A 72,089-nucleotide genomic window follows, 5' to 3' on the forward strand; every position below is an offset into this window, starting at 1 on the left:
ATTTCGTACGGTTTCTGTCTGTTGTCATTTGTTGTTTTGCAGATTCCACATGAATCCTCATACGCGTACAGTATAGCTGAACATACGTTTCTGGGCACTCCGAGGGCCTGATTAAGCCAATTAGCGTCGTAAACACTATTTATTATCGCGTAATCACCTGTTAATCCCGTTTTAAGGGCGTAAATTACCGGTTGTCACATTAACGGTCAGAATGAACTGAATTTTTCACAACTTGTGCGAAATTACATTTTAACAAAACCCTTGAAAGTTTCAGCTTAAAATACGGCTTAAAAATGGCAGAAATAGACTCTAGAAGTGATTGCGCTTGAACGAATATTGTTCTTGATTCCGCTCGAGAGTGTTATTTCGCTTGAGATTTCCAAGTGAAATCAGTGATTTCGCTCAAACTAGTGTTTCCGCTTGAAGGTTGCTTGTGATTCCGCTTCAAAAAGGGTTGCTAGTTATTCCGCTTGAAAACAAGTTTGGGCTCCAAACCGTATTCCGCTTGAAACTGAATTGTGGTAATTTCGCTTAAAGACATTTTGGAGATTCCGCTTGCAGTTGAAGTTGGTGATTTCGCTTGTATTGGTATTTCGCTTGGAACTGCAAACTAGTATTCCGCTTGAAACTTGATATTTTTGTGAAAAATTATTACGAATCATGGCTGAAGAATTTTACAATGCATTCGCGACACCAGTTGCTCCAGTTACTGCTGCTGAAACTGTGTACAATGAGAATGAGATAGGAACTTATCAGAAACCGCCAAAACTCATGTATATTGAAGATTTTCAAGGCTGGAAAAATCGATTCGAGAATTGGGTGCAAGCTTACAAATTTAATGCATGGTGTTCTTTGTTGAAAGATTACGAGAGACCAAAGAATGAACGTGGGATTGAAAAAGCTATTGTTGACTATTCAGAGAGTGACAAGTTAAAATTTACTAGTGAGAAAATGATGATCAGTATTCTTCAGCAAGCGATAGAAGAAGATATCTTTATCTTGCTTCAACATAATGGTACAACTAGATCAATTTAGGAGGCATTGATTCAGAAACAAGAAGGCATTATTGAAGAAATCGTTTGATATGTTTACAGCTTTTGATCATGAAACAACAAAGCAGACCATTGATAGATATTGTCATCTGGTATTGAAAATGGGAAGATTGGACATTAAGAAAGAGGATGATGAGTGGGTCGATAAACTAGCTGAGGCTTTACCTCAGAATAAATGGGGAACTTATTTGATGATTGTGAAACTCATGAGGAAATCCGAAAGTATGAATTTGGCACAGTTCATTCAGAAAATTGAAGAGCAGGAATTGGATATTCAGAAAACTGCTATCATGACAAATCCAAATGCCAAACAGGATGTCAGTTTGTACTACCGAGGGAACAAGTTTGAGGATACCCTAGCCAGAGTCCAAAGATTAGTACTGCTTTTAGTGCTGATGGTTCGTCTAGTCCAAATGGTAGCACTACAAGTCATTGTGGTGGATATTCTTCATCATTTTCAAGTTTTGATCCAAATAGTACAACATCAAGTCCTCAACAGCAAAATTCTACAAATCTTCAATGCAATGTGACCATTTTTCAATGCAATGTGAATTTTTTCAACAGCAAAATTCTACAAATCTTAACAAATGTAGAAAAAGCATTGATCCTGATAGTTTTAATTTTTTCTATGTAGATAATGTTGAGATACTGAATCAAAAGAAGATTGATAGATTGACGAGAGAGCTGGAAGCAGCAAAGTTACTCGCTGATGAAAAGGCAAAGACAGAAGCTGAAGAAACAAAAGTTGAAGCAGTGACTGAAAATGCAATAGAAAAAATTGTTGAAGTGGAAAAAGTGGTAGAGAAAATAGTTGAAATTGAAAACGTTGTCGAAATAGAGAAGATTGTAGAAATAGAAAAAATTGTTGAAGTCGAGAAAGTGATTGAAGTTGAAAAACCATGTTTGAAATGTTCAGAATCTTGTAAAGCTTGTGAGGAGAAAGAAAAGAAAATTGCTGACTTAGAGAAGATTAAAGAAAATTTACTGTCTGATGTGAAGTATGTGAAGGAATCGTACGATGTGCTGAACAAGACAGTTGATAGTCTGAAAAAGACGAATTCAGAAACTGAAAAAGCAATGGAAAAGATGAGCGCAACATTAATGACAAAGCAGAGTGTCATTAATGAGTATATTGAAGATTGTGCTAAGCTGAAGCAGGATTTAGAACTTGAGAAGATTGAGAGTGAAAGAATCAAACGCTTGTTGTTGAGTTATACAACTTGTGATTATTTGATTGATAGAGTTTATCCTGCTGTTGCAGGTCTGGAGGCTTTCAAGAAGGAAAAGACTAAAGATACTGATACTGGTAAGAAACCAAGTGTCAAGTGTAACCGATGTCCGCCCCCGATCTTTGAAAGTTATTCTCCCAGAAATCCAAATGAGGAACGTGTTAATAGGGCTCTCAACATCAAGTTAAAGTCTGAAATCATTGATGAATTACCAGACAATATTGATGTTACATTCACAGCGTCTGACACTGATCATGAGTCTGAGTTAGTAAAGAAAGTTGTCGATCAGGTGTTGGATAAGGATGAAGGGTCAAAGTCGGAGTCTAAGTCAGATAGTTCGAGTTCGTCTGAGAAGAGTCCGAGTTCACCGGTTAAAAGGGTTTACAATAAAGAATTCCTGTTATGAAAATCTAATTTGAATGACGAATCAATCAATGTAGCTTATACATTGAATGATTCAGACAAATTATATTCTGATGAGGAATTTCCAATAAGAAGTGTTAAAACTGAAAAGATCAAACAGGTTTTCAAATTAATAGAAATTAATATTTCTGAAATAAAGGATTTAAATTTTGATGGAAAACCTAACAAATACACTTCTTCAAGAACTCAACAAAGAGTTAACAGGAAAATGGGTTACGGTTGTGGTTATGGTTTTCAAAAGAAATCGAATCATAACAGTAATTTCAAAAAGAAAGGTCTTGGTTTTAGTACTTCAGAAAATGATAAAAGTGAGAAAAATTATAAACCAAAAACAAAATTTGTTGCAGGTGGAAGTTCGGAGGATGAACAAAAGAAGTCGTTCAGGAAGAAGTCAAATCAAGAGTTTCTTGCTGAAGTGAAGAAGAATGTGAGAAAGTTTGCTCAAAGAGTTGATAGAAGAACATGTTTCAAATGCCAACAAGTTGGACATATAGCTTGGAATTGTCCGAAGTCCAACTACAAAAAACAAGGAGTTTCTTCTAACTTTGATTCAAGAAGAAAATTTGTTGATAAAACAGAACTATCTTTGAAAAATGATAAAATGTTTGAAAATTCAAGTTCTGAAAAAGGTGAAAGTTCAAAACAATTTTACAAAAGAAAAGGTGATTTGAAGAAGCAAAAATGGGTGGTTAAATCTGAGAGTAATTCTGACAATGAATTTGATTCCATAAAATCAGAGGAGTCTTTGGTTAAGAAAAAGATGGTGGATTCCGTTCCTGTGATGAACGATGAAAATTTTCCTCCGTTATCAAAGGAAAATCTGAAGTCAAAAGTTGGGAAAGTTGAGATCTCAAATCAATTTTTCACTGGTAAAGGAGAATTTGATGTTGAGAAGGCTTTCAACGAGAAAGCCAAACATATTTTCGGTAAGATGGTGGATAGAAAGGTAAAAGGTGCCAAAGAGTTTTACAAATCAAAATGTTGGTGGGTTAGATGTGTGCCGAAATCACCCAAGGCTGGTCAGGCTTGGGTGGATATAATGTTTGACTAAACACCTGACTTGCCGGAGCTCCCAGGTTGGTAAGAGTGGAGCAGGAATTGGCATCTTTCTTCATAACAGTGTTAATGGTGTCTATTTACAAGTGGTTTAGAGGTTTGTGCTGAAAAAGTGATTAATCAAGGTCATTAATTTGAACTTGATGTGATCCCATTACAAGTGGTTGAAAACAATGTAATGAAATGACCCCATTTCTTACAAGTGGTAAAATCAACTAAACTAATTTTCTGGAAAAACCATTTTGATTAAAACAAACTTAAGTGTTTTGAAATCTAAATGGGAAAATAGTTTGTTGTAAGGGGGAGTTCTGATTGTTTATGCTAGGTGAATGGCGATCTGAAGTGATTCGATATCAGCTGTCATTTTTCTTGTATAGTTTGTTGTACAAAAATTTGTTTCTACAAAGTGAGTCAAGAACTCAGTTTGTTTTCAGAAAATCCAAAAAACATTTGAAAATTTGAAAAAGCACAAAAACATGATAAAATCTAAATCGAGTTTTGTTGTATAAAAGAGGAAATGATAATACATCAGTGGACTATCACAGCACGCTAAAGAATTGGAAAGTCAAAATGTGATAAACGGTCTCACTGATGATATGCCAGTAGGTTTTTGCACATTCAGTAGATTGTATTCGAGATATAAACCTAAATTCAAACTTGCTTATTGTGTGAGTAACATCTCTCGGATATATGGGTAACCCTCGAAATCTTGTTTGAAAGACCCCTCTTTCTGAGATACTAGGTCTTTATGCTTAGTGATATCTAGGGTATTATCCCGGGACTTCTGATTTTGCGGAAGCAATGGCCTAGTCCCCGGAGAATACTTTATGCTTGCTTGAAATATAGCCTACCCTCAGTACAAAAAATGATGAATCATTGCAAAATGCTAATCATGTACTGTTGAAGAAAAGATCCTCTAAAGGGGACCCACCTAAACTCGAGCCGTCATCTCTCTGCTGAACGGAAGTTCTGACCTAAGCTCTCACGGCCTCACATTCACCCCTTTACAGATATCATCTAGGTATACTCACCTGTAAGACTGAATATTGGGATCTGGATACGGGAGTATATTCTGAGGTGGGACATGCGAATAAGTTTAAGTCTCTAAAACATTAATCTCGTATCTCGAAACAGTTGAACTTTGTGTGAAAATTTATGAGGATCAGTCTACTGACAATCTAAGTGAATCGTTTAGAACTTAAAATGTTTAAAGCTTAACGGTGTTGGTGATTTGTCTCAAAAACTGATATGATCCTCTTACACAAACTCACAAAAATATTGTATTTAAATATATCTTTACTACATTTCATTTCATTTCTTTCAAAAATCCAAAAACATTTTAGGTGTGTTTTAGCATAAACTTTTGAAAAATTTCAAAAAGATTTTAGACAACTGATGTTGAAAAGCTGTTTTTCAAAATTCCGAGTGCTAAACATGACGAACAGGTTTGGGAAAGTTTGTTTTGAAGATTTTTAAAATGTAAAAGTTATTCATACAAGTGATTCATTGGAGTCTTACATGATAAATCTGTTTGTTCAGAGTGTGTATAAGTGGTTAGCAGGGTTTCTAAATTTGCTATATTTTATTTTTATGAAACCTTATGTTTTGGGTAGAGAATATGCAGGTGAGCCAGGTTGCAATATCTGAACCTGTGATTATATAAGCAGAGTTTGATTCAGACTGCGATCCCAGCACAAGTTGAGGGGGAGTCTGTTAGAGAAAGAGAGACTGAAGATGCAAGAGCTAAGAATTTGATCCTGAAGGTGCCAGAGATTGGTAGAGCATCATCCGAGGGGAGATTAGCTGAAGAAAGAATTTGAGTAAGAAAAGAACCAGATGGAGATTCTGGAAACCCAAAGACTGATAAAGTCTGAAGACGTTAAAGACTCGAAACTTAAGACTCGTCAACATTACGTCTGTCGATTTCATCTTGTATCGAGTCTAGTATTAGAATTGTTAGATCAGGGTGCGTTGTACAAGAAAATAGGAAGTTTTAGGGTTTTAGTGGGTTGATTCCGCTTGAAGAAGGTGATTTCGCTTGAAAGAGATTAGTGCACTTTCAAGCGAAATCACAACATAGTGATTTCGCTTGAAATGGACTCTATCACTTTCAAGCGAAATCATGAGGCTATAAATACCTCCCCATGCGAAATCATTTGTATCGTTCTGATTTTCCGGTACCGAAGTGCTGCCGATGTGCCGTTTGACTGTAAACTGTTATTCATCAATATACAAGGCAATATTAAGTGAAACAAGCTGTTTTTCTAGTCTGTTTCTTAGTTTCCACCTCTGAAACGGATAAGAGCTCTTCTGATTGACTCGTTCGGGTCACGACACGATCCTACAGTTGATGAAACAGAACTATGACCACTAGGAACAATGGAACAGAACCCATTCTTATGCCTTCGAACATATGAACAATCGGTATCTCAATGAACGAAACTGGCGTATGCATGATGATTGGCATTCGGGCCGACCAGTTGTAGCAGATCCCCCGATTATGGATTATTCAACGCTACCGCCATATGACGGTAGTGTGTCTTATCCCACCCCACGATTACACCATTCCATGTGGGTGGATCCATATCAAAGCGAGGGGAGGCAGTGCCATGTCAGCAAGCCGAAGTAGGAGGACACCCGGTCCTTATGATTTTTCGTAGAGAAATTAATAAACACTGGTACGACTGTTTTCTGCCTCATGGTACGGGTCGGGGGCTGTGACACAAAGTAACTGGTTAATTAATTGTACCGGATCAACAAATTTTCAATTTTTGAAAGTAAGTAACCACAATCAACAACAAATCTTGCCTTATACCAGATCTAAAAGTTTTACGGTATTAAGGTTTGGGTGCACAGACCTAAAAGTCTTAGTTGCACCCCTTCTCCCTTACACCTCATCTCCGTCGATCTGTGGTGAACACATGTTAAATCATCAAATTTTAAAAGGAAATAACTACAATCAACAACAAATCTTACCTTATACCAGATCTAAAATTTTGACCGTATTAGGGTTTGGGGGCCACAGATCTAAAAGTCTCAGTTGCACCCCTTCTTCGTTGTACTCTCCGTCGGTCTGTGGTGAACATGTGCTCAAAGGAAATAACCACAATCAAATTTTCAAAGGAAATAACCACAATGAGCAACAAATCTTACCTTAACTGTATTAGGGTTTGGGGGCCACAGATCTAAAAGTCTCAGTTGCATATCTTCAAAGGAAATAACCAGAATCAAAACTTCAAAGGAAATAACCACAATAAAAAAAAATCTTACCTTAGGGTTGTCAGTGGTCGGAATGCCAACTTAACCAGACAACCACCATCAATTGCAGCCGAAGATAGCAAAATCTCAACCAGATTTGGTGAAGATAACTTCATGTTTTTGTAGCGCAGCAAGAGAGAGAAAGAGAGAGAGAAACGAAGGCAGATATGTAAAACCCTAATTTATATCCGTGTTTTTTATTTCTTTGTTTCTTTGTTTTGTGCATTTGATGTTTGTACAAAAATGTGTAGAGACTTGTAATGTTTAAAATGTATAAAATGACCTAAGTTACCCTGGCAATATAATATTATATATAGTATATATATAATATTATATATAGTATATATAATAAGACTCAAATTCACTCACCTAAAACGAAATAATTAGGTTTAACTATATAAACTAATGTGTTTGACTAATAGGCTTCCTTAAGTAAACATGCATTCTTTTATATATATATATATATATATATATATATATATATAGGGAGCCGCTAGAATGAGAACCACCTCGAGTTGTAAGAACCGCGAGAACTACACCCCACGGAGCGCCGTTCGCCGCGATTTTTTTTTTACAAGTAGATGTGTGCATTATAAACACGGCCGTAAAAAAATCACGGCGAACAGCGCTCCGTGGGGTGTACTTTTTTACACCTCAAGTTTGGTGAAAAAAAAAAAAGAAAAAAGAAAAAAAATTAAAAAACACCAAACTTGAGGTGTAAAAAAGTACACCCCACGGAGCGCCGTTCGCCGTGATTTTTTACGGCCGTGTTTATAATGCACACATCTACTTGTAAAAAAAAATCGCGTCGAACGGCGCTCCGTGGGGTGTAGTTCTCGCGGTTCTTACAACTCGGGGTGGTTCTCATTCTAGCAGCCCCCTATATATATATTTTAAAATTGACTTGTTTTTAGAAAACTCTATCCTAAATCCTACAACCCTCGTTAAAACAGTCAAGATGCATATATTATACGCCCCATAAACCAAATTGATGCGACATGAACTTTGATATTGTTTGAAACTTTACATAAACCCCTGAAGTTACTCCATTTCCCATGGTCCAAATATGGAAATCTTTGGAATATTCTCAACCATTTATGAATATCACAACAAAAATGATTAAAACATTTATGACTCCTACGTAAATAAGGAGCTGCACGGCAGCTACAAAATGGGAGTTCGATAGAATATCGAATAACGATATACAAACAAAAACCAATCCCAATGAAAAGGCAGAATAAATAGGACTGGCAAGTAATACTACTCCCAGACCCCTTAATATAAGACTCAATCCCAGAAAGACTAAAAAATCTTACATAACCTTATTGACTCGGTGACAAAAAAAGAAGTAACTCTACCTTTTTTGTAATAGTTTTTAATTGCTCAATTTGAAAAATTCCATTTTGATAGATATGGATTGAATTATTGGTCTAATCTCTCGAAAGCGTAATTTGATTCTATATATTTTCAAATCCTCAATATGGGCTATAGAAACTAAATCTATTTTTCATATGAATATAAATTCAAACAAAATACTCGCTTCCTAATTAATATAAGTATGAATATGAATATAATTGTAGTTATTCACCAAACAAAAACATAAATTCTTTTAGATCAAAATGTTCTTAAGTTTTTATTTTAGAGAAATTTAAAATTGTTCCAATTGTGTAATCAGTAAATTATTGACATTGATAACCGACCCCAAGCAATTTTATTACAATTCAATTTCTGACAATCATAACTAGAAGCTTCACATTCTTCGGTCATTGATAAACAATCTCAACGCAATTACCACAAGATATACATATTTCGAAATCAATATTGCAATTAAGCAATCGTTTCTTTCTAATATTAGTTTCCAATTTACAAACAACGACGGGTTGATCTATAGGACATACACGAACACATACTTCACAAAAAAATGCATTTGTCAAATTGAAAGTGGATTCGACCACGGAAACGCTCGGATGTGATCAAAATTGGTAGGGGTATTGAATAGTTACAAGTAAACGATTCTCGTATGATAAGGTAATTATGAAACCTTGACCAATATACCTTGCAGCTCGTACCATTTAAAAAGTCACCAAGTCATAACGGAGAATTCTCGTAGGGCTAGGAAGATGTACTTTTGAGTTTCGATTATTTGTACGTTATCACGACACTTAGTTTTAAATAAAACTTATATTAAAATATAAATAAAAATGACCACATCGTTACGATATGTTCGAAGAAGTTTATAAAACAACGTATTTTAAAAGTTATATAAAAAGTGTTGTGAGTGTGACACATGCTATGTTACAGTTGGTTGGAAAAAATGGAGGTGAAAAAAACATATGACAGATAAGATTAACTATAAAGTTTAACCGGCTTGTAATTGCATCAGTACTTGTTAAAAACCATAGTGTTTCCTGGAGAAATAGTTTAAAAGTTAAGGGGTAGGGGCGCACATCACTCATCACTCAATTATCAGTCACAACATCAATCGATTTCCGTCATGTCATCGAGCATTATTCCACCACTAGTGATGGATTTTAGTGGAAATGTCCATCACTCACCACACAAACATCTATCATTAAAAACAACTCACCGCATAAACAAGTAAAACGCGTTAAAAACTTCACGGGTTTTAAAGTTCACACGTCAAACATATGGGTGACGGCGGTGTTCCCTTCTCTTCCACACGTGGTGAATGGGCTATCACGAGACGCCCCGCCCCCTAATAAATACCAAGCATTCATGCACAACGGGTGCTACACGTGTCAAACAACCACCACTTATCTTTATCTCTTTCTACTTACCATCCTTATTATTTATTTATTTATCTTTTTTAACACATAAAGCCAAACAGCAACCACTTGGTTATCCGCTTATTCTCTCCATCTACTTACCATCCTTATTAACTTAATCCAATAATCCACAGTCCCCCAGGCTGTATCAGACAACCCCACCACAAACAATCTTACTTATGTCCGCACATGCATACAAAAAACTATATATACTTCATCATTTAGATATTTCACACTTAAAACTAAACCAAAACAATTCACTCACAACTAGCAAACTGTAACTACCAACTGAAAACAAATTAGTAATCAGATTATGGACACCTCTTCAGCTTCTGAATGTAGCAGCAGCACCGGAGAACTAATGCTCGCTTCGCAAATCCCGAAGAAGAGAGCCGGAAGGAAGAAGTTCAAGGAGACTCGGCACCCGGTTTACCGAGGAGTGAGGAGAAGAAATCCCGGCCAGTGGGTGTGTGAAGTGAGAGAACCAAATAATCAATCAAGAGTGTGGCTGGGGACATATACGAAAGCAGAAATGGCAGCCCGAGCACATGATGTAGCGGTTTTGGCCATGAGGGGGCGGTCGGCTTGTTTAAATTTTGCTGACTCAGTTTGGCGGCTGCCTGTACCGGAGTCTAACAATGTAAAGGATATACAAAAGGTAGCGGCTGAGGCTGCAGAGGCGTTTAGGCAGACCGAAGACGCCATGGAGTTGTTTTGACAGACAGAGGATGCGGTGGTGGGAACAAATGAATTGCCGGAAGTAGTGGTCTACGTCGATGAGGAGGAGATGTTTGGAATGCGTGGCTGAGGGACTAATGGTACCGCCACCTCAGATGGTGGGGTATGCAGACTTTGTGGATTATGAAGATTTTTGTGTTGACATGTATTTATGGAGTTTTATGTAGTTTCTTTTAGTAAGATAGATGATGGCTGGCTTGGACCTTTTTGTATACAAGCCAATAAAGTATGTATATCATGTATTAAAGTAAATTCAAATACAAACAATATATTCTATTTAATATTTGAATTGTGAACGATTGGTGATCAATTCCTTTAATGCCTTTAATGGATTATGTTAAATCAGAGTTATTATTTCATATTCACCATGAATATGGGTTGGGATCCACTTATGTATGTATCACGATGTATGTAGTTGCAATAGAGGAGGCCAAAACACCAGGCTCAAAAGATGATCATGCATAGTATCTAAATGATCATCACAAGCATTAACTGTTTTGCCCAAAACACCAGGCCCAAAAGACGACACAGAACCAAAAAACGAACTAAAAATGTCATGCATCAAACTATAGTCTGGATTAAGTTCATTTATTAAATTATTAGAAGAACCAGATTTTGATGCTTGTTCATCCCTAATTACATCTTTACCAGTTACTTCATCCGCAAGGGAAGACCAAGCATTAGTATCATTCACACATTGAGAAACAAACGTGATTGGCTGATTTGTTAGTCTTTCAACAGGTTTACTGTTGATCAATGACTTATCAGTTTTTGGATCGTAAGTCATAGTATCAACGTTTACAAATTCCTTCACAGTGAAACGCAAATAGGTGTAGTTGTGATTGAATGGAGGAGGCACTTTATTGTAACCTAAACCACATCCTTTCTTTTCTTTGTACTCTAATTGGATGTCACATAAATCGTTGACCAATTTGCTGAAAGTTTCGTATTTCTTAATATCCACTTCATTAATTTGATATTTTTGTTTGATTTCTTCTATTTCCTTGGTCAAAGCAACTATAGTTTCTTTGGTATCCCTATGGTGTCAATTTTTGATACTTGGATCTTCTTTAAGCTTAGAAATATCTTTACGTTGAGCCTCAATCTTTTCTTTGTATAATCTTTCATTTTTGGTTAGATAGGAGTTATGCCTTTTTATGTCTTGATGATCTGAGGTCAATTCTAAGTTGTGTAAACGATAGGCTGCTACCCTACCTCTACATTCTGGAGTACATAAATAAGAATTTACCTCTTCTGTAGTGAGTCCATGAACAAGAGCTGAAAGAACCTGAGTCATGAATTCTATGTTGTGGAGAGGTGTCTGAATTGAAGGTATTTGATTCACAGGAGCTGGAAGATTAAGTTGTTGAATCTTCGTGCTCCAGTCAAAAGAATCATCCGGTTGCACCACCATAGCTGAGTTGTGAGCACTTCCACTCGAGGCAGTAGTTGTGGTGTTAGTTGTAGTAATGGTTCTTTCATTGTTCCTTGCAGCAGGAGTAGCTGGTTGGGTTCGACAACACTAGTCTCACTTCATGATAGAGTGTGCTAATTATAATTCCAGGATTTGATTAGTATTTGTTTGGGTGTTCATTTTAAAATATCAAAATATGATAAAATTAGTTATAGACAGTCACATGAAAAAGGTCTTGGGAGATGAGTTTAGGTGACAAATATCCTAAATGTACTGGCAATTATTCGGATCACTCGATAGTAGATCAGTGTTGATAAGTGAAATCTAGCCCGAAAGACCGTGATTTGATCCCTGAGCAATAGCTATACTTCCTATTTTTATTTTTGTAAATAATTGCTAGATATTATTTATTTTTGTTTTTATAGGTTTTAGTCTCGTAAAACGTGCTCGGGAGGGTGCAATATATTATCCTATCAACTTACACTTAAACTTTTATTCATATTGCAAAAACAATCCTAATACATGCACGCATACGTTATACTTGAGCTTTAATCTGGGTTTGTATGTTTTGTGTTGAACTTGTCATTAACTTCGTACGAGCCTACCCTTGACATATATAGCGCTATAGGAGTAACACACCGCCTATGAACGTTGTGTCATGTTAAGTCTCTTTGCGTTAAACTTTGGGTTGACTAGTTTGTTCACATGCGAGTTTATTGTTTATCTTGTTAACTAGCTTGCCATGAGGATTCATTTAAACTTACTTAACTATGTTATGTACTGAAAACTTGTATGCTTGTCAATGCCTTATGTGTTGATCTATACTTTATAACATGTTGCAAGATGATGCTGATGATTAACTGGGCATAGTGACGAGGCCTTAGATACACATTTAGAAATCGTAGATTTAAACATGTTGCATCAATTTTGTAATATGCTTTATTGTACTTTGTTTTGCTATATTTGAAACTTGTTGTATTTGAAATGCATGTATTGTAACCCGATTTTTTGAATTAATGAAATGAAAATAGGTTATGTTAATTCTATTGTCACTTTTAGTGTTGTATGCAATGAGCAATCTATCTTCGTCTCACTCTGATGTTTTTGTTATCGGTTAGGTGTGACGCCGGCCTTACGGGACTATATCTCTGCTGACTCAGACCAATATGGCTGAGGGTAGCGTCGCCTCCAGAACAGGGACATGTCACAATAATTAACTACGATAATCTCTTAAAAAACCCAAAGTGCGGAAATCATCAAAGGATACATAAAAGATGAATCAGAACTAAGTGATTCATTTCTTATTTGTTTGTTTCTTTTATTACTTTAGTTTCTTTCTTTATTTTAAGTTGTTTAAAAACCTTTTCTGAAAATTTGGGCCGATTAGACGTTGATGATAAATCGTTATTAAAAGCTTTTGTGTCCTTGGACGATCTCGGTATCTTACCATCACTATGCTACGTCAACGATGGGTGCACTTGCCCTAGCGTGTTGTATAGAGTGATAGTGCTATATCGTGTTTTATAAATTTAAAACTTGATAAAAGAGTAAAGAGTACTTAAATATATAACAAAAATCATACGCTCGCTCGCATCAAGTCACAAACCATAAGTACTTTGTATGAGTTTTTGGTTTAAAGGTTAAAAGGTAATAAATGAACAAACGATATTGGGTAATAAAGGGTTAAGTAATACTACAATTCAACTTTCTACATTCACTGCTCTTCAACTTTGGTAAATACTTCAACTTTTTTTTAATCATTTCATTGCATGGGGATCTTTGATCTCCCACACTTATTCATTTTATACCCTCGTTTTTTTTTCTTTTCACAACCTTTTTTCAACTTTTTTTTTCTTTTATATCATATTTTTTTTTCTTCTTACGGTCACTTCTTTTCATATTTATTGAATGATACTACAAAGGGTAACAAAAAAAATAGGATAGACAAATGTATACTCTTGGTAAACTTAACATGGGTTCTAATGGGATAATATAACATAGGAATACGAAACCAAAAAGTAAACAAGGGCTCATATTTTCCTAATTTTGTTTTAATCATATAAATATAGATATTATTGTATCAACTAGCTAATTGTATAATATGCAAAATTTCTTCAATGAATAGCTATATTAGCATCTCTCAACAAATGGTAGTGTGTGTGTTTATATATATATACACACACACACATAATAAGGTTCAACTTCACTCACCTAAAACAGAAGCATTAGGGTTAATGATATGAATTATTATGTTTGACTAATAGGCTTCCTTAACTAAACATACCTTCTTTTATATATTTTTCTTTTAAAAAATAAACTTGTTTTCGGAAAACACTATCCTAAAACTTAAAACCGTCGTCAAAACACTCAAAATTCATACATTATACGCCCCATAAACCAAATTAATGCGACCTGAACTTTAATATTGTTTGAAACTTTATATAAACCACGGAACTTACCATCTCCCACGGTCCAAAGATAGAAATCATTGGAATTTTCTAAACCACTTGTGAACATCACAACAAAAATAATTAAAATATTTATGACTCTTACGTAAATAAGGAGCTGCGCGGCAGCAACAAAATGGGAGTTCAATAATATAGAATAACCATATACAAACAAAAACCAATCCCGATGAGAAGGCAAAATAAATGGGATTGGCAAGTAATACTACTCAAACCCCCTAATTTACGACCCAATCTCAAAAGGACTAAAACAATATTATGTATTAGTCCAGGTAATTCCATTATATATAAAATAAGAGGTAAATAAATCAATATCTTGCATAACGTTATTGACCCGGTCAGGAAAAAAGAAGTAACTGTACCTTTTTATAATAGTTCTTGATTATTCAATTTGAAAAATTCCATTTTCATGGATATGGATTGAATTATTAGCCTAATCTCTCCAAAGTGTAATTTGAGTCTATATATTTTCAAATCATCAATATGGACTATAGAAAATAAATCTATTTCATATGAATATGAATATTACTATGAATATAAATATAAATATAAATATAAATATAAATATAAATATAAATATAAATATAAATATAAATATAAATATAAATATAAATATAAATATAAATATAAATATAAATATAAATATAAATATAAATATAAATATAAATATAAATATAAATATAAATATAAATATAAAAATAAATATAAATATAAATATAAATATAAATATAAATGTAAATTCAAATAAAATTCTCGCTCCCTAATCAATATACTTATTTATAATACTATATTAAGAGAACTGAGTTTTCTACCCTTTTCGTAATTTTGCCATAGGTACAAATTTTGAAGCATCGTGTACAAATGAAGGAAGCCATCTTAGAGGGGGGAAACTTGGACATTGTCCAAAGTTTTAAGACACTTTGAGGGCAATCTACACATTTCATCCATGGAATTCATGCCCACTTATGTCTTCCATTAATTGAATTAAATTAAGAAATTAAATTAAGGAATTAAATAAAAGTTTTATAATAATTAAAGGAATTAATTGATTAAATTAAAGGCTAGACATGCAACCTTTGGGATTTTTACACATTTTGAAGTAACATGTACAAAAGAGCCAAGCTATTTTAGAGGGGGTAAACTTGCGCATTGTCCAAAAATTTAAGACACTTTAGGGCCTTTTAGGGATTCTAGCACCTTTATAACTCTTCATCAATTAAAAATGGAATGGCATCTTTGTAATGCTTCATCAATTAAAAATTTTATGTCATTGTACACAACCCCTCAATAGAAATCTTGAAGCAATTACCAGTTACAAATTAATCAATTCATTGCGATTCAATTCAATTCTTTCATTCTTTTACTTTGTCTTTTAAGTTTCCCCTCAGTTTCCACTCACCCCTTTTAACATCTGCGCAATGGAAATCAAAAACCCATAAATCGGTCCACATATCAGGTTCGCTTTTTGTTCCCCCTGTAATTTGGTTTTCATTTTGTTTGTTGTTTAATGATGTGTGTTGATGTTAATTGTCCTTGTTTTTCTTTTCTACTCGCTATTGGTTTAGATGTGGGTGTAAAATGCATACCAAGTGCTTGATGGAATGCTTAAACCTTCAACTCATTCACCAAGTGCATTTCTCTTTTGTTTAGTTTTACTTCAAAATTCTTTTAATTTTAATTTTCTTATTACATTTTTGTGTAAACCCCTCAGTTGCATTTGTTTGAATGTTTGATTTATGGAAAAATATTTGTTTCACCATCTACTTATCTATGAAGTTTTGTTATTCAAGTAGAACGAAGACCAGAAGATTATGAAGACGTCAAAGACCACCAATCACCAATTGAAGCCAAGCTAATGCACGTAAAACATAAGGTAGGTCTTTACCAAGATCGATTTAGCATGTCTTGACTATTTATTATTTGGCATTGCTTTGTTATATCAATTGCTTAAGTGCTTATACGTTAATTCTACAAGTTTATGTTTTGTTTAGTAAGGGTACAATTTACATTCTATGTCAAGTCATTCCTATTGGTAAGTAGGGTTACAATTATATATGTTCCTCTCTAAACTAGATGGTCTAATATTATTTGTTTATGTTGTTACAGTTTGTACAAATGCAAGACTATATTGGAGATATATAATGATGCTCAGGCTGTTGGGTTAATCGGGTTTTGTTTGCAGGTCACGGGTAGGCACGTTATCGTGTCATGGTTCAAATGGTTATTCGTTTACAGTTCACAGGTATGGGTTAGTCGATCACGGGTCAAGTAGCTAAATTATCCAGGGGTAAATGGGTCTTTTGACCATGTAAATGGAGGTGACTTCGTGAGATTGTTGAAGCCTTCTGCAACAAGTTTTGACCAAGTTATGTGGACGTGATACAAATCTTGAAGAATCATGTACAAATGAAGCAAGCCATTTTAGAGGGGGGAAACTTGGACATTGTCCAAAGTTTTAAGACACTTTGAGGGCAATCTAGACATTTCATCCATAGAATTCATGCCCACTTATGTCTTCCATTAATTGAATTAAATTAAGGAATTAAATAAAAATTTTATAATAATTAAAGGCATTAATTGATTAAATTAAAGGTTAGACATGCAACCTTTGGGATTTTCAATATTTAATAGTATGTATAAATATAAATAATCTATACTACCTTATTAAGAGAATTAGGATTTTTACCCTTTTATTAATTTTACGTTGTGTACACATTTTGAAGCAACATTTACAAGAGAGCCAAACTATTTTCGAGGGTGTAAACTTGCGCATTTCACAAAAATTTAAGACACTTTAGGGGCATTTTAGTGACTTAGGCATCATTGTAACATATAATTAAAATAAATGTATAAAATTTTTCATAAGTACTACTCATCAATTATTTATGATTATCAGATAAATGTATAAAATTAATAATATTTCAAACATATATTTATATAACAAGTGATCCAAACCAAACTCTTCGTGGAGTTGAAAACTTTAAAAGATAAACCAGGTGAAACAAACCACGCAAACTGCAGGCCAACGATAGTTACACCTTAACTTTAGGTTTCGTTTATGATACTGATTTCTAGTTAATTTTATTCAGTCCTAGGTGATATGTTATATTTGTTCTTTCATCCAACCATTGTTATGCATTTCAAGTTAATTTATAATAACTCACATGTTTCGTTTTGTATGATAAGAGCGACATGTTGGGTTTTGTAACTAACAAACTACATACTCAAAAGTCAACATTTATAATACATATTATAAATGAATTTGATATCAGTCGGGATACCCGCCGCAACGCGCGAGCTTTCCCCCACTAGTGAATATAATTGTAGTTATTCATCAAACAAAAACCTTCATTCTTATAGATCAAAATGAATTCTTAAGTTTTTATTTAAGGCAAATTTAAAAGTGTTCCAGTTGTGTAATCTTCAATGATTGATATTGGTAACCAACCTAAAGCAATTTGATTATAATTCAATTCGTGACGATAATAAGTAGAAAGTTCATATTCTTCGGTCATTGATAAACAATCTCAACTCAATTACAACAAAATATACATGTTCAGAAATCAATAGTGTAACTAAGCAATCATTTCTTTCTAATATTAGTTTCCAATTTCCAATCAACAACGGGTAGATCTATAGGACATACACGAACACATACTTCACAAGCAATGCATTTGTCAAATTCAAAGAGGATTCGACCGCGGAAACGCTCGAATGTGATCAATTTTTTCGTAAGGGTATTGAACACTTACAGGTAAACGATTCACAAATGATAATGTAATCATGAAACCTTGACTAGTATAACTTGCAGCTCGTACTGTTTAAAAAGTCACCAAGTCATAAAGTCATAACCGAGAATTCGTTAATGAAAAAAAAAAAAACTTATCATAATAGAAAAGAAAAAAAATGGCTAGGAAGCTGTACTTTTGAGTTTTGATGATGATGCTTGATGCATCAGCACTAGTTAAAAACGATAGTATTGAGAAAGAGTTAAAACACATAAAGCCAAACAGCAACCACTTGGTTATCCAATTTATTATTCTCTCCTTCTACTTACCATCCTTAGTAACTTAATCCAATAAGGGAAAATCAACAAAATGGCCACTGCAACGCCGTCTTTGCGAATTTGGCCACCGGACACCCCTTGCCGAGCCGTTTCAATATCCTGAAACGGCACAAGAATTTTGGTTAACGGCCACCCACTCGCCGTTTGACACGTGTCCGACAATGCCTGTAACGGCTTGAGAAGCAACCAGGGAACGCCACGTGGCTGATAATGTTGAAAGATCTTAGCCAAGCCGTTACAATCGGCTCATGTACAAAGATCTTAGCCAAGTTCCTTCAACGAGCCAAGCCGTGTTCCTAGGATCTAGCCAAGCCGTTACCGTACACGCATGGACCCCACTTCTGTCATCCGAGCCGTTACAGTTGGGTCCGAGCCGTTTCCGTAAACTGCTTGTGCCGTTTCAACTGCGCCGAGCCGTTTTAGCTGGCTCCAAGCCGGTACAGATGGTCCGGGCCGTTTCAACATACGGTTCGAGCCGTTTCAGCTGGCTCAGGCCGTTTGAACTGAATTCAAGCCGGTACAGCTGTCTAAGGCCGGTTCAATGTGTTGTTCCAGCCAGGTCAACGTGTTGTTCAAGCGGTTTGACCGTATGTTCTCACTATATATTTACCTACTTGTCTTTTGGTGTGCTTGTTTAACGAATCCCTCTAACACACTTAAATCTCAAATAAAATGTTATCTTGCTTTCTTTATGTGATTATCATAGATGTTTTCGTGTATCAAATGCAAGAAATATTTATGAAATCACACGTATCTGCTAGTGACGTGTTCCTGGGCTTTAGTTATCAAATTCAGTTTTGATATTGCTTATCATATTGGAGTGTCTTTCTCTTCAGAAATGCCGTATCTACTTACCCAGTTAGTGCGGATGGAACTATCGAGCAAAAGACGCATCTTTATCATTCCTACAAGCGTTTTGACTCGAATTCCAGAAGAAGAGATTTGATTCACTCCTAACTTTGAATTTGTTCTCGGGGAGGTTCTAAGTTCTAAGCAGTGGTTTGGTGAAGTTATCTGAAGACTGCTTTCTTGGAGACCGAGCTTTTTTCTCTACTACCCGTTTCTGCGGTTATGAGAAAGGGTCCCGATGAGAAATTTTGTTTGTAATTTTTACATGTTGTGGATCAAATTGAATCACTTTACTAGCGGTTTGGCGAAGTTTTGTTTGTAATTTTTACATGTTATATCTTTTATGTAATTTGTATTAATTAATAATAAAAATTATGTGTTTTAAATTTGTTTGGGTTGTTTATGTGTTCCGTTCACTTTTAATTCTGTTTTGGGCTTTTTATATGGGTTGTTCACTAACAAGTTAACGAAAAAAAATACATAACTGTTTTGGGCTTTTTATATGGGCTGTTCACTAACAAGTTAACGAAAAAAAATACATAACTGCTTTGGGCTATTTATACGGGCTGTTCACTAACAAGTTAACGAAACTGCTTTGGGCTTTTTATATGGGCTATTCACTAACAAGTTAACGGAAAAAAAATAAAAAAACTGTTTTGGGCTTTTTAAACGGGCTTTTTACCCGTTGCCTTTCCATCTTCCCATGTAAACGGCCAACCATTGCCATTATTACCTCCCTTATTACCCACTATATAAACCCCCCCAGAGTTCTCATTTCTCCACGCCGTCCCCGTTAACACTCTTCATCTTTTTTGAATACAATCCGTTCATCCGTTCACATGGAAAATGCATGGACCGAAGTTGACGACATCGCCTTGTGCGAAGCCTGGGAGGAGGCAGTGACCAATCCTCCACCACGGGGACAGGGGGCCTTTGGGTTCGTGTTCAACAGATTTTTGGCCAGCTTCGTGGTCCGGACCATAACCGAAGCGTGGACGCCTTATCTTCCAGGTTTCGGGTGGTGCGGTTGGAATGCGAGAGGTTTGACCGCTATTTCAATAAGGTGGAGAGAGAAATGCCGGACCTTGATGAGGATGATCAGAAGGCGGTGGCGCTGATCAACTACCGTCATGACGAGGGACAGGATTTCAAGCATGTCTCGGAGTGGGAGGCAATTAGGATTTGGTTTTAGTTTTTTTTTTAGTATGTTTTCTTTAGTGTTTTTATGTTTATGTTTAATATTTATCTTATTTATATAAAAAATATTTTGGATGTTATAAAATTTTGCATGTTATAATTTTTTGTCAACTGCAACGAAAATGGTAGTGTATAACATTAATAAAGTTAACAACTTTTGTCAACTGCAACGAAAACGGTAGTGTATAACAATTTTTGTCAACTGAAGCCCAACCTGAAGCCCAACCTTGCCCAATTGTGGACTGCAACGAATTGTCAACTGGGCCGTTTTAAACTAGTGTATAAAAATAAAATAGTTAACAATTTTATCAGCTCCTAGTAGGAGGATAAACTGGTTAACATGTTTGGCTTTCATACGAAGGGCGCAGGTTCGATCCATGAAGGGGCCGTTTCTTTAAAGAAGAACCCCCTTTTTTATCCATTTTTTAAAATTTTCACTTTAGGCCCCTGAAGTTTTCATAAGTTTACTAACTGATCTAACTGTATTTTATTAACCTACTTATTCTTTATGTAGGATATTTAACTAACTCAGTTAATTTGATTACTAATAATTTCCTTGTTAATTAATTAACCAAGTTAGCTAACCTTGTTAACTTTATTAAGTTAACAATATTAAATTTATCAATTAATCGTTTTTATTATTTAACTTTATTAAATAGTTTAATTAATTAAAATATTAATTAATAAATTTTAAAATTATTTGTTTTAAAACGTTGTGGGTTCTTTGGCCCAAACATTATAGCTTGTTTTGGGCCGTTTTTTACTATTTTTATTTAACTTTATTAATTAGTTTAATTAATTAAAATATTAATTAATTTTTGCACGGTGCATATCGACAAACGGCTCTTTGGCCCAAACATTAACTTGCACGATACAATCTAAAAATATTACAAACTTATTTCGTGAATTACAGATAGATTTTTAAACTTTCAAACACTGAAAGGTGTTCAAAGTCCTCGTCGTAAAGTATTGCGTAGTCGAGCAGGGCCTCTTCTACGATCTCTTTTTCTTCCATGTTCGGATTTGTTTTTTTCACATTTTTGCACCTTCCTAAAAAACGTGTACATTTAAAGCGTAGAAAAAAAGGACGAGTCATCAACGCCTCGACGCTTCGGGACGTCTCTTGTAGGTGAATGCAGAAATTGTTGAAAACATGCTCCCAGAAAGCAGGATCGGAAACTGAATAAGTGCCCAGTTCACGAGCGGCAGTGTACGAAACGACAGCAGCAATATCTTCCTCGTCGGTCCAAGAATCCATTTTTTTAGTGTGAACTTTTGGGATGAGAATGATGTTTAATAGGAGGGAGTAATGTATGTATTTATAGGTTTGAAGAGGGTAAAATGGGAAGATTTAATGTTAAATATTAAACATATTACAAAGAAGAGTTATTTTATTTAACAACATTTGGGCGTGGTAAACACCGCCAAAAATACAGTTTATCAGCTATGAATCATCTATATGACAAACATATTTGCTTTACGTCTCCAGTAATGTTAATGGGTTTGTCTGTAACGAGATGCTCCATAAGCATACACAGATAGACAGCTTCATTTCCTACGATTGACCTGTTGGAAATCACGTAGTTATCGTTTAGCTCATGAGTTATGCAGCATTCTGGTTTGCCTGTCTTTTTCCAATACTGCAAATGCACCAGCAACCCAGTTAAATACACCTTAAGCTTCGTCAACCGTGGAATAATAACTGCCCTAAATTTGTCTCCTCGTCCACAAAAGTTTTCAAACGGGTACAAAACTAATTCCTGGGATGCCAACTCTAACCGTACTAACATCCATTCGTTATTGTCAATCGACAGTGGGAAAAACACAAAATCCACGTCAACAAAGGAAGGAAATGGGTTTTCTTTACCATTTCCATAACCAACCACGCTTTTAGGAACCGATTGTAGTAACGTGTCATAGAATTGAGGTGGGAGAATTGTCCACCACAAATTTAACGTCGGATCCCTTTGTAAATTTCTTCTTCTCCAAGCCATTAGTCGTCCAGTCCATCCCTCAATATGCTGTTTAATGAATATTTATATATTAATAAACACGAAAAAATACAAATTTTGGTAATAAAAAATTTATAATGAAATTATCGTTGCTGTTAGGTAGCCATTACAACGATAGCCTAACAAAGTACCCCAAAATTTTTTGTCCAACTCCACATAACGAGTGAAAACAGCTGAATAACAGAATGGGGCGTCCCCATTACTGTAAAATGTTGCAACATCTTTTGACCAATTCTCAGATTCGTCGTCTGGAATTGCCCATCTTCCGGCTCTGTTTGAGTGCAAGCTTTGACGGTTATTTAAAAAGTTGTTTTCTTCCGGCACCTGCGGCACAACCGTTTCAGACGAGGAAGATTCACCCGACTGTCTGGGTGCTCTCCATTTCTTAAGAATCCACGTTGATGATTTACTAACTGGTTGAGAGCAGTATACGTTGTTTTTGTCAGCCATTATTGGTTTTAAGACTGTTTCCAAGTGCTATGAGTGGCGTTCTAAGAAAATTTTTTGTGATCTTATTTAACTTCAAAATAATTTATGAAAAAAATTGTTTTTTTAATAGGTTTCATCACAACTTTCAATAAAGCTACTGCCTGAGCCGTTACAAGTAACTGGCCGAGCCGTTTCGTGGCACGTGCTTCAATAAAGTAATATTCAAGCCTTTTCCGTTTCCTGCTTATGTCGTTACAGCATCCCGAGCCGTTTGCACTGCAATGTCAAGCCGTTTCATCTGCAACGCCGTGCCGTTTCCTCTGCTACGCCGAGCCATTTCAGCTGCATGGTTTCGCTGTCAGTTTGAGCCGTTTCCGATTTCAGGACGAGCCGTTTCCACTGTCATGTAATGCCGTTTCCGATGTCACATCGAGCCCTTTGACGGCGCGTGTTCCAATAAACTACTATTCCCCATATCAGACAAAATTCAAGTCGGGTCCACAAAAGGAGAGTGTCGTTTCCTCCCATGTGACCATCACTTTCCCATTTTCAAACCAATTCTCCACGTTGGAGCAAAGCAAACGAGTAGAAGACCGCAACTTTCAACATCCGAAAGATCATTGACTCTTCCGGGACCACTAATCTGACTTCTTCGACATTAATTGTGGGCCCCCCACTATGGACTTCAACCGACACGAGAACATGCCGAATGATTTCGAGAAGATTCCAAACGACCAAGAGATGCAAGATGCTTTCATGGACCCCCCTTTATGCCCGGTAAAATGTTTGCCGATAAAATAAAGATAAGTTTTTTATTTGAATTCGTATGCTATTTTTATTTTTTTTTTCTCTTTTTATATAGTAAATAACCATTAAAGTACGAGAGAAGTGGTTGGTTTTAAAAAATTTGCGTGAAGTGATGACTCCGGCGATTGAAACAGCTATTAGGCAGACTTGTTTCGGTCCATATTTAGATAATAGGTGCACCATATGTGATAGCCTTCTTTTATACGGCGTTGCACAACTACAAATACCGACACCTTTTCCCCGTATTGGGATTTCGTATAGATTACGAGGGGAGCTATCTACATTCACCCCGAAACAGTTTTGTTTAATAACGGGGCTACGTTTTGGGCACAGTTCCTGGTCATCTATAGATCATCCGAACTCATTTAGGAACAAACACTTTGGAGCTGGATCAACTGTTAATTTTGGCCAAATAATGAACATGTTCGGGAACATTAGCCAGTTTAATTTAATGATGCTGACGGCACGAGGATATGTCTTCTAATGCTAATCGGTCAAGGTTTTTTGGGTTGGCAAAAAACCAATGCAGTTGATAATATGATTTTAGACCTTGTGGATAATTTAGAAGAATTCAGACAATATCCATGGGGTAATTATTTTTGGGAAAGTACTTATAGTGCTATATACAATTTGTGCAATCGGAAAATGGATGACGCTAAAGGTTTTTCTTTAGCTGGATTTGTGTGGCCGTTCAAGGTACCCGTAAATGTTTATTAATATAATTATTTTTGAAAACATATAAAGTTAAATATAAATAACCCTTAAATAAATTCTCTTGTGTAGATGTGGGTGTTGGAGACTTTTCCTCATTTTAAGAATTCAAGGGAATGGTATCAAGGTGAGACGATTCCAAGATTTTTGGGATGGAAAGAAGGCAAGAAGTTTATGAGGAGCAGTGTCGATTCATTGCTACAAACAGCTGCAAACGTAATACATTTTATTTTTAAATATACTTAAAAAATAAATATACACTTTTTTATTGTTTATATTAATATATATTAATAATTGGGCATATTTTTTAAACATTTTGCAGAAACGTGAATTTAGACCGTCTTTGGTTATATTGCCAACTCAAAATGAGTTGCAAAGTGCGTGGTATTTGTCTAGTTCAGATTATTTAGACGCTGAACGTCGGATGTATGCCAGTGCAATGCTGGGCGAGAATCCGGTTCAAATTCCTACAGAAATACCCATTCAAATGCCCACAGGATTCACGGGTCAAAATCAACCAGAAATGCAGGCCGCCCCAGGTGTCGTCACACAAGAACAGCTTGCGTCTGTAATGGGGGCTCTGTTTGGTCCCGATGGGACGAATGAAGGTTATAATCCCGCAACGGATCGAGATGAGATTCCACAACAGAATTTTGTTCCCCCTCCGACCCCGTTTCGATCAAATTACGAGAATGACCTGATTTCACAGTTTAAATCAGTCTTGGACGAGAGGCTGCTCGAGAACAACCAGAGACTTACCAATATGTTCATGGGAGAGTTTTCGCAATCATATCGATGTTCTCCAAAGCAAAAAACGGTCAGGACTCCGGTGACCGTACGAACACCAAAAGAAGAGGCACACACTCAGAGTGATAATGTAAGGTGTTTTATGAATAATTTTTTTTTATAATAACAATATCCACCAATAACTGTTAATTTACCTGTCATGCTTTTCTTGTAGGCTGTTGCCGATTCATTTATCAATTACGATAATGCCTACCACGTCTCTATGAGCCCGATGGTGAATGAAGATTTTGTAAGTTTTTCCAATCTATATATTTTAATTACTTATCATTTTTTTATTACTAGTATAAATTTAAAAAAATTAAGTATAAATTGTGTAAATGAAAGTTAATGAAATTATTTTTTAGAAAGTTAAATTAATACATATATACAATATTTGTAGAATGAGGATCCTGAAATAATCAAACTGAGACGATCCGAAAGGCTTGTAAAGCCCGCAGCAGCTGTGCTATCCCCGTATGTGGCTTACAAAAGATTGAAAGATAGAAAAGCCAAAAGGTTAAGAAACGAGGATAGACAAATTGAATTCATCAAGCACTGGTATCCAAATTGTGGCAGTAAACATCTTTCCCTACTAGCGGGGAATTCTGTCGGTCCAAATTTTTGGGAGTCATTGCTGGGCATGGACGGTCGCGGCTGGTTAAGCGATGATGTAAGTAATAAAAAAATAATTTATATTTTTTTTGTATATTGTATTCAAATTAACTTTAGAATGTTTAACAGCATATATTTGGTGGATGATCCACATGTATCATTCAAGAAATGAAAGTGACCGGTGGAGTATTCTACCCCCATATTTTCAAAATTATTTTCGGTACACGGCCGTCGACCATACCTGTAAAGGTTACTTTACTGGGCAGGTTGACCCTTTTCCATCAATACATACTGTTGACGAGGTAATGTTGACGAACTTATTAATTACTGAATAAATGTATTTCGTATTGAATTAATTTAATATTTTGCTTACTAATTATATAGGTTTACGTACCGTTGTATATAGAAGGTGCTCACTGGTTTTTAGGCGTTTTCAACCTTGCCAATTACACGCTAACGATATACGACAGGTATTAGCCAGATTTAACTGATTAGTACTCCAAGATACATGTTACTAACTGTGTTAATTTGTTGCTCTTTTAGCCTTTTAAATGCTATGGAAAAGGAAAGAACGGATGTGGTGTGTCATATAAATTTTGTGTTTGACCACTGGCTACGAACTCATGGTTACAATGCCCACAGACCATTACCGTTAACTTACCATTTCCGACTTATTTATGCAACCGATGCTCCTCAGCAGTCCGGAGTTTTGGGAGACTGTGGGGTTTGGGTTTGCATATTTCTTGATAGGTTGATAAATAAAAAACCGTTGAATGATGATAAAGATACTCAGAAAACAGCGGAACGTATGTGACGTCAACTTGCTTTACTATTTTATGATTCCGTGTTACCAGATACTACAACTGACAACAACCTTGATGATGATGATGATCCTGTATTAGAAATGTAATTGTATTTTTTTGGTTTAAAAACATTAAATATTTTTCTACTCGTCTCTATGTGTATATATATGTGTCATTTCCACCTTTATTACACATGTGATATCCTCCATTACCAATGACAAGTATTCCTCCTTCCGTTTCGATCAATCAACAGAATTGGGATCGCCAATGGTCTCCAAATGTTCTTGAATTTTACTACGATGGGGATACTCCTAGTTGCTATTCTTCTTACACGGGGTTAACACCACTAGGAAAAGATTGGTGGGGGGGGGACTGCTTGGATTTACTGGAGCAGGTTTTATTCAAAAAACGGTACCTTAATAATAAATATTTTCGTAATAAAAATCTGTTTCATTATTTTTGTAATAAATAAATTACCGTTATTTTTTAGCACGTAAAAGCATGGTGTAACAAACTCATGTATGAACGAGAGAATGCAAGGACGCTGTCGTCAAACGATTATCGTTGGACAGTTCTACCGCCAAATTTCTTCGACATGTTAAATAAACAAGATATTGATGCAACCAGATACGCAAATGGTTCTACACCAACATATCCTCCATTCTGGGAAATTGATACGGTAGGCTATATCAAATCCCTTTTTTTATTTTATTATATCCGTTTTTTATTAAATAAACAAGATATTGATGCACGACTCTCACTCTTACTCCACACCTATTTAAACACGTCTTGGTTCACTACTCAACTGGCATCCCCCTTTTTTCTACCTCATGGCAAATCAAGAAAACAACATTCATCTACACTTTCATATCAACGTCAACATTTTCCAACCGGTTAACCACCCAAACCCACCCTCAGATAACCCCGAACCAAACAATTCACAAACTCGTAACCCCCCAAACCCGGTGCAACAGCCAACACGTGAAGAACCATTTAGCGGTTCAAGTCAGTGTGAGGCGGTTGATCCGTCACCCAACCCCGATGAACAACAGCGTCCTTTGGACCAGATTATTCCACAAGAAAATTTGCCGGTTACTGCTGACGAAGACTCAGACGAGGAATCTTGTTTCGAAAGGCTGTACGATAAAGTGCGTTTTGAAGCTTATCGTGCGGAAATGGAAAAAGGGGTAGAGTATGATTCTGAAGCGGAAGACCATTCCGGCTATTAGTTAAATGTCAAGGTTTTTTTTTTTTTGAAATAAGAACTTAAACGTGTTTGATGTAATTTTCCCTTTAATTTTTTTGCTAAGAATTTTTGTTTGGGTTTTTTTATTTGCAGCATTGATTTAGAACCTAAGATTATTCACTTTTTGCAGGTATACATTCCTATACCGGACAACAAACAAAATTGGTTGCTTTTTCAAATAAATATAATTGACTACAATTAAGAATTTTTTTTGCTAATACTTGTGACACGATTAATTGCGGAGATTCATTTTGCGTGCACAGAAGAGTACATCAAATTGTTCTAGAATTTGAGTCTCTATTTTTGTGGTTTCTCGGACGTATATCGTACTGGCAACAGTCAGAAATAAATGAGACGCGTTCCATGCAAATAGTAGGGGATTTCGTGTTGCCTCCTCAAACAAATCGTATTGGCAGAAATTCAGGAGTCATCATATGTATGCTAATGGAAAAACTTATTTGGAATCGTTCTTTAACATGGATCGAAGGAAACCTTCAGGATGCTTGTTTCAGATACAGACGATACATGGCAGATGAACTCTACACCGGGCGCTTCACACCTGTTAATGTTTAATGGTTCTATGTATGCATGTAATATAAAAAAAATTAATAACATATTTTAATGAAATGATTTTCAATATTAATTATTTGCAACTAAATACACTTACTATGTTACTCGAGAAATTAAATTAAATTTCACAAAATAAATTAATAAAGTATTAAAAGTCTCCCAAGTTGAAAGACGGATATATATAATCAGCAGGAGATTGTGTAAAATGCTCAGGATTATCGGTTTCTTTCCCTTTCCCTTTGTCTGGGTCTTTGCGAGTACGAACTTCTGACGGCATGGGCTGCCGACATACATCCCGATGATGACCATATGAGTTACACCGGGAACAATACAGGGGAGTAGGTTCTTCCCCGCGGGATAAGATTCGGTTGTTTTCTCGAGGACGACCAGCCTGGCGTTTTGTCATATGTGGCAGTTGAAGATTAATAAGGTCTTCTGGAGTCTCCCATTCAGATCTATGAGGAAGAGGATAAATCGCTTCTTCATAAGTTTTCTTATAGACTTCGTTTGAGTAACACGGGAAGCAATACTTACTGCAATCGGTTTCACCTAAAAATTTTGAAACGGCAATAACATGCCCGCATGGTAAACCAGAAACCTGCCAAACTCGGCAACTACATGTTCCATTAACAAAGTCCACTAAACCCCCCTTTCCACTGTCTGCAACAGAATAACTGTTTAACTCAATCCCAGCAACCGTCCATGTTCTAGACCCTTCAATTTTTTTAAAAATTTTCTTCTGTGCCCATTGTGTAAGTAAATGTTTTTCGTGTATACCTTGCAAACGGCGATCGTAAAACCACTTTTGTACAGATTGCCGGAAGAACTCTAAGAGTTGTGTTACCGGCATTTTACGCGAGTGTCTAGATAAAGCGTTAATAGACTCCGCGCTGTTAGATGTCATATAATGATATCGATTGCCTGGACAATGCGCACTTGCCCATCTACCGAACCCAATACTTGTTAGAGTGTGACGTACTCTAGGAACGGCAAGACAAAGAGCATTAAATGACTCGTTAAAATCAGACAATCGGTACGATTTGCATGTCTTCCACCACAGCTTCTCATTTTCTTTTTTTTATCAGAGGGTAAACGTAGGTTCATCATTAAATGACGACAGCATAACCCATGATAAACATGTGGAAAGACGTTTCGAACAGCCAGATGTATAGAATTCGCTCTATCCGAAATTATGGCCATTTCAGGTATTTCACCGATACATTCTTTAAGCTTTGACAGAAACCATGTCCAAGATTCACCATCCTCTGATTTTCCTATTCCATAGGAAATTGGTAAAATTTGGTTGTTTCCATCCATCCCGACCGCTAAAAATAACGTCCCTTTAAATTCACCCTTTAGGTGTGCAGCATCAATGATCACCACCGGTCTTAAATTACATATAAAGGTACGAATCTGAAACAAAATTATTTAAAAAAAGTCAACAACATGTAGTTTGTCGAAATAAAATAAAAACAGAGAATCCTATAACTTACCGCAGCACCAATCGCGACAAAGACCATCTCAAACCGACGCTCGTCATCAGTCTTGATATGTGTAACAGAACCAGGATTTGCCCGCTCTAGATTGTAACAGTAAAGTGGTAGTTCTGCAAACGAGTCTTTGCTTGATCCTTGTAAAAGCTCTAGTGCCAGACTTTTTCCACGCCAAGCTTGACTAGTGGTTATCTCAACTTGTAATCTTTGTCTAAAATCTTTCACTATTTCATTACAACGATATATTCTTCCACTATCTTTTAAAGGTTCTTTTAAATAATGAGCAACAACATTTGGGTTTGCCTGACGAACATGTGGGTACGTTAGCGTCTTCGAGCACGTGTGTTTATCGTTAAAACTCTTAACAAAAAACACCCCACTATCTCCAAAACTCCTTGCACGAAAACGCCAACCGCAACCGTCCACCAAACATGACACTTGGTACCACTTTTAGAGGATCTATCTACTTTAAACTCAAAGTGTTCTAACAAACATTTTTTTCCCAACTCAAGTTTCATGTCTTCTTTGTTATTAAATACGTGACCTGGTTCAAAAGTAATTGATGAAGATCGCGAACAATTTTCAAAAGAATTATCAGGATTTGGTTGGGAGTCGTTTACAACATCATAATTTTCTTCATCAGTATAGAAATTTAAATCAGGAACTAAAAATTTTTTTGGAGTTGAAAAACTAGATGATCCAACACCAAACCCTTCAATCACATATAATTTATAAATTTCAAAAATATTTTCCATATCAAAATTATAAAAAATTACAAGATCTTCATCTTTTATTATATCTATTGGATCACTAAAGGAAGACAACCGATACGATAACTTCGTAATGTTTGTAGAACTACACATGTTTGACACTTTACTTAGAAGAGCAGTGTATGAAAGGTTGGGTTCAATTTCTAAACCACGTCTACTTGAATAAGCATCAGCAACATACTCCAACTTTCCGTTAACGATTTCCCACTTTCCGCCATTGTATACAACCAAACGAATCTTCATAATTATAATTTTAAGTTGGAAACTTCCTTTTACAAAATGCTAAATGTTTTTATAACTTTAAACAAATCTGTTGCACAAACAAATACAAAAAAAATATAGGGAAAAATATATAACGGCCACTCACTAAATATAAAGGATTGAAACGGCCTGAGCCAGCTGAAACGGCTCGAACCGTATGTTGAAACGGCCCGGACCATCTGTACCGGCTTGGAGCCAGCTAAAACGGCTCGGCGCAGTTGAAACGGCACAAGCAGTTTACGGAAATGGCTCGGACCCAGCTGTAACGGCTCGGATGACAGAAGTGGGGTCCATGCGTGTACGGTAACGGCTTGGCTAGATCCTAGGAACACGGCTTGGCTCGTTGAAGGAACTTGGCTAAGATCTTTGTACATGAGCCGATTGTAACGGCTTGGCTAAGATCTTTCCACATTATCAGCCACGTGGCGTTCCATGGTTGCTTCTCAAGCTGTTACAGGCATTGTCCGACACATGTCAAACGGCAAGTGGGTGGCCATTAACCAAAATTCTTGTGCCGTCTCAGGATATTGAAACGGCTCGACAAGGGGTGTCCGGTGGCCAAATTCGCAAAGACGGTGTTGCAGTGGCCATTTTGGTGATTTTCCCATCCAATAATCCACACACCCCCAGGCTGTATCCGACAACCCCACCACACACACTCTTACACACGCATAAAAAACCTATATATACTTCATCGTTTAGATATTTCACACTTAAAACTAAACCAAAACAATTCACTCACAACTAGCAAACTGTAACTACCAACTGAAAACAAATTAGTAATCAGATTATGGACATCTCTTCAGCTTCTGAATGTAGCAGCAGCACCGGAGAACTAATGCTCGCTTCACGAACCCCAAAGAAGAGAGCCGGAAGGAAGAAGTTCAAGGAGACTCGACACCCGGTTTACCGAGGAGTGAGGAGAAGAAATCCCGGCAAGTGGGTGTGTGAAGTGAGAGAACCAAATAATCAATCAAGAGTGTGGCTGGGGACATATCCGACAGCAGAAATGGCAGCCCGGGCACACGATGTGGCGGTTTTGCCATGAGGGGGCGGTCAGTTTGTTTAAATTTTGCTGACTCAGTTTGGCGGCTGCCTGTACCGGAGTCTAACAATGTAAAGGATATACAAAAGGCAACGGCTGAGGCTGCAGAGGCGTTTAGGCAGACGGAAGAGGCCATGGAGTTGTTTAGACAGACGGAGGATGCGGTGGTGGGACCGAATGAATTGCCGGAAGTAGTGGTCTACGCGGATGAGGAGGAGATGTTTGGAATGCCTGGATATATTGCTAGCATGGCTGAGGGACTCATGGTACCGCCACCTCAGATGGTGGGGTATGCTAACTTTCGAAATGATGAAGATTTTTATGTTGACATGTCTTTATGGAGTTTTATGTAGTTTCTGTTAGTAAGACAGATTTTTATGGGGATGACTGGCTTAAACCTTTTTGTATACAAGCCAATCAAGTATGTATATGATGTATTAAAGTCAATTCAAATATAAATAATATATTCTATTTAACATCAAAATTTTGAACGATTGGTGATCAAATATAAATAATATATTCTATAAATATGGTTTAAAATTGTCGAACTTAATCATGTTTATTCAATCATAATATAAATATAGATACCAAGTTAGAGATACTTACTTGTAGGGATGATTATCTTTGAGGATAGAGATGAAGTTATGATTCCCGTTATGGTACCTTGTGTTGATGGATCACACTAGAGAGAATTTTTAGTATTGGTGTTCTTCGTCAGTTTTTGATCACTTATCATCAATGTATAAAGATCAATGAATAAAGGGCATGAATAGTGATCCGTTATAAAAACTCTATGTATTCTATGTTAATGGTACCTAAATGGAAATCATAATTGCCCCTCGAACTAATCATAATATTCGTGCAAGATCCGGACGGATCCACCAACTCGGTTGGGTGTTTCGAAACCAACTTGAGCGCCAAGGTGTTTAAGCAAAGATGAAGGAGCTGTGTGGTTTCTGTTTGTTAATTTAGGGAATTAGGTATCTAATACTAACACATTAAGGCATATGGTCCAGTGATTCGTGGGAGGCTGGTTAAATACCTAAGCCGGGCGGACACCAAGAACCCGTACTAAAGGAACCCACAAACGGGTGTAGTAGAGTACCATCCGATCATAACTTCTTCACTATCCCCACAAATGTAGATACCCGGTTTCATGTTTTACTCGCAAATGTCAAATTCGACTCAAAATTCTCCATGATCCCCGTTTCCGCCACAATTTTCACAGTTCATACCCAAAACCAAAGTGTTCCCGTAACCCAATACATAGCTAAAACCCAAGCGACTCCATCCAAGACTCGTAGGCATCATAGACGGTCGAGAAGTGACGGCTATCGAGAGCTACCTTTGTCACGGGTATGGCCCAATGACCCGATTAATGGTAATATTTCTTTAGTCAATTAGATTTATATGTTTGTGAATTTATAGAGGTTTAATTAATTAATTGATTGATTAATTGTATTAAGAATTTAAGAAGAGAAATAAGACTAAAAATTCACCTAATTTTAACTAATAAAATAAATTTAATGGATTAAGCTAGAATAACTATTTAGTGGTATAATATATAAAAATTTAGAATAACTTTTATTAAATAAGTGTAGATTTATAAAAATCAAAGTAGAATTTTATAGAAATTACTTTTATATAGTTAAATTAGTGTGTCTGTTTATATTAATTTAAAGGGATATTGGATTTTAATAATCCTAAGTTTCACCTGTTGGCCGATAATAATCTCAAGTTTAAAAATTCCCTCCAATAATCTCAACTTGTAAAAGTTTGGCCGCCATTGATCATTTTCTAACATTGGTGCACTTAAATCAATTAAGGAGTCTTTAGGTGTAATTGAATCTATTAAGAAGACCAAATTCTTATATGATTGGAAAGGATCAATGACGGCCAAACTTTTACAAGTTGGGATTATTGGAGGAAATTTTTAATGTTGGGATTATTATCGGCCAATAGGTGAAACTTAGAATTATTAAAATCCAATAACCCTAATTTAAAAGAAAGAATAAAACACTTTAAAGTTTATTACATATAACTCTTTAGTTTATAAATAATATAAATCTTTTATAACCTTTTTAACATTAAGTTATACACAGAGTAAAATCATATAGGGCAAAATAAATGTCAACTACGATGACCTGGTGAGCAAATAGGGTAAAATCACAATTCATGGTATAGTAAGTAACATAAAGCAATTGTATAACTCAAACAAGCAAATAAGTTCTACATTGAAACCTTTGTTGACTTGTATTAAAATCGGTTTCTATCATTCCTAAATGAAGTCCCCCTAAAATGGCCAATGATTAGTAATGGGATGTCAGATTAATAGACCTATCATATGCTCCCTTTCGGCTTCTACAGAGTTAATGAATGTACGTTGATATGCAGGTGTTTATCAAGTAAGCACACAATAGCACATAAGATAACAAACAATCATAAAGTTGGATTGTGCAAGTAGGTATGAAAAGTAGTAGTGTCTGTGTTTTGGTATAATCACATGTAACTTCCCAAAAGTGTGTAAAATATAGTAAACTGAGAACTATGGTGTCACACCCTGATATCCCGGTGGGCCCGAACTTGGGGTTTATGCATGATGATTGATACAGATATTCATATGTAGCACAGCGGAAGTCATGGGATTATAAAATAATATTATAAAGTACAAATATCCAAAATGTTCGAAATAAATATATACAGACGGAAAGTGTACTAAAGATCCACAGGCGAATCGAAAATAACAAAAATGACTATTAAGACTTCTAGGCCTTGCATGGAGTCAAAAATTCCAATATGCATATACCGAGCAGCTCCAGCCTATTCCGTATTTGCTAACCTTTGCTTAGTCTTTTGAAAATGCGTATAACCCATACGTTTTGAATATCTTTTCAAAATCATTTATTACCATAAGGTATATCATTTTCATAAATAACTTGGGACAAAGTGATATCCCTTGTTACCAGTATTACGTGCTCGTCAATACGTATGGGGCCTCGAACGAATCTCCGATACATGATTAACCGACACACCACTTTTCAATAAAAAAATAATAGAATTAGCGTCTGTCAGGTGTATGCCTACACCCCGAGCTTAGGTTGTTGCCACTGGCAATTAAGTGAGCCGAGGATATCCGTACACGGTCGCATTAACCCTCAATGTATTAGTATTCGAGCATAACATATTAAAACAAGTTATTTGGATTTTGGACATCATTCGCCATTGATCTCATACCCGACCAAGCGGCTAATGTCGTATCCCAAGCTCGTATAGGGAAAATAGGCTAAGAGTATTTACATGAGATTATCATTACCAATCAAAAATATGTTAAGCACAACTGTTAATCGAAACAACTAATACATATTTAATTTACTAGAGGCTCCTAGCCTGGAATGGACGAAACTATGATCCGTTAGAATGTTAACATGTCTTATTTAAGTCATAAGACTTGGACCGGTTAACTTATAATAAATTCGCAAGGCTCGCTAGATTAAGCAGAGACCGGATGGAATGTGGTTTGCACCCTCATGAGTATTATGACTCGTATAATATAGGTCAAACAACCATACATTCTGATTAGAACTGATTTGGAAAGGTTTTGACCCGATTCGACTAACTTATATAAACTATGTTATTAGTCAACCGTACGCGCATAGGCGGTATCGGGTGATCTGATTGGTCTATGGTAAGTCCAATATGCCAAAACATGTTTATTATGTTGCTACATCAGTTTATAACTCAGATTATATGTACATCATGTTTCAAAATCAATTTATGCGCAAAAGGGCATTTTAGGCATTATTTAGGCATAATATAAGGACTTTGCATAAAAACCTGACAAATGATACGATCAAAAGGTATTACCCTTAGGGGTTATTCCCTACAATAATACAATCATATTACAACTTCAAATCAGTATCTGAACTACCCTAAACGATTCCGGATCGAAAGTCAAAGAAGAAGTCAAACTGTTTGACTTTCAGTTGCGAACCGAGCTCTAAGCAGGAAATACCGAGTTGGACATGATCTAACATGTCCTAATACGTTATATAAACTGATATAGTGTCAAAATTAAGGTTTCGATACTTAGAAGTACATTTAACGTTAATTACGAAAATCTGCGTTTTTGACTTTTAATAAATAAATTTTGACCCGTCATTTGACCAACTTAACGTGATCTTCAGAAGATTCCCTCATAGAGGATTAACACCTACATCATTACGATCATGTAACCATGTTCAATTCGAATATTGGCTTGACCGAAATGGTCATAACCGAAAGTCAAAGCAAAAGTCAATTTTCATGACTTTCGGCTATTAACTAGCCTAATAAATGAAACAAGACTGAGTAAGAACTGTTAGGATCTGAGTTTGGATTGATTGTGATTTGTGTTTGAAATAAGATGAACAATGAAAGAGTAGTGCAGCGAAAATTAAATGGAAGCAAACTTTTCACAATCAAACAGAAGAAATGCTTTCAATCATACATTTTCAACAAAGAACCAAATGCTTAAATTTATTTCAAATTTTGATTACAATTGCATGTATGATTCGCAAACTCCCCCTCAGCCCGAGCTCAGTAATTTGTTCGTGCAGGAAGAAGATGGTGAAGAGCTAAACAGAACAGTACAGAGTACTTGATGCAGGCCCAAGCGTGGAGGAGCGGGCCATCTTGTATTTGGAGGCCCAAGATCGTGTAACAAAAGGGGCTTCACTAAAATGGCTCTAACTTGGGCTACGGGGGTCCGTTTTGGGCGTACGACCAAGCGAAACGAATGTGAGAATGAGCTCCATCTTGCTGCAAACAGCCTACGGCGGTTTGGGTCATCGTCCGGGCCGAAAAACGCTTATTTCTATTAGTTATTTGTATTTTTATGTTTTTTGGACTATTTTGGGCATTTTGTTTTAGGCCGTGTGTTTGGCCCGTTATCTTTTTTAGGCCCATTTCGAATTTCTGTTCTTATTTATATGTCCCTTTAGTAATTGAAACAATCAGACTTGAATTTTGAGAAAACTGAATTTTCACTTCAAATTCTGTGGCCTTTGGGTTGCAATTTGGGGGTTGGGGAAGAACTACACGGGTATTCGTAGAATCAACGTGTTTGATCTTCATTATCGTACTACTCACTACATCAGTCGTACTACTCACTACATCAGTACTGTTCTATTTATAGGCACTAGCAAACCACTGAGCATCTGAGCTGACGTCACCATGAAAGTGACATCTAACCTCCTAACAAACTCTTAACAACTGACCTATACAAACACTGCTATGCTAACTACTGATGTTACAATACATTACATAAAGTAGACATAAACAGCTGCTGCATCCTTCCACTGCTGTGAACCCAGCAGTACTTGAAACAAGGCAGTAGATTGAGCAGCAGAGCTTTAGTTCTTCAACAGTCTTTGACTTGATCAGCAGTTGTAGGTCAGCAGATTGCATGATCAGCAGATAGGAGGTCAGCAGATGTTGAAACCACTTTCAAGGGGAGAGATTTGCATGCATAACAGCTGCTCATTCTGGATCCACTACTCTGATCCCGTTTTGGCTTCTATTATCTGTTCCTTTGGCAGGGTTCAATCCCAACAATCTCCCCCTGGAACAGATAATGCCAAAACTCTTCATTATTGGTAGATCTTTATTGCCTCAACAACAGTTCCCTTATTTGCCCTTTGAGTTGTAATTCAAAGGTTAAGGCATCTGTATCATCATCATCATCATCCCTGCTAAGTGGAAGATCAAGGAGATCCTGCAAATCTTCAAGACTCTGGCCAAGAGCTTGTTCCCTTGTTAATTTCTTCACTTCTCCACTAGACTTGAACACTGTCAGTACGTGGGTCTGTTTATCAGTTTTCCACTTTAGTACTTTTGAGCCTGGTGGGTTTCTTGGGAGATTTTTATTGGTTGAGGTATTTGGTGATGCTGGCCTATTCATGACTGGCTGAGCAGTACTTGCAGATTGTTCCAATTCAGATTCTTGTTTCATCATTAATCTAATGCCCTCTTTTACAAGGTCATTTCCAGCAATTAAATCTTGAATTGTTTCAGCACCTGACTGTTTTTTACTCCTTCTTTTGTAGATGGCAGCACCAGCTGGAGTAGTGTTTCTTTTAACTTGCAGCTTTGATGGTCTTTTTGAGACCTCTGCTTTGGAGTAGTCAGGCTTTTGTGGAGCTGTTGGATCTTTCTTCCTAAGTTCCTCCAACCTTTTGTAGGTGGCTCTGACCCTAGCTTCTCCCCACTTTGACACAGAATTCTTTGACCCATAATCAGCTGCTACCAGCTCCTCTTTCATTCTCTTCAACTCTAAGGCCTTGTCAATTTCAAATTGTTTGAATTTTTCAGGAAGAGTCTGCTTGACCTTATTTTTGATCATTTCATGAATCCTGGCTACTTCTTTTTCAAGCTCAGGAATGGTCCAATTTTTGTACATGTGTTTCTCCCCCTTGTATTTCTTGTAGGTCATGATGTTTTCACTGTAGTCTTTTCTCAAGGACTCATCTGCCCTTTCAGAGATTTGCTGACATACATTTTTGGCAAATTGCTCCATAGATCTGACCTGTGTGAGTAGAAACTGATAGTTTTGCTGAAATTCTCTATCAGATTTCCCTTGTTTATTTTTGATTGAGATATCCTCTGCTTGCTTGGCTTTGATTTTCAAATATTCTTCAATATTATTTGGCCTGGAATATACTTCAATCGATGGCAAACTCCTTTTGACAGGGTCATCCTCATAATAGAAAGATTTGATTTCTTCCCTAACTGCTATGAGTTCCAAAGGAAATATAACACCTGCAGGATGTAATGGCTTTTGGATTTGAGCTGAAGAGAGAGGAATGGGTTTTGGAATTGTGAAAAGTGCTTGAGATTTTGAAGCTGTTGGTGGTGGTGATGGAGAATCATCATCTGATATGATAATCCTTCTCCTTTTTATTTTAGGAGAGGCAGATGATGTTTTGGGTGGAACAGTGGAGGTAGTTTGTGACTGACTAACAGTTGTGGAAACAACTGGTGTTTCAACCACTGTTGTCCTTACAACAGATGTTGTAACATCTGCTGTCTTCTGCTTTATGGCAGGAAATGATGGTGGATATGTTGTTTTTTGTGGTGATAAGGCAGTGATAGTGGTGTGTGTTGAAGTGGTGTATGTTGAAGTGAGAGTAGATGTTGTAACAACTGAAGTACCAGCAGATGTTGATACAGCAGGAGTTTCATCAACTGTTTAGGTGGAGGTTTGATGTTGGTGGCTTTTGGATGGTGGTTTTGAAGTATGCTTTGGAAGACTGGATGGTGTGGACTTGGGTTTCCTTACTTTTCTAGTAAGATTTCTTTTTGGAACAGGATTTTGAACATCCTTTACACCAGAACAACCCTGCACATTCAGCTCCATGAAAGCTCTTTTCTCCTCATTCCACCTTGACAAATCCTTTGCCGCTCTATCCCTTTTTACACTGATTACACCTTCATCAAGTGCATTTTGGGTAACATCAACCTTTTTGCTACCATCTGGCAAGGGAATGTTTCTGAGCATAGCATCCTTTTCAGGCTCAAGATACAGACCATTATCAATCCCTTTCTTCTTCCACACCTGAATTTTCTCCCCCTTTTTGGCATTATCTGGGGGGAGTTCATCAATAAAAAGAACTGTTGGAGGAGCAGTGCTAGTGGTTGTCAACAGATGTGCTTTTAGAGCCTTGATGTCTGCTTGTGTGGTCTTGAAACTAGACTCCATTGCTTTTCTAAGCTCTTGAACATGTTTTTCATGCTGCTGCTCAGCCATCTGTTGTTGTTGTTGGAGAAATGGTTGAAAAAGGTTCCAGAGCTCATTTGTAGCATCTGCTGGTGGTAGAGCAGGTGCTTGAGGAGGAACAGCAGTGGATTGTACCCGTTGTACTGTCAACAACTGATGCAACATTTCTTTGATCTCTGCAACAGAGGTATCAAGTTTTTCAACTCGATTCGTCAATTCCTGGTACTTTAAACCATCACCCAATTTAATGGGATTATCTGATTTCCCACTAGCAGTGGTTTTATCAGAGGTTGAGGTAGGGAGTGTACTCCAAACATCAACAACTGATGCCCCTTTTTCTTGGTAATGGGGTCTTCTTCCTTCAACACTTGATAATCTTTTGATGGAACCAGTGGTCAAAACAAACTCACTAGCAGATAACAGAGGTGTTATAGAAGGAATTGTTTCCAAGGAAGTCTTATTAATGTAACCACTGTCCAAGTGCAAACCAGTGGGTTCAATACTTGTAGTGGCTGCTTCACTTGGATTACCACCAAGAGTTACTTGTAACTCAAGGGGTGTAACCTCCTCAGGTTGTGTTGGTGGGTTAGCAAAGATTGATACATCAGGCCCAGTCTTTTGTTGAAGTATATTCTCATGAACAGGTGATTGAGAAGGACTGGTTTGTGCCAGGTTCAAATCAATTGAATCCAACAAAATTTTGGTATTTGGGGGAATTGGGGATGTGAGTTTGGGTGTAGAAAGAGGATTTGCCCCGGGCATTGGGCTGTGGATGATGGAAACAAGTGCTTCCAGAGCATCATGATGTGGTGACCTTTGTTGTACAACCTGTTCTTTTTGTGAAAAGATAGGAGGAGTTTCAGCTATGGTTTGAGATATGTTTACCAACTGCTGTGAGGAAGTAGCAGCAGTGGTTTGATTTGACTTTTGTGTTGTCACATGCAGTTGCTCTGGTATCTCATCTTCCAGTGTTGCCTTTTTGATGGGTTTGGGGGGGTTTTGGGGTTTTCTTTTTCTGTGGCATTTTGGTGATTTTAGGTGTGGGTTTCAAGGCAGTTGTTTTGCTACCTTGATCACCTTGAGCAGTGGGCTCAGCAGCAGATACCTGAGGAGCAGTGTTTGCTGCTAAATTCTGCTCAGGCACCTCTGCTTGTGTTTTGCAAGGTGTTGACATTCTTGTAAAAGTTTCAGCAGTTAAGCTGTGCATTTGTAGAGCTTCACCTTGGTTTATTACAGCAATATCATCCTTACTGAATTTTTTTCTCAAAATAATAACTTAGAAATCTTGGAAACAGTAAGAATGATTTTGTTTCAACATTTTTAACCAAATCATTGAAGATTACCTGGGAATAATTAAAGTTTTCTTCTTGAAGAATAGCATACCCCAGATTTTGAATCTTCAATGGTATTTCATTAAAAGAAGTGGTTTTATTTGAAACACACATGAGCAGGGTATGGAATAAAAACCTTGTTGCAGGAGGGAAGAAACCTTTTTGTAAGGTATCCCTCTTCATCATTGTGTCTGCATACCCTCTCTCAATGAAGTGAATTTTTAACTTGTTTTTAGGAAAAGAATCTTTATCTTCCTGATCATCGAGCTAAAAGACCTCTGAAATGGTTTTTGGTGTGATGTTGACAACTTTGCCCTTTAGAGAAGAGGTAATGGTAGTGACAGTTTCGCCTTGTTTTTCAAGGGTTGCATTTTTCCAAAACTCTCTTTGGGTTGTCAAGTAAATTGGTGTATCGGCGGTCAACAAAGTTTTGTACTTTGAAGCTGTGATTAAATCAAGGATGGAATCAAAGGTATCAACGGTGCCGGGTTTTGTGAGAAGACCCAGAAGATTATGAGAAACTTTGTGTGGTATTTCGGTGGATTTAGCCTTTTGAGAGGCAACTTTTGATGATGATTTTGCGGAAGACTTTGATTTAGTCATTTTGGTGAAGACGATTGAAGAAGTTGGTGAATGAATTTGATGAAATGTGAAGGAAACTGCTTTGAGAAGAGAATTTTTATGAATTCAATTCGACAGTAAAACCCTGTTTGGGTTTTGAAGGGGGTTTAATAGAGGAAAAAGTGAATGCTGACGTGGCAGCGGTTACAAAAGGTCTGACCACTATATACTGTCCATGTACCATCCCCTGATGAAGCGAAGGACAGTACTTTTGTGAAAACTACTGGTGAAGACAGTGGTTGCAACGGTAATGGAGGCAGTGGATGATTTTCACTATCAGTGGATAGCATATCAGTGGATACAACACTGATTTTGAACATCGGTGCTTATCAGAGGAAAATGAGAACAGGGGATGATTTTCAGCAGTGGACAGACTTTTGAAGTAGAGCAGACTTTTCAACCCATCAGTGGTTATGGCAGACTTTTAGGATTTTAATGAAAAATTCATTTTTAGCTATTTTTAAGGATGGATTTTTGATTTTCTGAAAACATTTTAATGCTTTTATTCATAGAAAAATAGGATTTTGCCTGTTATTCCATGTTTAGCATGCCAATCCTAGAGGTCAAGCTTTCAAAGGTAGATGTGTCTAATGCTTTGGTTAGCACATCTGCCAGCTGATCCTTAGTTGGAACATGATCCTTCATCCACCCAGCACCGCTGCCCATTTAGCATTCTTGTAATTCTTGGTGTATATTTTAGTTTATCATAAACTTTTAACCAGATTTAATAAGATTTAAGAAAACTAATATATGAAATTGCTCATCAAACTTTTTAATTAACTGACTCTAGTGGTTGTAAGTATAAGTATATAAATACAATGCAGGTAACTTTTGACCCGTCCGGCCCACTCAATTTTTTTAGACGGCCAACAAATAAAAGCCCAGATACTCGAGGTAACCCAATGGCAACGGCGAGATCCCATACGCTTGTGATCGCAGACAACGCTGGGTAACCCAAAACCACCATTTCCACTACAATAAAACAAATTTTATAAATTATTAATTTAAAAATGGCCAATAGTAGAAAAGCTAACTATATGTGGAATTTGATCAATATTAAAGATAAGAAAATAAGTATTACCATTTAGAGTCTTAACAAACCTGAATAATAGAAAATCGACATTTCATTATTACCTTCATAGCCAAAGCCTGCATTTTCAATTAATATATGTATCAGATTCCAAAAAAACTGCATATCTTTATAGCCAGAATCTATCAAGTAATCATTAAAATACAACCAGCAACATAATTATGCTATAAAATAATATATAAAAGAAAAGAAGCACATTCTGGCGGGTTACCTGAAAAAATGATGACAAACATCAACACAAAAACAAAGAAACAATATAATCATCTTAATCAAAGAAATGAATAGTATTAAACCTGGCATCAGTGATGAAAAACAGGTCTATTACCATACCATACGATGTAATCGATACTTTCAATCACTGAATAATCCATACCATACTGTGTAAGAAGCAAAATCTTCTTCACTAGGGCAAGAAGAAAACAATATCGAATCCAACAGCATCTGTATAGTGCTTTGCCAGCATTTCTAGTCCTGTTCTAGCTGAGCAATTAACAACTTCAGGACTGCAGTTTCAAAATCACAAACGTTAAGATGTTCCGTTAGTTTTCAGAATGTTAACACTATTTCGGTAACAAGAAAATCACTTACATATCGTATCCAACCCCCTAACAACAAATGGTGGTCTGTTGCAGTTAATGCCACTAGAATGCCTACCCTAAGATTGTCTTACAATCTTGAAACTCAAATATTAACACGATAATAGAGAGACACTTACAAGTCTCCAGCAGCTAATTCGTAGAGATGAAAGTGACTAACAACAATTTCTTCAAATCCTCACCAACCAGTGGAATGAAGTCCTTGATGACCATAGGGGAAGAACATCATTTGTTGAGACGCAAGAACCACCACCATATCCATAAACAATAACAAAGATGAGCAAACCAAGGTTAGGGATTCAGAACCGTACGGTGAATCGCCCGTAAGCATCTAGATCTAAGAACCATTTCGAATGAGAAAACTCTAGATCTGAACCAACACTGAACAAGAGTAATGATACCGTCAAAGTGAAAACTGTAGATCTAAACCAGAACAGAACAAGAATGACTAATTGGGGACTCAAGAGTTCAATATAAAGGAATATTTTCATACCTGTCAGCGGTGGATGGCTGGTGAAGAACGACTAGAGATGAAAAACGGTTGTTGCTGTAGAGAGAGAATGGCAGTGTAATGAAAAGCCGTGTCTAGGTTTTGAGGAGCCAAAATCCTGTTTCAAAATTCAAAACCAGAGCCAAATGCCACTGATTTTCTCCCTCTTTCTAACATTTGCTCGCTCTCTCTTTGCAAACCCATATTTGTTCCAAATCTAGCATCCAATTTCCATTCTACTATGACACCATTTTGTGATTTTAGGGTTTTTTCTTGAACAAGATGAAAGAGAACTCGGAGAAGAGAGAGAGAAATGAGAGCAGGATGTGAATTTCAAAATTCAGAAGAACAAAAGTATGGAGCAATCGAATTTCAAAATTCAAAAGAACAAAATGTTCCCGCTTGCGTGTGTTGAAAAGGTGTTAAAGGACTTTCAACACATTTGTGCTTTAGTTGATTGTACAATATGCTTTAAAGACTTGTAAAGTGGCAAATGACTATTTCTGCCCTTCCTATATGCTTATTAAAGTAGTATAGATATAGATAATTTAAAGAGTAAATTGCCATTTTAGTCCATGTGGTTTGGCCCATTTTGCCAGTATAGTCCAAAGGTTTCATTTTTAACATCTGGATCCAAAAAGGTTTCATCGTTGCCATTTTGGTCCAACTGACTTAACTCCATCCATATATGTTAAAGCTGCCAAGGGCATTTTTGTCATTTCATTATTCCTTTTATTAACCCTTTTTCTTATTTCTTTTCCCTCTCTCGTTTGGCGCCCTTTTCACCCTGCATATAACCAAATCGACAGAAACCCTAAAATCCTAATTAAGTTGAGCAAAGGAAACCATCTCTCCTCCCTACCTTCAATCTTCAACAATGGTGCAATGTCCATGTGGTGCGCATACTGTAATTCGAACTTCGTGGACCTCTTTGAACCCCGACAGACGTTTTTATTGTTGCAATAGACAGGTATTTGGGTTTCTTTCATCATCTTCATAATCAGCTGCGATTTGTTCATGTTTTTGTCATTTTTTGTTAACATGGGGGAAGGGGCTGTGGATTCGTTGCTTGGGCTGAGGCGGAGTTGTGTCAAAGATGTGCAGGAATCATAAGAGAGCAGTTGAACTCCATCCGCAGGCTTGAAGAAGAGAACATGAGATTGAAGTGGCTATTGTGTGTTACTTGGGGTTTATTGATGTTGTACTATGTGTGTAGTTAAATGATGCGTATTTAGGTTATTTCGAGTGTTTGTAGTTCATGAATATGGTATGAATGTTGTAAGATTTTTGGTTTAGTTAATGGAACTATGTTAATGGTGTTATATGAATTATATTTGAATGATTCTTGATGATATGAATGTTGTAAGATTGTTGATGGTGTTAATGGTATGAATGATGTAAATTTGCCGATAGATTGTATCGTACAAAGCGGCCATTACAAACCTGCATTATATTGAACTATGTTAATGGTATGAATGATGTAAATTTGCCGATAGATTGTATCCTACAAAGCGGCCATTACAAACCTGCATTATATTGAAGTAAACTGCCAAAATACAAATTGGCCATTAAAAGAAACTGACCCATTACAAACCTGCATTATATTGAAGTAAACTGCAGCCATTACAAACCTGAACTAAACTGACCCATTACAAACTGCAGCCATTACAAAACTGCAGCCATTACAAAACTGAACTAAACTGCAGTTGACGATTACATACCAAAAGACTAACTGACCCATTACCATAACAGATTATAAGTACCAAAAGACCTAAACTGTTTTACCAAAATACATAACCATAACCCATGACACGTACCAAAATGCATAACCATTAATTGTTTTACCAAAATACATATCAAAGACCTAAACTGCAAGTACCAAAAGACCTAAACTGCACCACTTTGACTTGCACCAACATTTTCACTTGGACCTGCACCACTTTGACTTGCACCAACCTGACTTCCACCATCTTGACTTGCATCTACATCTTGTTTTTTCTGTCTTTTCTTGCATGTCCTCTTGTTGTGGCCTCTTGCCTTGCAAATCTCACAGGTTACAGTGTTTCCCTTTCTGGTCAACTTTCCCGCATCTGGAATGGATGCTTCAGTATTCTGTGTTTGGTTCTGTGTTTGACTTAATTCCTCTGCTGACTTCTTCCTCTTTTTCTTTGGTCTGCCTATCTGGTTATGATGTTTAGGAGGTAACAAAGTGGTGAGGCATCTCGACTTTGGCCATTCATCCATACCATTGATTGGTTCAATGGTACACTCATAAACCAGCTTCCATGTTTCATATCAGTATGCTTGATCAACCCACCTTTCTGGTATGGGTTCCCCACCTCCATGTAAACCCTGATTCCAGATTGCAGCCATTGCGTGCTTGCAAGGCATACCAATAAGGTCCCATTTCCTGCATGAGCATGTCCTTTCACCAAGATTAACAACCCTTTGATCTAACCCATGACTGACCTGATACTTTGTTCCTCCAGTCCAAATGCAAGTGTACTTTGAGGCTTCAAACTTGATTGCATCAAAGATCCTAGTAGCAGCAGGTGTTAAAGGACCATTACACTTGGCAATTAGCTTTTTGACAACCACAACCTTTTTCATTAGGTATTCCCTACTGAATTCAAGACAAGTGATGATAGGTTTGTCCCTACCATACACCAGTTGCCTATTGAAGACCTCACACAGATTGTTTAAGAGAACATCACACTTTGCCCTACCTGTACATGCATAACTTTATGTTATTAATGTGTACACTACAATAAAGAAGTTTATGCTATATATGTCATACCACTGAAATGAGATCTAGACCAATGCCTTGGAGGAATTTCTTTCAACCAGTCATGTAAGTCTTTATCTTTTTCCTCAACTGCCTTCATTGCATTTTCCCAACATCTTGTTGTAAGGACACTAGCACAGCTCCATAACAAATCTTTGTAGACATCACCCTTCCATCTTGGTTTCATATTCTCATGTATATGCCTTAGGTAGAACCTATGTTCAACCTTTGGATACACCTTTTCTATTGCTGGTATTATACCCTACATAAGCAAACAGTTTATGATACATAAGTAAACAATTAAATCAGTTACATAAGTAAACAATTAAATCAGATACATACCTTCTGCCTATCACTTATGAAGGTGAAATATGAGTTGGGATCCAGCCCTAGATCATCTCCCAAGCACATCAAAAACCATGTCCATGAAGCTTTAGATTCTGACTCAACCAATGCATAGGCTACCGGGTAGATGCCATTGTTTGCATCTATACCAACTGCAGTTAAGACCTGCCCTGGATAAGGCCCCTTCATCAAACATCCATCTAGACCCAACAAATTTCTACCAGCTATCTATCTAAAATCCCCTTTTTAAACCAGCTAAACAAATGTATATCCTTTTAAACTGCCTTGTTGGAGAATATGGGTTAGGCTCCTTCTCAACCTCTATTTTTATTGTTGTACCAGGATTAGCCCTAAGCAATTCTTCACAGTAGTCTCTAAGCATTGTATATTGAACATTATAATCACCTTGAACTCTCTTTGTTGCCTGAGACCTAGCCCTAAACATCTGCATTACAGTAACTTCTACCTGGAACTTCTTTTGTATCATATCTTGTAAGGATTTGAGTGGAATAGTAGGATTAATCCGAATAGTACCTTCTATCTCCCTAGCCAACCAACCGACTGTGCAGAGCCTAACATTCCATGTGTTTAAACATATGTGCTCTTTCAAGAAGGTTTTAACTACCCAAGAGCCGACACTCTTGCTCTTTGATATGTGCAGCAGCCAAGGACATGTAGGGTTTATATCCCTTTTTTAGGTTTAGGTTTAACTTTAGGCCCACTTGCACTTTTTGCTGAATTTACAGATGTACCCCCAGCATTTAATGAACTTCCAGATATACCCCCAACATTTAATTTACTTCCAGATATACCCCCAACTGTCACATCTTCAACTTCCTGCCCTTTTGCTTTTGTTTTACCCCAAATGTTTGTTACATCTTCAGCAACAGCCCCATCTTTTGCCTCTGTTTCAGCCTTGACCAGTTTAGGATTGAACCCCTTACACACTACACGAAACCTAGATGTATCATTTCTTACTATCATCAGTTGCCTCCTACTTTCCACTGCATGTTTTTTAAGTAACCTTTTGATTTATTCCTTATTACTAAAGGTTTGACCAAGATAAAAAGGACAACCATCAGTTTTTTTTGGTTTTTTTAAGCTTCCTCCTATGAGCCCTCATGCTCTTTTGCATCTTTGTGTCATTTTCATCATCACTCAAGCTATCAAATTCTTCTAGGTCAATCTCAACATCCATGTTCACATCATCTCCAATATCTAAGTCTGCCCCATCATCACTTAAATCAAAATCTACTACAGCCCTAAAATCATCCATATCAACATCATACTCCTCAACAATGTTATCAACATCCATAATATAATCTGAGTCTTCATCAGATATATAATTACCCTCAGCTACTTTGGCCTTTCCTTTAGAAACCTCATTTACTTTGGCCTTTCCTTTAGAAACCTCATCTACTTTGGCCTTTCCTTTACAAACATCATCTATATCACTACTATCATCCTGCTCATAACCACCTGCCTTAGGTTCAAAATTGCTATCATCTGATCCATCACTACCACTATTTTCTGATCCATCACTACCACTATTTTCAAATCCATCACTACTTACAATCTCTTCAACAATGTGCTCCCCATCAGCTACACTACTGCCATCCACATCATCTACATTTTCATTGATATCATGCTCTGCATTGTTTCTTAACTTCAAACCTTCATAATCAGGTCTAATATGTTCTACAAACACATCTATCAGTTTAGTAGTTCTAGATAGCTTTAAAAGATCAAGAATATAGCCATCATTTAACAGTGGTCTTAGCCCTAAATCCAGATCCTCTCCTGGCAATTTATACATAAATCTCATATCATCCTCCTCTCTATACCCAATATCCACCATCATATCCTTCAATACAATGACTGAAAAGTAGTCTGAGTTAACCTTGTCAACATAAGATACCTTACCATTCGCATATCTCATTCCAGGATACTCTGTAAATTCACCCCCATGGTGTATTTCGATTGAAAAGTTTTCAGGGTAGTTTACTGCATCAATGAACATATAAACTTCAAATAAGTGATCAATCCACTTTAAAAACGCAAAATTTAAACAAAATGTTGAGTATTAAACAGAACTTACCATATGCCTCTTCTTATTGAATACTTCATTAGGATCACGAACACACCAAGGGTCATTCATCGTTCAGAAACCACCGCACAATGCTTGTTCACAGCTCAGTCGCCTTTGATCGATCGTCTTCGTTTCGTTGTTATGGTTTTAAAATTGGGGGAACTGTGTGTGTTGTGATCGATGAATGAAGCAGCTATGTCATTTAAAGAGCTTATAAAGGCTTTAATTAAAAGAAAAAGAAATAAGAAAAAAGGGTTAATAAAAGGAATAATGAATTGACAAAAATGCCCTTGGCAGCTTTAACATATATGGATGGAGTTAAGTCAGTTGGACCAAAATGGCAACGATGAAACCTTTTTGGATCCAGATGTTAAAATGAAACCTCTGGACTATACTGGCAAAATGAGCCAAACCACAGGACTAAAATGGCAATTTACTCTAATTTAAATGTTCAAAAAACTTATTCTAACTTTAAGTTAGGATTTACAAAAATAAACAAATCAGTATTTTATTTATATTTTTTTATTCAATAAAATAGTTGCATATTGTTATTAAATGGATTTATAATAAACAAAACATATTCAGTTATTATCAACGTAAAACTATATCTTGCCATTTAGATTACATATATGTTATAGCATATTTTCATTTACTAAAAACCTAACCCCCCCCCAACCCTACCACGCAGCAAAAACCTATAAAAAACCGAACTCCTTACCCCCCCCCCCCCAATCCTAAACCCCCAACCCTACCAAGCTAAATGCTAAAACTAAATCATAAAGCTAAACCCTAGAATTAAATCCTAAAAAAAGGTTTTTTAGCTTTTTATTAAAAATCGCTAATTTTCGTCACTAAAAAACATGCATATGCATGCACATGTACAACAGTACTTTTGTTAACTTTTTTTTATAAAAACGCTTAATTTCGTCACTAGAAAAAGAACAACAGTACCGTTGTACATAAACATCGGTACTATTTTTTTTAGTGATGAAATGTAACATTTTTTTTATAAAAATAAATTATTTTTGTGTGTTTCTAATTTTTTAGGTTCTCGCAATAAAGGGTGGTTTCTAACGGATTCTTATCTTATCTTATACGTATATCTATACTATATAATATGCATATTCGAGGGGCAACTTAGGTTATTTGCCACTTACTTAAAAAGTACAAGTTTTTTAAGCATACTGTACAACCATCTAAAGCACACAAAACTATAAGCTTGTGAAATCACATTTGGGCGGTCTATTCTCAAATTTAACTTTTGAGTTGCCGCTCATCCCATTTCAAAATTCAAAACCTACTTTTTATGTTCTCTTTTCTCTCTCTCAAGTTGAAATCATCAGAAACCCTAATGTCATTCCGCCTCACCATGCATTGATCGTCGGGTGAGATTCCACATCACCGTCCCAACTATTCCCTAGCCGGAAAATTCAGGATTTTTTCAACTTTAGTTCACCGTAAACTTTATACATTAAAACCTCTAATGTACTCTGATTCGTTAGGGAAATCTCACTCCTTCTTACAATGTCCTAAACATCCGTTCCATTAAAGGTTTGATTTGCTTAATTTTCGATTCTGATTTTTGTTTGTCTAATTTAGCTTACATCTGTTTGGATCCAGCCACCATTTTTTGTTTTTAATTAATGGCTATTTTTTGGTATGTTGAAGTTTGTATGTGGATGTGGTATCCTTCTAGTGTGGTACAGTGGCGTTAGGGTTTTGCGGTCAACATAGATGATGACAACCCTGGTGGTTTTGCGCAAAAACTAAACAACAAAGAACTATCGGCTCAAGTTAAATTGTTTTCTGATGTGTAATTAGATCGTTTCCTTGTAATTAATTGTTAGGTATTTGCTATTAAGTTTTTATTTTTATTTTTTTTACATTCTGAAATTGCTTGTTTAGTAGTCAAATGCATGCTGGTGATTATTTATTGCTTTTTTTAACTGACAGATGTTAGGTTGTGGATGCTTTCATCATGTTTTTGTTGTTATAATATGAGATCTGATTTGACTTTTGAGATTTCTTTTGAGATTTTCAGTACTAATTGGTATCTTTTCTTAAAACTGGTACGTTCCTTGCATTTAGGGTTTTAATTAATCTATCACAATCTAAAACTATTTGTCCATTGTTATTTATTTTATTTGTTTTTTGTTGTAATAACTTGATTTATGATTGATGTTCATATAAATAGTCACTAAATTCATATCAAATTGGTTTTTGAAATGGTTCTTTGTGTGTTTTTAACAGGTTGTTGGTATTGAGGAGTTTTTCAATGGTTCAGGAGACAACTAATTTGGTCGAATTAGTGGAACTGCTTGAGGTTTCTTCAACTAAGGCTCCTGAAATCTGATGTGGAACATCTACCCTCGCCAGGGAAGTAAGCAATTTCTCCGAGAAGAAGTTGAAGAACCAGAGAACTATCGGCTAAAAACTCCAGTGGTGTGCGTAGAGTGTGATATGATTTTTATTAATATTTTGAGCCCATTTTACGCATTAGTCAAGTTTTAAATTTATAAAACATGATATTGTAGTAACACTAACACACTTGGGCAAGTGCACCCATCGCGAGGCAGTATAGTGTTGGTAAGATACCGAGGTCGTCCAAGGACACAAGAGCTTTTAATACTGGTTTATCCTCAACGTCTGATCGATCTAATTTTTTTGAGAAAAGTTTTGAAATATAAAACTAAAAATGAAAAAAATAAATAAAATGAAAAACAAATAGACAAGATAGAATCACTTGGATCCAACTCGTCTTTAATGTATCCTTTGATGATTTTCGCACTTTCGGACAGAGATTATCTTAGTTATAGTAGTAGGCCCCTCTTTTGAAGGTGATGTTACCCTCAACCCAGAGATTATCTTAGTTATAGGAGAAGGCCCCTCTTCAATGACATCATGAAGAAATGGTAAAGAAAATTCACCTTTAACATAAGAAACTAGTTATTAAAGTCATTAATACAAACCTAATTAAAAAGTGCCGAAAGATTAAAAATCAAAAGTAATACATCAAAGACTTGTCTTCACCAAGTGATGTAAGAGATTAGCCAAACATGGCCTTTGATTGACAAAAACTCTTACTATCAATCTTGGATCCCGAGACTACTACACACTCTAAAGATGGATGATGAATGATGGTGGTGGGTGTTGGTGTTGTTGTTGTTGTGGTGGTAGAGTGGTGGCAAAGTGGGAGAGAAGTGGTTTGCCAAGGGATGCTTTTTGAAGTGAACCAAGCACCCCGTGTCCAGCCAACACGGCCCGTGGCCATCATCTTCTCTTCCTTCATTAATTGTAATTGTCAGCAGAGGGCCCCACACGACCCCGTATCCTCTGGGCACGACCGCGTGGTCAACTCTTTGTTGTACTATCAAGATTCTGCGAATTCTAGAGTTAACCACTCCCCATGTAGAGCTGGGCACGGCCCCGTGGTGGGCGCAGAAGCCTTCTGTAGGTTTGTCTTGTTGTGCAGGGTCCTGACCACACCCCATGCTCAACTGGGCACGGCCCCGTGGACAGGGTCTGTTTCTTGTTTTTGCTTTAGGAGGTGCTGCCGAGGGGTCGAGCATGTCACTTTATTCCTTCTTCTTGTACTTATGTTGGTTTTGACTGCTTATTTGTTCCTTTTGTTCTTTTAAGCTTGTTTAGTCCTGTAAATTCAATAGGAAGAAATAAACGTGCTTTTTCCAACATCAGTACTAAAAAAATGTTAGTTTTATGCCTCATTTGAAGTAATTTATATGTTGATTTTTGCACACATCAAATACCCTCACACTTGAATCTTTGCTTGTCCTCAAGCAAAACTCTTTAACATGTGGCTTACACACCCAAGTGGAGGAGGTAGAGAGGAAGTTTTGTGGCTTATCTTGAGTGTCGGGAATCCAAGATCTTTATTAAGTTTTATTTTTATTTTATTTACAATCCTATTCGTAATGATTTATTTAGAACACTTGTTAAGAAAAATTATTTATTAGGGCGTAACATGCCTCTTTAAAATTCCATTTATATACAAGTTCATATACCTCACGGGAGATCACTCAACACTCAGCCGATTTGCGTATTTTTGTGAAACACTTGATACCGGCATGGAAATTACTTCTACCATATGCTTGCCAAGCGATCAAACCTCCTCCTTTTTAACTATAAACCTTTGTAAATATCAAGAGGACTTGGAAAAGGGTTAGGCTTGAGCTAAGGGTAGGTGGTATTTGGTTAGTGGTTAGTAAAATGGCGAAAAGCATAAAAAGCGTCGGTTGTCGTAAAACTTTTTGTTTTTTGTGACATTTATTCAAACTAAGCATATTCAAACAAGATTTCATTGAGGGACTTGTTGGGTTATTGCTAGACACTTTTTTTTTTTGTGTCACAAGATAACAGAGCTTTTTACTAAAACAAATGGGTTTGAAAAGAAAAAGGTTTTGGCGGGCAATGGGTGTTTGTTTTACGGGTTTTGAAACGAAAAGGTTTAGGCTCAAAGGGGTTAACTACGGGGATTTTGGATAGTGTTGTAAAAAGATGAAAAATAATGGTTTTGAAAGGAAAATGGATTAGTCCTAATGCCTCCATCATTTACTTACTGGGTTCAAGTTGGTAAGGACCGGGAATGTATCGTCTTGGCAAGTTCTAGAGTCGTAAGAACCAAGCGGCTATTCACATGAGAAACAAAAAATGATCATTTAGTTTAAAGATGTATGCATGTATGCTCAATAAAGGCTCAAAACTCACTTATTGTGGGAATGGGTTTATAATGTGATCAAGTATATATAATCAAATTTTAAATAGATTTGTCATGCATTTTCATAATTTTCTTATTTGGTTCTTTTTATCACGACGCTGTCGGTTGTAAATTTGTAAAAACATAACCTGTTTAAGAACTTGTTATTCCCAAACTAAACCAAGATAATTAAAAAAATGAAAAATTTTTGAAAAAATTTAGGGTGATTAGCTATTCCAATAGAGTTTTGTATAAGGCTTGTTATTAGGACTTGCAAGATTCAAGGTTTTAGCATCCTCCCCACACTTAAATTACACATTCTCCTCAATGTGTCCCAAAAATAAGTTTTTAGGTTTATTTGAATGTGTAAAAGGTGTTTAAAAACAAGGTTTGTGTTACTGGGCACAGCCCCGTGGTCAGAGTGCTAGTAACAGAACTTACAGAAAGCTGGCCAAGGGGCGTGTCTGGTGTAACAACTCTCACTAAAATTATTACTTAGTATATTAATTATTTAATAAAGAAACCCTAATTGAGAAACCCAAATAATTCTGCATAAACCCTAAAATTTTCAGAACAATCAGAATCAGGATCAAGGCCCCTAAAACTTGGGGGGGGGGGGGGGTAAACCCTGACTGACGATTATCTTTATAATTCGTTGTAGGATAAGAATTTTGTCGATTCACTGACTCACCTAGGATATAAACACACGAAGCCACCCTATGCTAAAACTAGACCCGTCGCGCCACGCGAAGGAGATAAGTCTCCCTGTCGCGACACGCGAGGAAGTCAATTTTCTAGTATAAATAGGGGGAGTTGGCACTTGAATTCTGGTGTTAGTTCGACGATCAAATTCCAAATATACACTGAGATATAGTCCAATTACTATAAACACACACGAATCACTAAACGCTGCCGCGATAAACAGGGTAATAACTCGATCGCTATTACGATTCAACGTCCGATCGATTGAAACTATCCAAGGAATGTTTAAGTACCGCTCAAATTGAGTTTATACTTTGTCGTTCGTCGTTAATTCGATGGATGTTTAAGTATTGCACTTTGTCATTTGTTGTGAGGGTTTAATCTCATGAATTGTCGTAAATGCTGTATTAGTTACTAACCTAGTTCGTGTGCATTGTTATTTAATTTAGGTTAAAAAGGCTAATCAGTAGATTAAACTCCGCCCGCATAAATCTGCAATGTGAGTCATTCTCTTTTTATCAATTGGTTTACAATACTCCCAAGTAAATTATTTTCCACAGTTATAATTACAGGGATTAAGTCTTTGTAGTCTTCAATTACAGTCGGTATGTGGGGTATTGTGCACATTACTAGTGTTTTTATCAGTTTAGGTGGGCGTACCTAAATTATGATACGTCACTTTTAGGTGAACGGACCTAAATAGTGATATACGTCACTTTTGGGTGAACGGACCCAACAGTGATATGACCACAGTGACAGAAATGAGTCTAGTGACAAATACCGTGGGTATATGGTTGACATGTATAAACATTTTAATCGCTCTTAATACTATCAATTGTAACCAAGCATTGTTTAAACAAAAAGAATGATTCACTCAGTATTTCCCCGCTGACAAAACCTTTTTCAAACATGTTTCAGGTGATCTGTTGTGATCCAGGAAAAGTGCCGTGAAGCACTACAAGCTTAAAGAAGTGGCTCAATATAAATAAATAAAGAAACATGTTTTGTAAAATAAAGATTTCCCAGTGAAATCACCTTATTCTAAATTACAGGGTTTTATCCCTAAATTATGTAATAAAGTAAACGGGCATTTTTAGTATTAAAAAGATCCTGTATTAAAGACTTCCGCTATCGGCTAAATTAATTACCACGGGGTTCCTGTCCCGCGGCTCTGGACCGAGTCAAACCGGGGCTAGGGCCGTGACAGGAAAAGGTGGTATCAGAGCCACGGATTTAAGCCTATTAAAGTATTTGGGGAAATACTTAAATTTCTGATTTTCATTATGTAATTATGTGTTTTATTAACTGATTATTTGTTAGTTACAGTATGGGTAAACAAAGACTTTCGGCTATCTATCATAAATTAGATACTTCACCTAAAGAAAAAGGAACTTCCTCAAAATACCCAGCAGATATGGATGAAGGAATATTTGTCCGTAAAGCCCAGTTTGAAAAGCCACTTTCTCCCAGTAAAAGAAATTTGATTATTAGGAAAAGTCAAGAGAAAGGAAAGAAATCCCAACCAAAGAAAGTGAGGTATAATCCGGAAACATAGGAAATAGGAAATAATCCACCTTGGGAAGACAAATTAGATGAAAAATGGGCAGATCTTTACATGTTAGCCACGGTAGCAGTAAATACTAACCTTTAAAACTATCAGGACCCTAAACCAGTATTAGCACCTATATTACATACAAACCAGAAGCTCTAGAGAAAAGTTATTTCGTAAATAAATAAACCCTAGTGTGTTTCGAATTTCAGTTATCCTTTGTATTAAATTAGTCATGCGGTATGCAATAATACTTAAATGTTTATTTGTAAAATTTTGTTATGAAATTTTAACTTAGCATTTTTGTGCATTTTGCATATATGCTAATCAGCATGAATGAGTTATCTGAAGCCCTTCAAAATCTCAATCTCTATCCTGTACCAATAGAAGTTTCCAACGACTTCACTGGTTACATTGCTGATTTGGAGGAACCTATGGAATTTCAAGCTCCACCTCCGGAGAAAGCAAAGCCTAAGAAAGAAGAAGATATGCAGGATGGAGGAAAGTACGCAGGAGGAAACCAGCAACTAGGAAAATTCCCAAAATAGAAAATCCTATGGATAAAGGAAAAGGGATCGAGATCGGAGAGAGTTCTAGGTCAGCAGGGATAGAAATTGGGGGAAGTCCTAGGCAAACGGGAATGGAAATCGGAGAAAGCTCCAAGCAAACTAAAGAATTTACATTCCAGGAGGAATTAGATCATCTATTGGCAAGCTGTGATGTCATTAGACCTATCACCAATAATCTCTACCCTTATCCTGCTGAAACCCAACTTCCAATCAATTTGGAACCAGCTATTCCAGACCCTCTAATCCACACCCGACCATTAAGAGAAATGGATGAGTGGTGGAATAACGACTGGGAGTTTCAAAACCTTCTTAATAATCCTTATGACTTTTTCCCTCAGTTCGACCCAGAACCTATACCAAACCCACCGATGAGTAATGAGAACTTAGCCGAACTCCGCCATTTTGGCGAAGAATTGATAGGTACAGGGAATGGGATCCGGGAAATGGGAGAACAAATCTCCTTGAAATACGACGAGAGGGAACGTCGCTACTAACATGCCAGCTGATAAAGGAATAGTGGGGTTAGGAGGCTGTGTTTGTATAATAACATTAGTAACAAAAATATAACTCTGTAAAAAAGAAATAAAACGTTGTAAGATAAACAGTGTGTATGGATGCCTAATATAATCTATAAAAATGAGAGTTGAGAAATCGACAATTTTGGGTTATACGTGTGTTGTAAAAGTTTGTGTGATTATGTGTAATTGATTTGTATATTTGATTATTAATTATTTGACACTAATAATTTACACCTATAATAATTACCAGATGGAAAACGCTCGTAATGAACCTGTTAATGAAATGAATCAATCTGAGCAAAATCAGGAAAATCAATTCATGACTAGAAAAGATATCGAGAATATCGTTGCTCAAGGGATAGCCAATGCTATTCCAGCAATTCTGGCTGCTGCCCAGAAACCTGCTGAACCTCAACAAATCATTCCTAGTAAACGTACTCAGGAAGATAATTTCAGTAATAGCGTAAACAGAGGCGGCAATCATGATAATCATAACAATGATCCACGGCAGGCCCCACTCCCTAAGAAAATAAAAGCTGCAACGCCTGGTTGCACTTACAAAGAATTTCTTGCTTGTAAACTAGCTGAATTTGCAGGCAATGAAGGTGCAACTGTGACACTGCGTTGGTTGGAGAAAACCGAAGCAGTACTTATGATAAGTAAATGTGCTGAAGCAGACAAGGTTATGTATGCTTCGCATCTTTTTAAAGAAGGGGCGCTAGAATGGTGGAATACGGTACTTCAAGCCAACGGAAGAAATATGGCTTATGCCATGAATTGGGAAGAATTTAAGCAGTTGATGGAAAGAAAATTCTGTCCCGAGTATGAAAAGGAACAAATGGCAAATAAGTTCCTGAGCCATCACATGGTGGGTGTAGATTGTCGAGGATATACTTCAACATTCTTCGAATATGCGATAGTGGTACCAACCCTAGCTTCGCCAGAACCGGTGCTTATTTCCCGTTATATTTGGGGATTGATTGGCGAAATCCGTAATATCGTACCGCCAGACCTCACACTATAGACGATGCAGTAGAATTAGCTAACACCCTAACCGACGAACTGGTGCGTACAAGAGAAGAAAACCGGAAGAAGGAATTGGCTCAGAAGATTACCCAAGGATTTCGTGTGGGTAGTTTCAAGAAAAGAGGAACGGGGCAATCCTCAAATCCGCCTTTTTGCAGGAATTGCAGAAAGAAGCATTTTGGAAGATGTAATGAAACCTGTAACTTTTGCAAAGTTGCAGGACATCGTGAAGAAAATTGCAGAAAGAAAACAACAGTCTGTTTCAACTGCGGAGAAACCGGACATTTCAAGACAGAATGTCCCAAACTGGTCAAACCAGCAGACAACAAAGCTAAGACAACCGACGGAACTACTAAAAAGAATGCCAGAGCATTCCAGCTGACCACTCAAGAAGCAGAACTCATTCCAGATGTGATAGCTGGTACGTTCTTAGTTCACGACGTGTTTGCAAAAGTATTATTCGACTCTGGTGCAAAGCAAAGTTTTATTAATACTTCATTCTGTCAAGCTCTTAAGTTACCCTTAACCACCCTTAGGCAGATTTTTACAGTCGAAACGGCCGATGGGAATTCTGTTAACATAGATAAGGTTTTGCAAGAAGGAAAGATAGAACTCTTAGGCCATAAATTTTCTGCAAACCTGTTACCTATGAAATTAGCCGGATTCGATGTCGTGTAAGGAATGGATTGGTTAGTAACCAACCATGCTCAAATTCTTTGTGATAAGAATTCCGTAGAAATCCAGACACCTACAGGAGAAGTAATTTTAATCACAGGAGATGCACCTCGAAAGCCACTGAAATTTATTTCAGTAATGAAGTTGGCTAGTTATTCAAGAAAACAAGAAGTAGTGTATATGATCTCAGTAACCATTAACACTAAGAGTAAGGAACTTCAGGAAATCCCAGTAGTATCAGAATACCCAGATGTCTTTCCAGAAGAACTACCCGGGTTACCACCTGATAGGGAAGTAGAGTTTAGGATTCATCTAGTTCCTGGAACTACATCAATAGCCAAAGCACCTTACCGGCTAGCACCTACTGAAATGCTAGAATTGAAAAAGCAGTTAGATGAATTACTAAGCAAAGGATTTATGCAACCTAGTTCATCCCCTTGGGGAGCACCAGTGTTTGTGAAAAAGAAAGATGAATCGATGAGAATGTGTATCGATTATAGGGAACTGAATAAGGTTACAATTAAGAATCGATACCCATTACCTAGGATTGACGATCTTTTTGATCAACTCCAGGGAGCTAAGTATTTTTCTAAGATAGACTTACGCTCCGGATATCATCAATTGAAAGTACAAGAGGAAGACAAACCTAAAACTGCCTTCAGAACTAGGTATGGTCATTATGAGTTTATCGTCATGCCCTTCGGACTAACAAATGCTCCTGCAGCATTCATAGACATGATGAATCGGATTTGTAAACCATACTTGGATAAATTCGTAATTGTCTTCATCGACGATATACTTATTTATTCCAAAAGTCAGGAAGAACATTGTGAACACCTGCATGCACTCTTAACTTTGTTAAGAAAGGAAAAGCTTTACGCCAAATTCTCGAAGTGTGAATTCTGGCTGCAAGAAGTACAATTCTTAGGACATATGGTAAATCATGAAGGTATTCACGTAGATCCTTCTAAAATAGAAGCAATTACCAAATGGAAGGTTCCACAAACAGTTATAGAAATCAGAAGCTTTCGAGGCTTACCTTGATACTACAGACGATTTATTAAAGATTTTTCTAAGATAGCTGTACCCTTGACTAAGCTAACCTGAAAAGCAGTTAAGTTTGAATGGGGACCTAGACAAGAAGAAGCTTTTAAGATTTTAAAGCAAAGATTGACAAATGCTCTAATTTTAGCCTTGCCAGAAGGAACTGAAGATTTTGAAGTATATTGTGATGCTTCAAAGTTAGGATTAGGATGTGTGTTAATGCAACGCAAGAAAGTAATTGCGTGTGCTTCCATGCAATTGAAGAAGCACGAAGAAAACTATACGACTCATGACTTAGAATTAGGATCAATAATTTTTGCCCTTAAGATCTGGAGACATTATATGTATGGAAGTAAGTTTACTGTTTATACAGATCATAAAAGTCTAAGGTATATATTTGGGCAGAAAGAGTTGAATATGAGGCAAAGAAGATGGATGGAAATCCTGAGTGACTACGACTGTGATATTTAATATCACGAAGGAAAAGCAAATGTAGTCGCAGATGCTTTAAGTCGTAAGTATCATGAAAAGCAAAAGCAAGTCCATGCTCTTAGATTAAATCTGCAATTTGATTTAATGGAACAATTAAAGAAAATTCAAGAAACGGCAATCGAAGACAATGCTGAAGGAATGAAAGGACAAATAAAAGAATTAGAGCAAGGAAATGATGGAATTTGGAGGTTCCACCATAAAAGAATTTGGGTACCTAAGCATGGAGATTTAAGGAATAAGATTCTAGAGGAAGCCCATAAATCTAGGTATACCATGCACCCAGGTAACAATAAGATGCACCAAGATTTAAGGAATAATTTTTGGTGGATAGGAATGAAAAAGGATATAGCTGAATATCTATCTAAGTGTCTTACTTGTTCACAAGTAAAAGCAGAACATCAGAAACCTTCGGGACTACTACAACAGTTAGAAATGCTTGTATGGAAATGGGAACTCATAACAATGGATTTTGTTACTAAGCTACCTAAAACCAGAAAAGGTAATGATGCAATTTGGGTAATCGTAGACCGATTAACCAAATCAGCTCATTTTCTACCCATGAAAGAAACCTTTAGCATGGAAAGATTAGCCAAGTTGTACGTAGACGAAGTAGTATCCTTAGATGGAGTTCCACTCTCCATTGTATCGGATAGGGATAGTCGTTTCACTTCCCATTTCTGGACTAGTTTCCAGGAAGCAATGGGAACCCGACTAAATTTAAGTGCTGCATATCATCCTCAAACAGACGGACAAAGTGAAAGGACGATACAAACCCTGGAAGACATGCTCCGAGCATGTGTGATAGATTTTGGTGGTAATTGGGATAACCACTTACCCTTAATTGAATTCTCCTATAATAATAGTTATCATTCAAGCATTGAAGCTGCCCCATTTGAAGCACTACATGGACGTAAGTGTAGAACTCCAGTTTGTTGGGCAGAAATAGGAGAAAGTCAGTTATCAGGTCCTGAAATTGTACAAGAAACCACTGACAAGATAACTCAAATCAAAGAAAGACTGAAGACGGCTCGAGATCGCCAGAAAAGCTATGCAGACAATCGCCGCAAACCACTAGAGTTTCAAGTTGGAGACAAAGTACTTTTGAAAGTCTCTCCTTGGAAAGGAGTCGTACGATTTGGTAAGAAAGATAAGCTGAGTCCAAGGTACGTAGGACCATTTCCAGTAATGCAACGAATAGGACCAGTTGCTTATCGTTTACAACTACCAGAAGAACTAGCTGGAGTACATGATGTATTTCATGTATCCAACCTCAAGAAATGTCTATCGGACGAATCCCTGGTAGTACCACTTCAAGATATAGAGGTAAATGAAAAGCTAAAATTTGTAGAAAAACCACTACAAATAGAAGATAGAAAGATTAAGTTTCTCAAGCACAAACGACTAGTGCTAGTCAAAGTCAAGTGGGATTCAAAGAGAGGACCAGAATACACTTGGGAGCTAGAATCAGAGATGAAGCGAAAATATCCTCATCTATTCCAGTAAATCTCGAGGACGAGATTTTTATTAAGGTGGGGAGGATGAAACAACTCTCACTAAAATTATTACTTAGTATGTTAATTATTTAATAAGGAAACCCTAATTGAGAAACCCAAGTAATTCTGCATAAACCCTAAAATTTTCAGAACAATCAGAATCAGGATCAGGGCCCCTAAAACTCAGGGGGGGGGGGGGTAAACCCTAACTGACGATTATCTTTATAATTTTGTCGATTCACTGACTCTCCTAGGCTATAAACACACGAAGCCACCCTATGCTAAAACTAGACCCGTCGCGCCATGCGAAGGAGATAAGTCTCCCTGTCGCGACACGCGAGGAAGTCAATTTTCCAGTATAAATAGGGGAGGTTGGCACTTGAATTCTGGTGTTAGTTCGACGATTAAATTCCAGATATATATGCTGAGATATAGTCCAATTACTATAAACACACACGAATCACTAAACGCTGCCGCGATAAACAGGGTAATAACTCGATCGCTATTACGATTCAACGTCCGATCGATTGAAACTATCCAATGAATGTTTAAGTGCCGCTCAAATTGAGTTTATACTTTGTCATTCATCGTTAATTCGATGGATGTTTAAGTATTGCACTTTGTCATTTGTTGTGAGGGTTTAATCTTGTGAATTGTCGTAAATGATGTATTAGTTACTAACCCAGTTCGTGTGCATTGTTATTTAATTTAGGTTAAAAAGGCTAATCAGTAGATTAAACTCCGCCCGCATAAATCTGCAATGTGAGTCATTCTCTTTTTATCAATTGTTTTACAATACTCCCAAGTAAATTATTTTCCAAAGTTATAATTACAGGGATTAATTCTTTGTAGTCCACAATTACAGCCGGTATGTGGGGTATTGTGCACATTACTAGTGTTTTTATCAGTTTAGGTGGGCGTACCTAAATTATGATACGTCACTTTTAGGTGAACGGACCTAAATAGTGATATACGTCACTTTTAGGTGAACGGACCCAACAGTGATATGACCACAGTCACAGAAACGAGTCGAGTGACAAATACCGTGGGTATATGGTTGACATGTAGAAACATTGTAATCGCTCAAAATACTGTCAATTATAACCAAGCATTGTTTAAACTAAAAGAATGATTCACTCAGTATTTCCCCGCTGACAAAACATTTTTCAAACATGTTTCAGGTGATCTGTTGTGATCCAGGAAAAGTGCCGTGAAACACTACAAGCTTAAAGAAGTGGCTTAATATAAATAAATAAAGAAACATGTTTTGTAAAATAAAGATTTCCCAGTGAAATCACCTTATTGTAAATTACAGGGTTTTATCCCTAAATTATGTAATAAAGTAAACGGGCATTTTTAGTATTAAAAAGATCCTGTATTAAAGACTTCTGCTGTCGCCTAAATTAATTACCACGGGGTTCCTGTCCCGCGGCTCTGGACCAGGTCAAACCGGGGCTAGGGCCGTGACACCTGGTGGCCACGACCCGTGGTGGGTTGGTTTCAGAAAGCACAGCAGGTTAGGGGGTGGACACGGGGGCGTGGTCAGTGAAACGGCCCTGTGGCGGCACTAATGCTTCCGGGCTTATGTCTGCAATTGATGATTTCCAGGTTTTTGGCTTTTGGTTCTGGTTTCCGGGCTTATGTAGCACTAATGCTTAGTGCATTCAAGCCTCTTATGTACCTGTTTCGCTAAACACCGTTCCAAACATAACATAATACCAACATCCTACCGAGCTTGGTACTCCCATTCTGATTGTTTGAACTTGAGAAACTTGCTGGCCATTTCTACAAAAGAGAACCACAAAACAATAAGCGTGTTATGATAAAATTTCAGAAAAAACTAAAAATAGGGAGCTGGACACGGCCCCGTGGCCACTGGCCACGCACCTTGTTCAGCAGATATCACTAGCCACGCCCTCGTGCTCGCTGACCACGCCCCGTGGTCAGGCGTCTATTACTACAACTTTTCATTTTTCGACCCGGTTTCGGAAACTTGAAAATTTTTGGTTGATTAGGGGCAGTTTTCCCTGAAAATGAAATCCCAAGTGCCATTTTTTCAAAAACATACCGTTTACCGTATTAATATTAACTTTTCGGTTCAAGAACAAGGGTTCTTAGTTTATACTTGAAATCGGGCAAATCTACGAACAATAACGGTTGATTTACTTCCTATAACATGCATCTAAACTACTACTACTACCACTACTAGATCTAAGCAAAAATTTGGGGTTTGGTTCGGTTCAAGTTTAAGAACCCTAGATTTTTCCCCAAATTTTTTATTTTAATCTACATGCAAATCGTTGAACTAACTGCAAAAGATGTCAGAATCATACCTTGTTGATGTTGAATGGAAGCAAAACGTAGAAAATTGCAGAAAATCGTGGAGGAACCAGAGAGTTTGCAGGGAAACGGGTCGTGGTGAAGTGAACAAATGAAGAAAACAAGGGTTTTATTCCCGTCTGTAGGCCGACCACGCCCCCGTGGCCAGTGGCCATGGCCCCGTGGACGGCTATATTATTGTATATATATATATATATATATATGTATATATATATATATATAGGGGATGGATCATGAGAAAACTAGTTTAAATGAGAAAACCAAAAACTAACTAAAAAAACCTAAAAAAACCTAAAAAAGTACCAATTTTTTTTTCTTTACAATTTTTTAAAGAAAAATCGCTACTTTTTATGTATGGAAAAGCATTTTCAAAAAAAAATTTTTGTTGTGCTGCACATGTGCACTAATCCACTTAACCCACCCCCCACCCACACCCCCCAAAAACCTAAACCCCCCCCCCAACCCCCACCCCCCAAAAACCTAAATTCACCCTCCCACCAAAAGCCTAACCCCCCCCCCCCACCCCCAAAAACCTAAACCCCCCACCCCCCAAAAACCTAAAACTAAACCCTAAACATAAACCCGAAAAAAACCTAAACCCCCACCCCCCCCACCCCCCAAAAACCTAAATCCCCCCCCACCCCCCACCCCCAAAAACCTAAAACTAAACCCTAAACATAAACCCGAAAAAAACCTAAACCCCCCCCACCCCCCCCCCAAAAAAAAAAACTAAACCCCCTCCCCCCACACCCAAAAACCTAATCCTAATCCTAAACCTCTAAAAAAACTAACCCTAAAAGCTAAACTAGACTCAAAAAGCTAATTTTAAGCATGTAATGCAATTGTACTACATGTTATATTGCACATGTGCACTACTATAATAATAGTGTTGAAAACATGACGACACCATAAATCCTTTTTTATGTCATAAAAAATATGCTCGAATATACTTGAATGAAAGATAAGAAAATTTGTAATCTTATGGTGCCATTTTTGTTTTAAAATGATAACGTATGGAGAAATGGGAAATGTTTGAAAAGTTATATATTTTTTTTCCAATTTTACCCCTCCTTCATTAAAAGTCCCCCTCCTTCATTAAAAGTCTCCCTCCCCCTCCTTTTTAGTGGATTTTAGTTAGTTTTCTAGTTTTTCATTTATATTTAGTTTTCTCATGATCCTCTCCCAATATATATATATATATATAGGGGACCACTAAAATGATAACCACCTCCAGTTGTAAGAACCGTGAGAACTACACCGTACGGGGCGAGGTGGACTAAATTTTTTTTTATAAACGTAGATGCGTGTATTATAGACACATTTGTAAAAAAAAATTCAAAAAATATGTTGTGTGTGTAGTTTTGAGCACCACAAGTTTGGATTTACGGGTACCGTAAAATTTAAATAAAATTTACGGCACCTGTAAACCCAAACTTGTGGTGCTCAAAACTACACACACGACATTTTTTTTTTTGAATTATTTTTTACAAATGTGTTTATAATACACGCATCTACGTTTATGAAAAAATTTATTGGTCCAACTCGCTCCGGATCAAGTAGTTCTCACGGTTCTTACAACTGGAGGTGGTTCTTATTTTAGCGGCTTAATATATATATATATATATATATATATATATATATATATATATATATATATATAGGATAAAGATCCGTTAGGAACCACCCATTATTGCGAGAACCGCGAGAACCAATGTGAACACATGGCAAATTTGTAATTAAATGACATTTAACAAAAAAACACGCTCTCCTCTTATTTCAGCCCCTGTTCACCATCGTCATTCACAATCTAGGGTTTCGCTGGAGATTTTGCTTAATCGTCGACGGAGATCTACGGCGGTGAGTTTCACGGCGGCGATCTTACAGGGGATTCGATCGGGATACTGATTACGGCGTTGGGATACTGATTTCGGCTACACATGGCTTCGTCTGACTCATCTCGTGTTGGAGTTGAACCTACGGCATCTGAAGGTTTTAGTTTTCGAATCCAATTCAGATGTTTATGCTATGATTTCAATTTATGATTTGGCCTTGATTCGAATCTCGTTTTGAAAGATTATTTGGTTGTTCTGGGATCGAAACAATTTTCAATGACAGGACGATGGCTGCTGTAAGTAATTCAATTTTACATATAGCATACTCCAGTAGGTTTTATTCTATTCGAATCCCAAATAAATTAGGCATTCTTGTTTGGTGTTTGGTGGTAGTTGCAGGTCAGAAGTGATGGTGAATTTTTAGCCAAGTGGTATCTTCTCAGGTAAAAGGTTCATATATAAATCTTTAATTTACATCGGATTTAACCAAATAAATTAGGCATGATGTTTACGACGGCAATCATGTAACACACCGGATTTCACAGCGGTGGCAGCCGGAAACGGTGTTTACAGCATCCTCTACATCACCATTTACATCTGATGTTCTTCCTCATACATTCTCTGATAATCCTCCTCATACATTTGATGCAGACATTGGTGGTGACATTGTTGGTCCATCTTCCAATAATACAGTTGACAGACACAATACACCTATAAATACATAACATCAAGAGTTGCAATTCATTCGATTTATGACTAAAAGGTATTATGTTGACTGTAAATGATGTATATACTTTGTAAATGATATTGTATTAAATGATATGCACATGTGCATTATATTTACTGTAAATGATGTTGTATTAAATTATATGCACATGTGCATTATGTTGATTGCAAATGATATTGTATTAAATTATATGCACATGTGCATTATGTTGAAAATTAGACTATGTCGTTGATGTATGGATTATGAACAAATGCCTTATGGATAACTATCCAATTATGTACAAAATTGCAGCAAACAAAGGGTCTTGGGTGGCGGACAACTACAAAAAAAATAGGGGAGTTGATATTGGCGATGAGATGCTGGAGAGCAGCTTCCCACATGTGGAGATTGAGAAAGATGATGGTGGTGGACAGGGTCAAGCTGCAGGTCATGGAAATGAGAATGCAAGCAGCAGCTCTAGTGGATCGAGCAATTCAAGCAGTGGCGAGTCGTCTTCCTCGAGTGGTATTGAATCTTATGGATAACTATCCAATTATGTACAGAATGGCAGCAAACAAAGGGTCTTGGGTGGCGGACAACTACAAAAAATAGGGGAGTTGACTATGTGGGATTGCAAATGGAAGAACAAGCCGACAACCGGGGAGGCATGGGTGGAGTTTATGCAGCTTTTGGCACTGCTGAGAGACACTAGAATGAAGACGGGTCAATATGGGTGGGGTTGGCACTCGGAAAATAAGTCGACTTTTACAGATAAACCTATACTACTGGACTTGGGTTTGGTTAAGTTGAATTTGTCCAAGAATATGTATTCTAGTCCACTTGATTTTGCCTCCGATGTTCGGTTGGTGTTTGAGAATGCAATGCTTTATAACCCCAAGACGGATGAGGTTCATGGAATGGCTCATCAGCTGCTGTCCTATTTCGAGATGCTTTTTAGACCGATTCAGGCGAAATTGCCTACTAATCAGCGTGTGAATGAGTTTTCTGCTGTATATGAATTCGATTGAAGTTCGTGGGACGATATACAGACGCCTGAGAGATCCAAGAAGCCAAAATTTAGTGACCCGGTTGCTCCTGTTTTAAACAAGCAAAATCACTCGACTACATCTAAACCGATCGTCCCACCTGTTGTTCAGCCGCCTATGCGGACGCCATCGCCAATGCAGGCTGCGGAACCAGAACCAGAACCAGAACAGATCAAACCGTCATCAACTGCGACACGAGGAACTGTGCCGAAGCTGCCCAAGCCTAGAGCCAAGGATCCGAACAAGAGGGACATGAACATGGAAGAGAAACATAAATTGGGGTTATGGCTGCAAAGTATGCCACCAGAGAAGATGCCACAGTTGTTGCAGATCGTACGTAAGAGGAACGTAAGAGGAACGATCAGTTGGCGCAAGTGGGTGATGAAATAGAGCTTGACATAGAGGCTTTGGACACAGAAACATTCTGGGAGCTCGATCGGTTTGTCACCAACTGTAAGAAACTAGTGAGCAAGACGAAAAGGCAAGCACTTTTAGTAAACAACGCAACGGTCGACATTGATGATGTAAGCTTTTCAATTGTTGGAAAACTGGAAGAATTGCTTGTTGTTTTATTTGAATGGTTGTGTTGAATTCAGGTTGAGGGGATTAACAAAAACAAGAAGGAAGCAGGGGAAGAAGATGTCGATATTGGTGATAAGACGCTGGAGAACAGCTTCCCACATGTAGAGATTAAGAAAGATGATGGTGGTGGACAGGGTCAAGCTGCAGGCCATGGAAATGAGAATGCAAGCAGCAGCTCTAACGGGTGACGATCTAGTTGTGGTCAAAGTGCAGGTTGTAACACTCAGGAAGTAAAATACAAAAAAAAAGGGAAGGGCATGAAGAATAAAAAGAGGAGTTGTAGAAAGAAATGATGTTATGAATCTATGGATACATGATCCCCGATTGCTTTAATTTACTTTCTATCGTTTTTTTTTTCTGTTTTTTTTTTCAGCTAAGATTTCCAAGTTTCTTTTCAAGGCTTTAATTTGTAATTTTACACCATAATCCATGTTTAATTATCAACCCTTTTCTTTTTTATCATTAAACATTAAACAAACAATTGGTTTATTACATAAGTTACTTATATTTTCATACATCATGTAATCCTGCACATGTGCATTATGTTGACAACCATATGTAATCATCAAAAAAATAAACTGTTAACCAACAATACATAATTATGCACATGTGCATCACATTATTAACACCTAATAATCATCACTAATAAACATTAAACAATAACTGTTATTTCTTACATTCATTACTTTTATTTTCATATATTACATAATCATGCACATGTGTATTATATTGATAACAATCCATGATCATCACAAATAAACTGTTAACCATCAGTACATAACGTTATGCACATGTGCATCACATTACCAACGCCCCGTAATCATCACCGAATAAATGTTGAACACGTGCGTACACACGCCATATACCTTATTAATTAGAATGTTATATGTTTTACTTTTTATATATACATGAACAATTACAAATGAACAATTACAAACAATTACAAGTGTTGTACATTCTACACTACAGGAACAATTACAAATATTGTACATTCTACACCTAATGGCATGCTATATTGGATACCCTATGTTGAATCTGAATACAACCATATGGTCATCAGTATCAACCGTCGCCGTTACCGTTGATTTTGCCAACTTCTTGTTCTTTACCGCACGCATTCCGTCACCTCCTTTTTTTACGTTTCAACACGTAACCTCCTTTTTTTGGGGGTTTCATCACGAGTTCGCTTAATTGCCCGCCTTTTTTTGTGTTTGTTTCTTCTTGCGCACCTGCGCGCACTTGCACGATATATTTAATGTGTTTACATAAGCGATATCATTTAACATGAATTTAATAAAGGGATGCACATGTGCATAAACTCCCATCTGGATCATCAAACATTAATCAACCTTTTTACCTTTTTGTTTATCCGTCGTGTAATCATATTCCATTCCATCCGGCATTTTAATTGACCTTTCATCCCTTGGTTTCAAAAAAAGATGCTTTCTTCAATTTTTTTCCATTGTTGATCTACAATAATAAACAAAATAAAATAAAATAAAAAGTAGGATCAATAAACATAAATTATCAATGAATATGTGCATTAACTTTAAGTTTATTACACTATATACATTATGCACATGTGCATCAACATAAACGACTTTATTAACATATTCTGGAAATTATGCACATGTGCATGTTGCATAATTATGCACATGTACATCAGCATGAATGACCTTAATAACCCATTCATTTCATTTTCTCTTTCCGTTGACAGTTCAAAACAACCCCACTGTTCTTTAACCCCAACAACCCACTAATTACATCCTCGTCCACCTTTATGTTACCAACATCCAATTTAATGACCATCTCTTTCCCTCTAAAATTATCCACCACAAAATATGACAAATTTGATGGTAAGCTGTCCGTTTTAAAATTCAAAATACTACCAAACCCCATTTTTTTTAACTACAACCTTCTGTTTTTTAGACATTGCGTCCAACTCCATCAACATTTGATGTGGCAACAAACGTGTCCGTATATATCTCCAGTTGACAGCTCTAACAATTTTTTTTTACATTCTTCCCTCTAACAATTTCTTTACTCTCTGTCTTTTATGCGATTGTTTCAACTATTTGTGATGTTGATCTTTTTGCTAGTTTCTTAACTCTTTTTGATGATATCCCTTCTTTCATTGAACATGTTTATCCACACATTATATGCACATGTGCAAACGTAATAACACATGTTATGAGATGTTCTTACATACTAATGCGCATGTGCATCTTAAAGTTTATTTTAAAAAAAAATTAAATAACACATACCATCAACAATAGTGTTATCTGCCTTATTGACATCCTTGTCACTATTGGCTTTTAATGTTGATAACCTTCTATTATTTGTCGTGCGAACTTCAACAAAACCTTCATTTGTTGTTTCCTCTTGTTTCCGCTTGCTAATCCTCCTATTAATGTCCTTGTGCACATCCTTCCTCGCTTTTTTCACATCTTCATTTATAAACTTAACATGTTTATACACAGTATACTATCAGCAAAAAAACATTAATACAATGAAGCACATGTGCATAAAAACATATTTAATTACTGATCAATCAAAATAAGAATTATAAATAATCAACATAATATAACCTTTTTGTTTATTATTCGTATTCTCTTTCGTTGCGCCTGCGCCTGCGTCCGTGTCTGCGTCTAGCATTTTTGACGTGTCTGCGTCTTCATCTCTTGATTTTAATACATATGTGACTTTCTTCAAAAAAAAAAAATTCCGATTTTTTTTCAATTGATGATCTACAATTAACATGTTCAAAAATGTTAAATACCTTAATAGCTGTTAAATATATCAATAACATAATACCACAAATTATGCGCCTGTGCATAATAACATATTTTGTAAATCTATGCACATGTGCATATATGTATATATGCATATATCACACAACAACATCTTATTAACATAATTTAACATGAAATGCATATGTGCATAACCATGCGTTACATCAAAATAAAACTAAAATACATTATTCACATGTTATTGCAAACTATGCACATGTGCATATTGACTTATTATTACAATTTATGCACATGTGCATATATAATACCAAACATTACCTTAATAACATATTCTGTGATAAACTTATGATGTCAACATATGCACATGTGCATACCAATATATCACATAATACAACACGAATTCCGTATCAACAATATGCAAACAATATGCAAACGATGTAATATATATCATATAAAAAAAGCACAAATGATTTGTATAAACTTGCAAACATGCTCGATTTAGATGACAATATAAATGTTATAATGCACAAAGTATATATGTTACATTGCACAATATCTATGTTACAATGCACATTATCAATGATACACCACATATTCCGGCGATTGTATTGCGATTCCGATGGTTATCCCTTAATATACTGTTATATTGACTATTATTGTAATCACGTTGCCCTAATTAGCCCTAATTGCGAACGGATTATAAATCCACAATGTTTACAATCACGTTGCCCTAATTATGAATATAAGAAAACAAGTACGATATGTGATTATGTTCGAAATAAAGTTTATACGACTAATTTTGTTCAAAATTTGGAAACTAACCTCGATTGTATGACAAAATCTGAAATATATGCCTGTAAAATCTCAAATCTC

At 36.7% G+C, this 72,089-nt stretch overlaps 2 protein-coding genes, 3 long non-coding RNA genes and 3 pseudogenes across 5 annotated transcripts; 6 read left to right on the forward strand and 2 right to left on the reverse strand.

Moving 5' to 3' along the window:
- The first annotated feature begins 10,126 nt into the window (after window positions 1–10,126).
- On the forward strand, window positions 10,127–10,729 carry LOC110913754 (annotated as a pseudogene).
- A 4,952-nt stretch (window positions 10,730–15,681) lies between these two features.
- Window positions 15,682–16,985, forward strand: LOC110913762. Its single transcript, XR_004872619.1, has 4 exons — window positions 15,682–15,877; window positions 15,987–16,050; window positions 16,215–16,294; window positions 16,604–16,985. It is a non-coding gene; the product is annotated as an uncharacterized LOC110913762 (long non-coding RNA).
- Window positions 16,986–24,435: 7,450 nt separating this feature from the next.
- Window positions 24,436–24,830, forward strand: LOC118484052. Its single transcript, XR_004872618.1, has 3 exons — window positions 24,436–24,477; window positions 24,565–24,708; window positions 24,815–24,830. It is a non-coding gene; the product is annotated as an uncharacterized LOC118484052 (long non-coding RNA).
- A 446-nt stretch (window positions 24,831–25,276) lies between these two features.
- LOC118484048 lies at window positions 25,277–25,803 on the forward strand. The gene is made up of 3 exons (XR_004872617.1): window positions 25,277–25,369; window positions 25,454–25,528; window positions 25,679–25,803. It is a non-coding gene; the product is annotated as an uncharacterized LOC118484048 (long non-coding RNA).
- Window positions 25,804–28,657: 2,854 nt separating this feature from the next.
- On the reverse strand, window positions 28,658–31,015 carry LOC110888379. Its single transcript, XM_022135910.1, has 4 exons — window positions 30,779–31,015; window positions 30,003–30,305; window positions 29,489–29,922; window positions 28,658–29,399 (listed from the first exon to the last, which is right to left on the reverse strand). The coding sequence occupies exons 1-4, from the start codon at window positions 31,013–31,015 to the stop codon at window positions 28,658–28,660; spliced, it is 1,716 nt and encodes a 571-aa protein (XP_021991602.1).
- A 751-nt stretch (window positions 31,016–31,766) lies between these two features.
- Window positions 31,767–32,431, forward strand: LOC110913746 (annotated as a pseudogene).
- Window positions 32,432–46,254: 13,823 nt separating this feature from the next.
- On the reverse strand, window positions 46,255–48,073 carry LOC110888374. The gene is made up of 5 exons (XM_022135904.1): window positions 47,842–48,073; window positions 47,409–47,650; window positions 47,087–47,317; window positions 46,757–47,006; window positions 46,255–46,685 (listed from the first exon to the last, which is right to left on the reverse strand). The coding sequence occupies exons 1-5, from the start codon at window positions 48,071–48,073 to the stop codon at window positions 46,255–46,257; spliced, it is 1,386 nt and encodes a 461-aa protein (XP_021991596.1).
- Window positions 48,074–67,461: 19,388 nt separating this feature from the next.
- On the forward strand, window positions 67,462–68,654 carry LOC110888368 (annotated as a pseudogene).
- The last annotated feature ends 3,435 nt before the right edge of the window (window positions 68,655–72,089 follow it).

This window comes from Helianthus annuus, chromosome 2 (assembly GCF_002127325.2).
Source record: "Helianthus annuus cultivar XRQ/B chromosome 2, HanXRQr2.0-SUNRISE, whole genome shotgun sequence".
Taxonomy (NCBI): Eukaryota; Viridiplantae; Streptophyta; class Magnoliopsida; order Asterales; family Asteraceae; genus Helianthus; species Helianthus annuus.

What these genes read in the sequence shown, in the direction of transcription:
- LOC110888379 (XM_022135910.1), bottom strand. Translation starts at nt 31,015, where the DNA reads ATGAAGATTCGTTTGGTTGTATACAATGGCGGAAAGTGGGAAATCGTT. An exon ending in TTGTCGCGATTGGTGCTGCG is followed by an intron (nt 29,923 to 30,002) that starts GTAAGTTATAGG and finishes ATTTTGTTTCAG; the next exon opens with ATTCGTACCTTTATATGTAA. An exon ending in TTTGTCTTGCCGTTCCTAGA is followed by an intron (nt 29,400 to 29,488) that starts GTACGTCACACT and finishes GACATCTAACAG; the next exon opens with CGCGGAGTCTATTAACGCTT.
- LOC110888374 (XM_022135904.1), bottom strand. Translation starts at nt 48,073, where the DNA reads ATGATAGTAAGAAATGATACATCTAGGTTTCGTGTAGTGTGTAAGGGG. An exon ending in AAGTTCATTAAATGCTGGGG is followed by an intron (nt 47,651 to 47,841) that starts GTACATCTGTAA and finishes GGCTCTGCACAG; the next exon opens with TCGGTTGGTTGGCTAGGGAG. An exon ending in TCATAAGTGATAGGCAGAAG is followed by an intron (nt 47,007 to 47,086) that starts GTATGTATCTGA and finishes TTGCTTATGTAG; the next exon opens with GGTATAATACCAGCAATAGA.